Raw genomic sequence first — 59,821 nt, forward strand, 5'->3', positions numbered from 1 at the left:
TTGAATTTTTATAGAAAATTGTGACCACATTGAATGAATTTCCATGAAAAAGTCTTTATTTATTTTTAATTCAATGATGAGTTGAATATAACAAAACATTACTTATTTAATTATCTCCTACCAGCACTAAATTGTGTATTTTCTGATAATAATACTAATACAAGTGTATAAGTATAATAATTCCTCCACAAATCATACAATATTCTCAATTCTTTAATTAATTACTATTAAAAATATCAAATGGGAAAAATACTACTCCCTCCGTCTCTACAAAATTATCCTAAATGGGAGTATGAGTCAAAGGGAGTATTTATTGAGTTATCTAATAGTTTATTTACACTTACATATTAATCCCTCCGTCTCTGCAAAATTATCCTAAACCATGCTTTTCACTTATTAAGAAAGAAGACATAAGAAAAGCAATTGTGTTGGTAGTTTGTCGATCTTTTTGTTAATTTAAATACGAAGTAAAATGTGAGAGCAGATATGTGAGAACACATACGGAGTACTGCAAATCATAAGGAACAAACTCAAAGGGACTAGGGGTGAAAGTTAGGTTTTTGATTTGAATTAAGGCCCAAACTAAACTAATTCGGTTTTCATTTTTTGAAACCGAATCCAAACAAAACCAAACTGTATTTTAAATTTTCAGTCCAATCCATACCATAAAAATGAATTTTTATGGCCCTGTTTTTGGGCCTATATTATACCTATTTTTAGCCAAATTTTAGGCCCTTGTTATACTTTTCTATTTGTTTAAGCCATGAGAATTAGGGCAAAATTATTGTACCTGCTTATTCTGTTTTAGTTCGGTTTCAGACTTTTCAGTCAAATCCAAACCACAAAACCAAATTTTTTAAAAAATCTCTGTCCAAAACGAACCGAATAGAAAAAAAAAGAACCGGATTCCTTATTCGATCGGTTCAGTTCGATTTTTCGGTTTTTTCATATCAACCCTTCACCCCTAAAAGGGACGGACAGAAAAGTAAATTGGACAATCTTTTACGATCGGATAGAGCATGCATATTTTTTTTATTTATAAGTTCAATAATGATAGGAGTGAGAAGGTGACATCAAATAAAGTAGTGAAAGGATAAGGCAGTTGAAAGGAATATACAATGACATGACCATCACAAAAACAGTTGTAACAACCTAACAAAACAGAAAATTATGATCTCACAAACAACAACAAAATAAGCTCGATCATCCACGAAGCTTCCTCCACCACAACACGGCCGTGCATGGTGGGCGCACGAAAAATACAGGTAGGGACGACGGGACCAATATCAACCCCGCCACACCACATTAACACGTTGCTCATCCATGAACTCGACGATGTTTATGACTCGGTCACCGGCCGAGTCATGACCGGTTCATGGCTCTGGGACTCAGCCATTATCTTATCAAACTACATTTCGATTCGAGCTGATCCTGATTACAATGGCGGGTTTGGCTTCTTCAACCTGCATGGAAAGACCGTGGTCGAACTCGGTGCTGGAACGGGACTACCTGGGTTGACAGCGAGTCGACTCGGTGCTCGTCGAGTTGTCCTCACTGATCTTCCCCCCCTCCTCCCTGGCCTACGGAATAACGTGGAGGTCAATGGGTTGGATGATGTCCGAGTTGAGGTGTGCGAGCTCGTGTGGGGGGCCGACGAGTTGCCGAGTCAACTCAATGAGTTGCAACGTGGGGTAGACTTGGTGTTGATGTCAGACGTGTTTTACGACTCGTCTTTGATGGCGCCGCTGGCAAAGACGCTGAAGATGGTGTGCCATGGCGGGACGGTGATATGGTCGGCCAGCGAGGTGAGACAATCAACGGATGAGTGCCTAAACGAGTTGACGAGTCACGGGTTTGAGGTGACCGAGTTGGTGAGTCAACCCGGTGTAAGCACGTCGGAAACCGGTCACAACAACACAAATGAATTTGCTATTTATGTTATAAGCCCTTCAAATCCAATACACTCCCCGTAGAAATGGTAATGATTCTCATAGTCTCATGTATACTTGGATATATGATCGATCGATACAACAACAACAAAGCCTTAATCCCAAAAAGATTTGGGGTCGGCTAACATGCATATATGATCGATATTACAAATTTTATTGGTTTATCTACTTGTGATTTTATCCCTTTTAAAGTTTAAAGTTTATGTTGTACACGAAATTATCCCAAATCATATAATTATAATAGTCTGTTTGATAGTCGGTTATAAATGGTGTTGATAGAAATGAATTTTTGTGTAAATTTATAAGGAAAATCAAGAAATTATTTCTTTTTGTTTATAACATTTTTATTAACACTCAACTCATTATCACTTGGGAAGTGATATTAGTTGGGAATGCAAATTTATGAATAAAAACACCAAAATTGAGACAAAATTTCATTACAATGGGACATCTTGATGCTATTTTCTTGCTAAATTTCACTTAAATTTATTCCCATTTCTATCATTTAGGGCAATCTTTTAGAGACGAAAAAAGTATTTCGTATATGCTTAGTCACATACTCAAGGAAAATTTTCGGTGAGTTCAAAGACGTAAAAATATAGTTATTTAGGAATTATTTCAAGCAAATATACATTCCTCACTCGACTGAAATGAGTAGTTGCGAATGGACCATTCTACATTACATTTACATTGGCAAATTGGCCCATGCCCCATTTGGCCATTTACCATGGAACCAAATATAGAAGTCACGTAAATACGAAGCTACTAATAAAAGGTGTTGAAGGCTCTTTTGCAAGATTATCATCTACTCCCTCTATCTCTTAATACTCGCACCGTTTTGACTTTTACACTATTTATATAATTCACTTTGACCCTATTTTATTTATAGTATATGAAAACTAATATAATATATTATTAACTTCATCTTAATATATAATATATATAATATATTGTTAACTTCATCTTAATATATATTTTCAAAATAGTAATATTTTTATAAGTTTTTATAATAATTAGAGATATTAGTGGTCAAAGTTGTACATTGGCAAACATGTCAAGTCAAAACAGTGCGAGTATTAAGGGGCGGAGGGAGTAGCTCGATCCTTGTGAAAAATGAGATTTGTATTCGGTAATTATCTTTCGAACAAGGGGAAGTTATCTTTTGAACAAGGGGTAATATAGCCAACATTTCACGGCTCACTTTCGATGTTGATTATTAAACATTATGGGATGAACTTGAGTAGCTCACAAGACAGCTCTCTACTTTTCTCCACATCTTTTCTCACTTCTCAAGAATAGGGAACAACAGTTCAAAAGAGTAGACACCATAATAAGCATGAATAAACACTCGAAATTTGAGATAACCCAATTTCTCAGATTTCAAATTTTACACACTAGTATCAATCAATCTAGACGATTATATCACCCCAAAACACACCAAAATAATCGCCATCATATCTCTATTAATACCACTACTATAGTTACTGTACGTGTGTTGTAGAGTATAATTACATGTCATCAGGAAGAGCTGAAAGGGTTTGGTAAAATGGTATTCCTTTCCATGCACTGCTGTACAAAATCCTGTACTTCATTGCTGTTTTTTCTGTATTATGAATTAATCGAGCCTTTGCTTTATCCTGTACGCCCATCAAAAGCTTTGCTCTATCACTTTCCCGAACCCTTTCCGACCAGACCATGTTCATGCAATGATCTCTTTTTCCACAAAAAATTGACTAAATTTTCAGCCTTTTCTCAAGAGAATACATACCTCAGAAAGCCGATAAAGGGGGGTCATCCTTCTCCTTCTCAGCCTTTATTTTGGGCCACCTGTTCCATTTTAGGGGTTTCCATAGCCAACCGCACTTCCATCATCCCATCAATAAGCTTAGTATTGAGGTAGAGTGGCAAAAATCATAGATAAACCTCACCCGGGCAAAAACTGTTGTTTCCATTTTTAATAATATTGCGGTGGCTCAAACCAAGTCGCTGATATTGAAGACTAACCAACCCATCTTTGGCCAACACCTTACCATATATTCTCAACCACTGTAGTGAGCTGCTTTCTGGTTCTGCGAGCTCAGACCCTGTTGAGCAGCCTGCTGCTGAGACTGAGGCTGGGGTTGCTGGTGCTGTGTGTTTTGCAAGTTCAAAGGCTGTGAATTATAGTGTGTAAAGGGCTGGGAATAGAGAGGATTCATCAGTCCCTGCAAAATCAACCACTTATATGAGAAAACATCATATATATATATATACACAAATAAACGGCCATTAAAGGCGTAAAATAGAAGGGGAAAGAAGAGGGGGGGGGGGGGGGGGGGGGGAAGGACTCCGTATGATGTGAAATAATAATAGTAAGTACTCAGGTGATTCATACTTCCTTTGTTCTCATTTACATGACAAGGCTATTTAGTCAAGTTTGCCGATGCACGATTTCAAACATAAATATCTTCAATTATGGATAAGAAAAGATTATACAAAGTTGATATTTAAAAAATATTTATTGAGAAGAATTTAAGAAAACCCCACACAACTATGTTTTTTCTCAAGTATAAATCACAAAATAAAGTCAAAGGAACATGTGTGAATATTTTAAAAACCCAATTGTGTCATGTAAATATGAACGGAGGAAGTATTTAATAGAGAACCTTTCACCTCCATCACAGGAGTCAAACCGTTTAGTGTGGCCTCAAAGGGTTATTAAGAAAAATATATTCGGAGTACTATTTTTTTTTTTTCCGACTTTTCAATCAAACAAACTATGTGAACTGGCACATCTTTCAGCAATGCCACACCTGTGACTGAAGAGGATTCATGTTTCCCACTCCAAAATGGCCCTGTGAAGTATCATCTTGAGATGGATCACTGAAGCCAACTTGGGTGAAAAGACCTTGGGATCCATGTGCCATATAATCCTGTAAATAACCAATCAAAGGTAAGACTAAGAACATAAAAGCAAAACAAGAAGTATAAAAAGATATGTACTACTTCTCCAGACCTGAGACATGAAATCGCTCCCGCTACCAAAGCGAGAATATCCAGCCTGAGAATTCTGGTTCAGGAAGCTTCCTGGAAAGCCAGACTGTGCTCCTTGTGTGGCATAATCAACAGAATATCCACTTTGTGAAGCCTGTCATTGGTCATCAGGAAATTAAGTTAACACATCGGATAAACCACAGTGGAAACATGTAATACTACTACAAAGCTATGTTTTTGGATCTACGCATTTTTATATAATAACTAAGAAAACAATGAGGTGGGTCACAAACCAGTACCAAAACAACAGACAAAGGTTAGAATTGAATGCAAACAGAGTTTAAAAAACATGGTATGCAGACTCCAATTGTTTGTTTATCATACCTGTGTTGAGAACTCCGGAATGTTATAAGCAACATGTGATCCTTGAGACTTAAAATCATCACCCAAGAAGTCCTAGTCAATTGATCAAGAGAATTAATATCAAAAGAAGTTCAGAGGGCAGTATATCACTCATATGAATGCATTGGCCTAAGTTCATCAGATGTTATACCTGTGACATACCCCCCATGGAAAACCCATCACGGAAAGATTGGCTAGGCCCTTGAACAGGCATCTGTTTGTGTGGGGAAAAAAAATCAGCACAAAAGATGGAAAATAAAAAGAAAACAAACCAATAAAAGGAGATACTAACATTAGAAACAAAACCGGGTTGTGATAATGGACCACCAACAGATGGTTGGCCATTGGGGCTATCCAGAGGAAAGTTGAAACTAGGCCCGATATTTCCAACAGGTTGCTGTGAACCTTGTTGGTGCGGTAGATGACTGCCAATAGGAGCAGAACTGCCACGGCCAGCACCAAAACCACGGTTTCCAGGCTGAGGGACTTGAGGAACTGCTCCTACAGGGCCATGTACAGCACCTCGAGATGGAATGGCATATGGCTGAGATGGTGGTGCGCCATGATATGGAGGAATAGGAACTCGAGTCATGGGGAATCCAGAAGGATGCACTGCTGGCTTGTGTGTACCATTAGGTGCTCCCGGTGGCATGTAACCTGAAAAAAACCATTCAGCGGCTCAAATAACATACAATAGTAACTATTAGAATTCATGTTAATACAATACAATGGTAAGAAAAATGTACACACTGGGAGAGAGAGAAGAGAGAGAGAGAGAGGGGGGGGGGGGGCTGTTAGGTATATCATACCTCTACCACGACTACCTCTTCTATCACCACTTGCACCGGTCGTTGAACCTGGTGTAACATTATCGGAAGGCACAACACCGGCGGCCGCACCATAGAAAAGTCTACGATCATTATATATCTGTATCAAATTGGGAAAGTTAGCCATGTATAACAACAATAAATGATATATACCAAAAGTAAAATGAAAAAAAGAGTTTAAAATATAATATACCTTCTTGGGTTTCTGAAATTGAACCATACTCTGCTTCAAATTACTGAGAGGTCCCTCTACCAAGCACTCATGCTCCTTAATCAAAACAAAGCAAAATTTTGCAAGCAGAACATAAGCAAATGTACATAAATATAACCAGGAATTATTAGCATAGTTTTATCAGGAGCCCAACAATCGAAAACACATCAATATAAATATACGTAAACAGCAGGAGAAATAACTCACCTTACTAATGCAATTTTTTTTTCAGAACACAAGACATTAATACAGGCACTAATTAGAGATTTACCTTATAATGAGTCAATAAGCCATTCCAAAGTGGCTGCTTGCTCAGAACTTTAGGATTCCCCAAGATGACAATACCATAACGAGCACGTGTCAGAGCAACATTGAGTCTACGGGGATCGTTGAGAAATCCGATTCCCTAAACATAACAAGTAGTTAGCTTATGTAAAACTTTTAGTGTACCACGGGGTTCTGGAGATGCAAAAAGGGATGTCAGATGATAGAACTGAAAATTCTGAAACGGAAATATTGTGGTTTAAAGAAAGCAACGTGAACAAAAAAAACTTGGGAAACATGGTATGATCTACTAAGTGGTAGAACAGAAGTAAAAAAAATTAGAGGAAAGGAAAATAAAATATGAAACAATTTTTTCCCATCTCTTCCAAACCTTCCAATGAAACCCCACAATACAGGTTCTATTTTTAAAACCAAGCACAGGAAAAGTCACTTAATTCTTTTACTTTTCCATCCATAATAGATCAAGAGACCGGTAGGAACCAAATGAGTCAAAAAAGATTGTATATGTAAGCCGTATACACACAATCAACGAGTAGGAGGCTTGCCACCACAACACACCCTCTGAATCACACATACCAAATTCATGAACCATCTTCCCGTAAAAAGCAACATGAAACAAATTAGAAAATAGATAAAAGAATGATTAATCACCTGGTGTTCGTTACTCCTAACACAAGACAATATTATGTAATCTTTTTCTCTACCCTGGAATGAATCAACACTTGCCACCTATAGGACAAAGAGAAATCAAAATCTGAACATGCAATTATTTATACAATAAACTGAAACCCATTCTCATATGCTACCTCAATTTCCTTGTAAAGTTGCTGCCTGAGTGCTCCATTCCTCGACATATAGTTCACAATGTAGGCCCTTTGCCCTTCATAGGGTGTTATAACCCCAATCTACAGCATGTCAAAACAACAAAATACCAAATTTATTCACAGGAGAAACATAGATTGGTAGAATACAAACAGGCGAAAAGGTTAATAAAACCCATCAAAAGAACAAAACAGAAACAGTAATATACCTGACTAGGGACCACGCCACTCCTCAAGAATGAAGTCACTATTTTCTCAACGTTTGCAGCCTCTGTCCGGTTGAGATACGATGTTCCACTAGCACTAATCTCCTCTTGCCCCATCTGTGATTAAATACAAGTCAAAGACTTCAGATAAAATATGGAAAAGAAGTTAGCATGAATATCTACACCCTAACTGAATCACCGCATCCTTTGGCCACAGTCTACATTACACCATACCTGGACATAGAAGAACATTGGGCGATTCGGAACCGGCCATGGAAAATCGATTCCTGTTGATTGTCTTTCATTAACGGTCACGCCATTTTGGAGTGTACCTTCATAGAAGCTATTGGAAGGAAACTCTGAAAGCGCTGGATGCATACGATATTGAACCTGTAATTCATGTAGTAACTAATCAACAACATTGCAAAACCAGCAATCAAGGATGATTCATATTGGCCAAAAATAGGAAGTATATTTGTGGCAGCGATTAAAGAGATTGGATCATTCCCTTAGGAAACACGAAAGTTAAAACAAAAAAAAAAGCATTTCTGAATTAATTATATTATATTCAAACAAAAAATGCATGGGACAGACAGAGAACCTGCAGCCTGATGGGCTTCACACCAAGCAACACAAGGCGCTCAAAAAGAGACTGTGCTAGTCCAGCTCGAGCAGCTTTCTTGCACATTATTACAGGACCAAGTTGGCAGTGGTCACCAACAAGAACAACCTGAAAGGACAAAACCATATAGTGAAAATGACGTCCAGAAGCGCCTCATCTTTCTGCAAGAACTAATGATAGAATTTGCACAAGCATGTGTCAAACTAAACTGAAACTAACCTGCTTTGCTCCAAGAACCAGTGGTATGAGACACTCAGGTTCTGTTGCTTGTGTAGACTCATCAATGAGTACCTAAAGTTGGAAAGTGAGTAAACCATGCAGCACAAACACTATCCAAATTACAATCATTTCAAGTGTATTGCATTTTTACCTGACGGAATCTGAAATTTGAAAGACGTGGATCTCCAGCTCCAACACAAGTGCAACAGATGACATCAGCACTCTGGGCTATCTCCCTCTCCGTTGCTCGTTTCAACGCTTTGTACTTTTTCTCATCACTGCTAGACAATTCTCCTGAAAAAATCAAAGAATCGAGCTTACAAATAATAAGATGAAAATACAAGCTCGCAAAGCACGCGCTGTATATTCTTTGTCAATTCTTCTTTTAAAGAAAATACAAAGAACACTAAATTTCTTCCAGGAACACTGGCACCAAAGACTCCAGACAATTCCTTGCAAAACAAAACAAATATGAAGTATGTGGTATGGGACACAAGTCACACAATGACCCCTTCCAAACCCCTCAGGAAAAAAAAACATAAAGGACGAACACCTTTTCAACATCAAAGGAGGGAGGACGGACAAACAAAGTAAGCAAAAAGTCACCTTGTTCATCCTTCAATTGTTGTAATTTGTAAAGCTCACTCTTCTCCGATGTGTCAAGGTGCCGAACCTAAGAGAATAAGGCGGTAAGCATGAAGCAGAAATCATTGGAGAACACATACAAAATAGAGAAACATAAAGCATGAAATAAGAAAGCAAACCTGATAGTGAAGTGTCAGATGCTCAACCGGAGAACTGACAGCCTCTCTGGATTTTGCACAGAGTCTTACAACCTAAGTAGAAGAATAGTGCAGATAGATTACTTTGCAGCATACATGAGGAACCAAATGCAATTAAGAAGCATGTTTTATTTTTTGTTCACATCCATCTTATCATTATTCTTCCGACCCCTACGTCACAGGACTCACAACTTAAGTCAAATGTTCGAGAAACCAGATGACACATCACTTTCCTGTTACCTATCAGGCAACTATGAATAGCTCTTCCAAGAAAAATGAAATACATTTAATCACTTTTGAGAAAACACATGAATAACTGACCATCTCCAGCTGGATAGAAAAATTCAAAAATATATTAAAAAGGCAAGCATGGAATTACAACAGCTAAGAAGCATCAGCCTTAATAAATAATGGCACTTGGTGAATTAAAAACTACCACAAGGCCACTTTAGAATATGGAAGTTTTTGTTTCCATCAAGTAGAAATTTTCAAACATAGAGCACCATGTAGAATTTCCCAAATAAAAAGCATGCAGCTAGACTATTCTAAGACACCAGCTTTCCTGAAGTTGCAACGACCTCCTTGTTCATAAGTTGAGAGAAAGACAGAATACCTTTAGACCAGTAGCACTTATCTTTTCAGCCAATTGATCCACAGCCACATTACTTGGTGCGCAGACCAACACCTTCATAACAAAGAAAAATAAACATCCTTCAACGAATGATTATCCAAGTATGAGAAATACAAAATATCAGTGCCACAACTTTTACCTGTCCTTGGCCTTGTTTGGCCATGTGATACACAATAGCAGCAGAAGTAACCGTTTTCCCAGTGCCAGGGGGGCCTTGAATTAAACTTATGGGCTTTTGAAGGACGCTCTTTACAGCAAAAACCTAATGATCAATTAACATGAGTTGAAACATCAATAACAAAAACCCCTGAACAAGGAACTACAGACATGTCTCGTTGATCATCTAAAAAGATAACACTAGCTCAACTCCCCAGAACGACCAGCACCATACCAAGACTAAAGCATGAAAGAAAATAACGGCTTGTGTTTGGAAAGAAAGGAAAGAGGGTTAACATTTGAAGTAGAATATAACATCTGAAACAGAATACATTTACCCAGAGCTTCTAGTTCAGACGAACTTCGATGATTGAGGAAGAAGGTTCAAAGGCAATCAATGGAGGGAACAGACTACCACAAAACCCACAGAGAAAAAAGCACGACCCTACAAGAACAATGGTAAAACACAAGTATATAATACCTGAGATGCATTCAACTCTGGAAGACCTGGAGCGCCAAATCGACGAGGCAAAGTATTTCGAACCACCTGCATCTCGACTTCATGTCCCAACAAATGGTGATAAATATACCTGTACCAAGTTACAGACTTAAAATATCAAGCAACAAATTGAAAAGGAATACAATGCTTATAACTGTATGTAAAATTTAATGTATGTGAGGTAGATCCCTTTTTACAATTCAACAGACGCATCACCTCGCAATATTACAGAATTATCACAATCAACATGATGTATTATCTCAGATGGTCACCTAAAAAAGGCAATCGAACAAAAACATAATATGGTGAATTTATCATAATGCATCCTCCAATTTTTTAATCGGTACTATCTCCAGGGAAGTCGTATGTTAATTCAAATTGTCCAACTTTTATAAACCCAATGTAATAAGAGAATATAAGATGCAGAATATTGTCACATTGGCAACAGGAACAAGCGGGGTTAATTACTTGTTGAAAAACCATCTCGATTTAAAGAAGTTAGAGCTGAGAAAAATGATTAATGTACCAAGTAATTAGCGACAACCAAAAAAGTAAATGTAGCGAGTATTTTGAGGAGTTTTGCATTCTTTTTAGGCAGTGAACACCCAGTGCAACCCGTAACCTAATATTCTTAGCTACCCTACCCCCTAGCAAGAAAATTCTATGAACCCACTCAGAAATAACCTAAAGCTAAAAAGAGATTCAGATTAAAGTGAACCCACCCACTAACACTAGTCTCATCCACTGCAAAGGTTTTCATAGCACCCTGCATCCGATCAAAGCTTGTACTTTTCCAGACAAAATCAACGCTAAATCCATGAGTTATGTCGACAGGGACTCCCTGAAATTAATAGACAATATTAAGCCTGAAACCTGAATTGACAAAACTGAAACCATGCAGAACATAAATATAAAAGCCAATTTCACCTGACTTGCACGAAGCTCAAGTGCAACCTCTTCCTGTGCAGTCAACTTAATCTGAAAGCATACAGTAAAATTACAAGTGAACAATTCAATATATTACTGATTGGTTGCAAAGATATACTACAAGCAGTGTGGTAAGATTTATCGCAACATATAGCAAACAAACCAGACAGAAGTTATGTTTTCAGAGAGTAAAAAGGGAAGTACCACATGACCAACAGACTGCCAAGCAGGATGAGCAGCATCCCCTGAGTAACGTAGCCGCAACTCATCACCAGGTACCAGACGCAACTCATTGTCCTCCTAAAATAGCACCATATTTCAAACGATTACATCAGAAAACCACAAATATTAAAGAAATACAGACAAGTGACTTCCTCCAAATCACGGGTTCAAAGGCATGTGAATATATGAGGCGTGTGAAGACTAGAATACACTAAAGTTACACAAAGATCAAAGGCCACCTTTGGAAAAACAAAATATGCAACGCGCTTCTTGTTTAGACCGATATCCCACCGCACTGTGAGATTGTCCTTACTTTGGGATTCTTTCATCATCTGCAGGGCATTCATAATAATAATAAATACATTAGATGAAGACAGAAAACGGAAAACGAACAAGAAAGTATTAGGTATATTAATACAGGACAAGATGAACAGGAAACCAAAAAACAGAACAACAAATGACAAAAGACTCACTTTATCATAATCAGCTTCAAGCTTGATAAGTGGGGCAAATACATTTTGATACTGCAAATAAACAAAAGTTACTGTCAGACATACGTATAACTTATTAAAAGAATACTCAAATAGTCAAATATATCTAGCATCTAAGAAGACACGCTAATCAATACTTAAATATAACTGTGAGAGCTTTTTGTCATGTCTAAATAACAGATTGCTATGGATGTCCCTCGAACAACACAAAAGTAATAATTTAAATTCATCATAGTCATAGCCTCATAGCCTGTATAACAGATCAATGCCAAACACTAGTACCACCTTCCTAAAAGCTCTCGACACTTAAATTTGTGTCTAAAGTTTAAAAAACTGACCTTAATTGCCCGCTATTACATACATCAAGATCTTGTTAGATCTGATTTTGTCTCGATATATTATTTTCAAAATATCAACTTTTTTATATTGATTTTTCATATAAACTTGAATAAAATTAGCGGCCTAAGGAGTGCATTAGAGTCAGTGCAAACAGAAAGTGTAAAGAACTTTCGGGAGCAGTGTTAGTACAATGTTTAAGTACGATGAATAATTCGAATCCAGAATCCCCCCCCCCCTGCCCCACCACCACCCACCCGGCCCCAAGAAAAAAGAAAAGAAGAATCTAGTTATACTGTCTTCCATGGGGAACAGGCGGAAAGGATCAAAAATAAAAACCTGGAAAGCATCTTCATATTTCAAAACCACAGGCTGAGGCTCATCATCTACACCAGGTTTCTCAAGATCCTCCAAAGATGCATCAGGGTTTGATTTCCATAGCTCTTCTATCTTGTTTATTTGCTGTGCACTGATTTGTCTGGCCCTTAGTTGCTCTTGTTCAGATGGAACCTGAAAAAGGAACCAGTTAATAAGTAAGGATATCTACAATCAAAATCCCTGTTAAACTTAATGCACCAAAATCACAGAATTCATAAGTCATATCAAGCAATACTTACCTTCACAAGCCATGGAAGGAAGCAACGATCATCAATAAGAGGACACCATTGACTCAAATCCCAATTCATGTCCTTCAATGCATTCACGCTCAAACAAGGTTCCCGACACAGAAGAACGACTACACTTTCGGTCTTGGCCGAAATAAATCCAAGTAGAAAAACATTACGGCAACCACAATTGTAACACTCAAGAATTGTTTCTCCCAGAGGACTATCTTTATGCAGACAAACTTCCTTGTGCTTGGCTCGAACCTGCAAAGCACCAGTTATTAAGAGCAGATTCAAAGAAAAGTTAATACAATGGGTCTAACATATGAAAAAAACAGTCTTTACAGCCGAGAAGATTTAGTCACTGAAAAGTAGTTGTCACAGCACTCATCTTACCTCTAAGGGGCACATAAACAGTAAACACGCACACCATATGGACAAGAATGCCACACTGTCAAGAACTCATATTTGAAATATTAAAGCAACTTCCCTAAGTGTTATGAAAAAGTAATGATAACAAAAGTTGAAGCAAACACAGTTGACCTGCATATAATAATAAACCAGAAAACAGTTATACATGACCTTTCCAAATAGGTCTACCCCACTATCACAGAAAGATACTTCACTGACTATAAGTAAGACTGTTAACTACAGATAGCTCAACTGTTAAGAATGTCAACTTCATACCAATATACATTTGTACAAACAACAAAGGTTCTTACTCTTACCTATCCAACAATTATAAGATACCATATACACAAACCTGAAGAGGCAGAATGAGTTCAAAATTATTCTACTCTCTTCCTTTAAAATCATGCACATTCCCTCCAAGTTTTCTAAAACCAAATAAAAGACGTCCAACAGTTAAGTATTCACCCTAAGTAGGGAAAAACCACGATTTATATCTGCACCAACACAAGTATTAAATTGATGACATGCCAAGGAAAAATCAAAAGGAAACACGGTGCAAGGCAAGTAATGAGGAGTGTGCACCGCAATGTATAAGACCACCTAGCAATCCCAGCTAATCTAGGAATACGAAGGATGCTCCATGATTCTCATGTACAAGTGACAAACGGGTCAAGTAAGTTCATGTTGAGGAGAACTACAATTTGGTATTTGTTGTGTAAATTAGGTCGGGTCAGTTCAATTACGGGTTCTATTGAAAATTAGTTACTCGTGGTCGTGGGAAACAAATACCATATTGCTATATTAGACTCTGGTCGGGATTCCAATTCTACGAAGTATCAAGTTGCAACGTCCACAGGACACCAACGCCGGTCACTCGATACTAGATCAGTAAATTCCCCTACCCCCCTTCTAATTGGCAATTTCCCATCAATGCATAATAGAGCTTAATTTCATTTTTACCATCAACAATCAAGTTAAACACAAATATTACACCTAAGATTTTTCCATGATTCAACGCAGATGTCTAAAGTAAATAAAAAAAAGCTTCTCTACATCATCAAATTCTCTATTCTAATCAGTTTGCAACAAGAAAGTACAAGAAACTTCCCTGCATCATAATATTTTCTTTATGAACCTCACTAGGGTAATAGTGTAATACCATGTTCAATTGGGAAGGAAAAATTCAAATTTATGACATAACAGGCTTCACAGAACTAGCAAAGACACAGTTCACAGATCAAAATATATTTTCCATAGCCATTGTATTAGCCATTAGGTAGCTAACCGAACCACATAATTGGTGATAGGGTAAGTAACAGAATTTTGGGTTTTCATGGTTACAGGGTTTTAAAGTCCAGTTTCCAGGTCAATATTAATGCAAACAAAAATAAAAGCCACAAATGAACTCATCCTTCATTCCTTCCCAATTGTTGCCTTCAGCAAAGAAAACCAAACCTAAAGAGTGGTGAGTGACTGCTGATAATTATCAATACCATGTGCTCAGGTACAAAAACACCATGAAGCACAATCTATCAACACATAATCAGCTAAGAAAAACGAATACTAATTTCTTTGCTATAAAACAAAAATATAGTATCCAATCCTTCCACTGCAAAGAGAAGATTCAGGATATTAGGATCAGATCTAATACTTTTAGGGGGATTTTGAAATAGAACCCACATCAGAGTGAGCTACAGCTCGGTGTACGCTTCATGCATACTCTTCCATAACATGATGACGAAATCAAATCTCCCCATTTATCCTCAGAAATGTTGTTCAAAATATTCTTCAAACAGCAGGCTAATGAGTGAAGATGCATCTTGTATTGATATAGAGCGTCATGGGTCAAAATATAGAACAACTTGACAGATATTTTCTGATACAAAATTCCTTCCATTTCTATCCATATGTCGTATCCTCGGATAAAGAAGCCACTAGGCCAAAAATATAGAGAATCTCAATTCACATCCCATATAAAGGTCTTTGCGGAGTTCGAGAGAACCATTTTAAACTCTCATTGGGTCAGGAGTTGGCGGATATCTGGCATGAAGTCCGACTGCCAAAATTCGTCAAACTGGTTTTCTATTCTAAGGCATGGTCTTACATCCCATCGAGCGATATGAAATTGATTACCAACTTACAAACCACTATTTCCCAAGTTGTAAAGGGTTGGCAACCATCGCCTAATACGGAACTGACACAGATAGTTCTTAAACACTAATACAACGCCAATGCAGGTCAGAGGCTGACCCATCCAATCTGACTGATGTAAATTCATACCGTATCAACCCCAATAATTTACACAACATCACATAAAGTGATTATGCGGTCATGACTACCACGTTGTAGGGTAGTTCAAAACTTCGGATCAACAAGACTTTTATCCAAAATGGCCCCACTAGCTAATTGGCTGGTTAAGCAGATAAAATGCAAGCACCATATTTTCAACAAGTATACAACCCTTCCAACTTACAAATCTAATAAGATACAGCTCAAATTTCAAGTAAACACTGTATTAGAAATTTCTCTAGATGATTCTAGTTTTTACAAAAAACTAGCAATGTTACTCCTACTTTTCTCTAAATTTTCCTTTCTTGGCTGCAGCTTCCATGATAGACTATAACTGAAAAGATTAAGATGATCCCTCCATACTTGGTTTCCAAATTTTCCAACATTCATAAGCAGTCCATTAGCATCACGGTCAGCCCTAAATCTCAAGCTACGCAAAAAATCTTTTGCCTCTGACATTCATAAGCGTTCCATTGGTATAATGGTCAGCCCCAAGCCTCAAACTATGCAAAAATTCTTTTGCCTCGCCCCTTACATTAGGTTGCCAAAGGTTCTCGGCTACCTGATTCTCTTAAACACTCCATTAGTTTCACAGTCAGCCACAAGTTTAAAGATTTGCTGAAAAAACTTTCACCACAAAAAGTAGATGTAACCTCATCTCCGTAGAACAGAATACAACAGTTCTAAAGCTACTCCAGAAGATGTTCTTATTAAGTAAATGCCCACTGGTATTCCAATAGACCCTTGCAACAATTGTATATGTCCACAATATAGATCCCGTTCATTCAATTTAAGTAGGATCATCTCTACTACTTAAAAAATGCAATATAAACCATTGTCATTCTGGGAAAGATGCAACCTTTTACCAAATATTCAGTGGTTATCTAACTATTATTTCTCAACACTGGGAAGTAAAAGAATTTCCCTTTATAAACTAATTAATAAATCATCACACGTTTCATCACCATCAAGCTACAGTAACGCTGGTCTACAAAAAAACACATACATTGAGGAAAAGTGTAAAAAGATGGGAAAATAATACTTAGTAGAAAACTCACCAGATGATTGACGATGTGTGAACCAGAAGTATTCCCCCTCGAATTACAGAACCATTTCCGGCAAGAAGGAACATTACACCGAACAACACAAGCAGGATTCTGAACACCACAATACCTACAAGCATGCTCAGAAAAATCCCCAACCCCTTTGCCAAACTGATCAACAAACCCATCCTCATCGCCCGCTGTCTCCTCAAAGTTCAACCCACTCATACCAGCGGCCAACGAGTCCACGACAGAAGCCACACCTTGACCCCCACCGCCACCGCCTCCGCGACCCTTGGTGGGCCCCCCAGATGAAGAAGAATGAGATTCGGGAGGTTGATGCGATTCCTTGATTTCAGGTGCCACAATGGAGTCAGAAGGAGTAGGCCAAGCGGAAGAAGATGACGACGGCGATGCAGAAGCGCGAATCGGCTGCGAAAGCTCGTTGAATTGCGGGTAAGCGAAGTTGACGTCATCATCGTCGTCACCACCTGCTTGGGTGTTGAATTCGAGGAAGGTGTACGCATCGTCGTTTCCTGTGTCGGGTTGCGATGCCGTTTCGTAGAGATTGTTCGCGTTCGAATCCATTACTGGAAATCGTGGATTAGGGTTTCCGAATTACAGGCAGATTGAGAAATGGGAATCGAAGGTGGAAGGAAGACGAAGAAGAAGAAGTGTGTGCAAAAAGGATGAGAGAGAAAGTTAGGGTTAGGGTTTGGTGGAAGGAGAATAATAAAATTGGGGAAGATGAAAAGAGAGGAGGATGGTGGTGGTGGTGTGAGACGTCATGAGAACTGAGGGAAAGCGTGAGCGTGAGTGGGGTTGGATTTGTGTGAGCTCGATGAAATTGAGGTGAGGTTGGTCATGCGATACTCACGTGCTCAAAGCCATTTTTTGTTTGTACTTTTTTTTTGTTAAAATTTCTAATTTATTTTTGAATTAAAATAATCGAGTGTCACGTAGATAATTAATTAGGTTACACATAGATATTTTAATTAATTACGGAGTAATTATTAATATATACAACACCATCCAAAATTAATCAGGCACTCTAATAATTAAAACATAAATCTAAAATAAAATTGAATCCAAAATCAAACACTAATCTAAAATAAAATTCAAATCCAAAATCAAAAACTAATCTAAAATAAAAATCCAACATCAAACAATAATCCAATATTATAGCGCCATGTAGGAAATCTAATGGTTTTGACGAATGAAAAATAAGATTTCAAAATTATTTATGAATTAAAAAAGTCGAGTGCCACGTAGATAAATAATTATGTGACATGTAGATTATTAATTACGAATATTACGTATATAGAATTCCATCCAAAATCAACCACTCTAACAATTAAAAAAATAAATCTAAAATAAATTCAATCCAACATCAAACACTTATCTAAAATAAAATATATAACAGTTTTATTTTAACTTAACAATTTAATAGAATTCGTGTATCGCACGGGCTAAATTCTAGTAATAAGAATACGAGATTTTACCCTAAACTTATAAGTTATCACCTTGTAAAACAACCGTAACTCATAAGAGAGGATATCCATAAGCATACAGTTTACAATCTTCTGGTCTCAAGAGAACAAACTTAGAATTGAGTAGATTTTATAGAACAAAATTACAAGTGACTAGATCGATTTTGTCACTACTAAGCTAGGCCTTACTACGTACTCCCTCGATTTTTTTTTGTTCTTTAAATTTTCCTTTTTAATTAGGTGTTTCAAAATATTTTTTACACTTCCTTTTATATTATCACATAAATATTTTAATATTCTATCAAAATTTATGTCCAATGATTATTTTAACCAATTAAATTCATTGAATCATTTAATCTTTCACACTTTTCTATTGAGACATTAATTTTTTTTCATTTTCCCAGACTTTTGATAAAAGTGAAAACATTATAAATAAACGTAATTTGCCTTTTTTTTAAAAAAAAAAAAGAGAAATCTTAATGTACATTACTTAGTCGTTAATAAACGCGTAAAAAGCCAAACGTAACGAACAAAAAAAACAGAGGGAATAGTTGGTAAGAGTTTTTTTTGGAGAAAATAGAGATTTTTAATTATGCAAATTGATTAGCTTGTTGACTTATTTCAAAGCTTTTTTAAAAGTTTTTTGTGAGTTAAGCTAATAAATGGGGTCTAACCTTTTGAACTTTTCACCGTTTAGGACCTATATCTTTTTTTTTCACCGTTTGAGACCTCATTCCCCTTTTCCGGCCAAATTTAACTAGAGTACATTAAAAGGTTAGGTCCTTGGGTTAAAAGGTTAAAGTAAATCAAAAGTTTGAGGACTAACCTTTTCGTTTTTTCACCTTTCAGGACCTGAACTTTCTTTTTTCACCATTTGAGACCTCATTCAAGTTTTCATGTAATTCCAATTCAATTATTAAAGTTTCTAACCATTAACATATAATAAGCTCAAATTAAAATAATATGTAACGTAATTCATAAACTGAGCCCATATCAAGTAATGAATAAAGAAGCAAATAATTATTTACAAGCTAATCATATTTTATATATTCGGTTATGGTGTCCAATGACAATAGAAGAATTAAGCAATTTATATAGTAGAGTACGATATTAATACAATTATACTCAAAGGTTTACGGGGATGGTGGAACTTAAAATACACTACGGAATTTTCCGCCCGGGACCCAAGTTGTTAGGAAGATCTGCCATTGATGGTATATCCTCACAATTGTTTGTGGTTTGTTTGAAGAATATTAATAATGTCCACAGAAAAACGTAAAATTAATAAAAAAAAGGTTAATTTTAAACGAATTTTGATTTTGATCACAAGTTAATATATCATACTAGTTCTTGATTGTTTTATGAGAGTAAGGACAATTGGTTTATTGATGCTCATATTTGATGAGGTACTTAAATGATTCATGCTTAACTCGATCAAAATTAATTAGCAATCTCCGAATTAAAATTTACGACCTCAAATTTTCTATAAACATATTCAAATAAGTTGTTATTGGATTACGTAAATTAAGTTTCAACAATTAAAGGTCTTATGAATGAGTAAAGTTTATCTACGATGTTTGGAGAAGAGTACTATGTAGTTTTAATTGTATGATGGGGTTTGGGAAAGATGAATTATTATTATTATTATTATTATTATTATTATTATTATTATTATTGTTAAATATATTAATAACAATTACTGTATTGCATAAAAATTAATAACAATAAAAATATTAATAACTATTATTATAATTATTAATTTGAGCGCTAACTTCTTCTTCTTTTTTTTGGCATTTTCTGTTTTTTTTTTTAGTAAATAACGTTGGTATACAAAAAATGGATATGAGGTCCCAAAAGGTGAAAAAATTAAAAAGTTGGACCCTAACCTTTGTCTTAATTTATTATTTGAGTGATAGTATGGTTAACGGTGAGTTAAACTACGGTTAACTGGCCGGAAAATGAATATGAGTCCCCAAAAGGTGAAAAAAAAAAATTGAGGTCCTTAAGGGTGAAAAATCCAAAAGGTTAGACCCCAACCTTTAGCTTAACTCAGTTTTTTGTGGTCCAAAACGTTCTCCGAGATAAAGCACATACGAGGAGCTTCTTTGAAAGAGTTGACTAAAGCAACAATAATAATTTACCACACACTTTTCCGCAAACATCTAAATTACTACGTAAAACCTCGTTAACCAAACCAAATAATGCAATACATTAGTCAAACCAGTTAATACAACCAACTAACATATACACCTACATACTTAACCAAACATATACTTTCTATAATAACTCAATCTCCTTATCCTTATATAGGGCCTGGAAATGTCCCTTGTTCCACTTGCTCGTTCCATCTTTGTATCTGCAAATGCACAAACACAACTCAAATGATTCAATTCTTAGTAAATAGAAAATAGAAAATAGAAAATAGAAAATAGAAAAGTAGGAAGCAGTAAAGGCCCGTGCGACACCGTTTTTTTTATTTCCAGTTTATTTATTTATTTAGAAAACTAAAAACAAAAACATAAAAAACACAAAAGACAGCTCCCAATTTTTATTGCAAGTTTTGAAAATCAATATGCTTACTCTAGATATTACTTTTTGTTACTTCAAGATTCAAACTAAAGAAATTGAGCGATTTCCTTCAATATTGCATAAAGATCCAACAATTCCCTAAATACGTTACTTTTTAAGTTATTTCCCACCATACCGTCCACGTAAGCAAGGGAGAAAGAGAAGTAATTTTTTTTTTTCCGGTTCAGCATTGAACCGCTATATGAGATAGCGGTTTCGTTTTAAAGCAAACCGTCATCTCAGATGGCGGTTCAATGTTATAAACCGCTATCTCAGATAGCGGTTTGTATTAAAACAAAACCGCTATCTCAGATGGCGGTTTACTTAATTGTAAATTATTTTTAACATGAATTACAGTTTAAATAGAAATATAATTTAGAAGTAACCTCTTATGACATCAATTGTGTCTGTAGCTCAGTGGATAGAGTTGTGTTGTTTCTACGCAGGAGGTCGTGGGTTCGAATCCTACCTGATGTGTTTATTTCTTTTTAACCATTTATTAATATTAATTATAAACATTTCTAAATTTAACTTATCAACATTAGTGTCTGTAGCTTAGCGGATAGAGTGTTTATTTCCTAACCAAAAGGTCGTGGGTTTGACCCCTAGCTGATGCAGTTTTTTTTTTTAACCATTTATAAATAGTACTACCTACGTGATTATAAACCGCTATCTCAGGTAGCGGTTTAAGTCAACCGCTACCTGAGATAGCGGTTTAGTGTCGCTTCGTTAAAAAACAAAAGGACCGGTTTTAATGCTGACGTGGACGGTATGGTGGGAATTAAGTTAAAAAGTGGCGCATTTTGGGAATTTGACGTTTTTTAAACAATATTGAAGGAAATCTGACAGTAATACCGATCAAACCCTTAGAAATTTAGATCATGTGCTCTTTACGTACCCATTCAAGAGGACATAACGATCTGTAATATCTAGCAAACTTCTCACATGCTGGATCATCTTTCCCCTTCTCTTTGATGCACCTGAATCAATACTTAACTTTAGTTATTATTTTGATCAACTCGTGATTTTGTTGTACATTTTTATATTAATTTAGAAAATACACTATTAATGCCTGTGATATTCGAGATAACGAGTGTAACAATGTCGTGTTTGGTTTTGAACTGGGAACCTCCAATCTCCTGGAGCGGTCTTTAGTTCAATCTCCACCTAAATTAAACTCATAATATCAGTCAAGAACCCCTAATAAAAATACAAATTAAACAAAATAGTAAGGAAAATAATATATTTTCTCCGTTCCGAAAATATCGCACCATGGTTGTCTTTTACTCCTCCAACCATTATTTTGACTCTTAATATCTCCAATCGTGCGCAATTGAAAATTATAAATAAATTAATATTTAGAAAATATACACTGATACGATAAATTTCCTTACGTACGAATCACAAAAATGGCCAAAGGCGTAGTGTGAATAGTGTAAAAAAAATGGTGCGATTTTTTCACGGAGGAAGTATTAGCAATACCTAAATACTCACTCCGTTCCATAAAGATTTTCTAATTTATACTTTTCACGTTTGCACAATTTGTATTATCTATATCTCTAATTATATATTAGATTTTGATATTATTAAAGTATTTATGGAGACAAATCAAACAAGACTACGGGCGTGTTCGGCGGTAGCTTTTGAGGTAGCGGGTAGCGTTTTGACCGAGTCAAGACGCTACTTGTAAAATTTGTAAGTATTTGGCGAGGTAGCGATTTAGGTAGCGGTTAGCGGTAGAGGTAGCGGTTGAGTAGCTTTTATCAAACGTTAAAATTAGTAGCGTTTAAGGTAGCGGGTAGCGTTTGACAAATTTATAATAAAGTTTTAAATAATATTTCACCTTTTATTTTATTTTATAATATCAACCGCTACTTTTACCGAACACTCATATCAGTTACCCGCTACCTTTGACAGCTAACCGTTACCCGCTACTATTGACCGCTACCCGCTACTCCAACCGTTACCCGCTACTGAACCGCTACTGAACCGCTACCCGCTACCGCTACTTTTGCGGAACAGGGCCTACATATAAATATTTTTTAAAATATGTATTTGAAATAATTTAAAAATTTCTTCAATGGTGAATAATGCCAAAATTTTAAATCAAAATCATTACTCCCCTGTCCCTTAATACTCGCACCGTTTTGACTTTTTACAATATTCACATAATTCATTTTGACCCTATTTTATTTCTATTATATGAAAACAAATGCTAGTATATACTCAGTAATATATGGTTGGCTTCATCTTAATATATATTTTCAAAATATTAATATTTTTATAAGTTTTTATAATCTGTAATTAAAGATATTGATAGTCAAAGTCGTAAATTGGCAAGCATATTCAGTCAAAATGATGTGAATATTAAGGAACAAAGGGAGTATTATGGAATAGAAAGACTGAGTGCATAATACTCCCTCCAGTTTTTTTTCCAAACTTTAATTTTATGGTCAAACTTCATAAACTTTCATCATAATTCTCTTTATTTTTTTTTTTTTTTTGGTGTTAGCACCCTGTTCACCCTTAGGGCTAATCCGAATTCGAGGCGAGTTCTGGGTGGGTAGGTTTCGGTCCCCTCCCAATTGTTGTTGGGGGGGATCGAACACGAGTTTTCCATATCAAGTCCAGTCTCAATCACCACTGAACCAATAGACAATTGATCGATATAATTCTCCTTATTATAAATATCAATATAATATGTTTGTGATATTTGTTGGATTTCGATCCATATGTATTTTCAAAATATCAATTTTTTACAAAAAAAAAAATTTCACAGTAATATCTAAATGCATATATCAATGATCAAACGTGTAATTGAAGACTAAGGTGTAAGTGTGTAACCATAAAAAAAGACAAAGAGGGTACGTAGATAACTAACATTAGGTTGAGGGACCTCATCCTCGTTACGGTAGGATTGATCAGGAGAAGAAGGAGGCGGTGAAACGGTGCCGTATTCATGAGCAGGATCAGGAGCTTGTTTACCGGTGATGACTTCTGATAATGTTAAGTTATCGCCTTGTACTACGTCGTTTTGATTCATCTCTCTTACAACCTACCTACAAGAGAAACCAAGTTAATTAAGTATGAATGAATATATGTGCAGTGATAATTAAGTGATATGAGTAATATGAATTTATGTATGCAGTATGCGTCACCATGTGTGATGTAATAAGGTGTAGGAGAAAGGCAGGTGGAAGGCAAAGGGCAGACACGTACTTGTCCACCTTAAGGAGGGTTTTGGGTATGTTGAAGTCGAACAAGGTTAGACCAAGTGGTAAAAATTTATACAAATTTAATAGGGGTATCATTCGTTTTACCTGGAAGCTAATTGTGTAACAGACCACATTCCGACCATCGGCCACCGATATAGATCTTCATATTGATCTTAAATTTTCTTGTTTTATATCCTTATACGGGAGTATAAGTTCGGATATAGTGTGGAGAGAAAACTTACGTTTATTCTTTATAAAAAAAAAGAAAAAAAAAGATATACTCCGTACTAGATATCAATGAATAAGATGCGTGCTTTGATTTTAAAAGTATGTGCAATAATTAACTATTTTAAATTCTGAAAAAGTAAGCATATTGTAGATATTTTAAGTAAACACTATGAGTTGACTTATATTCTGTAAGTATAGACAAATACTCTATCTGTTCATTATAGTCATACCAGACTACTATTCATATATGTTTAGTACGTACAAAGTATTTCGTAATGTTTCCCACTCAAAAACTCTAATCCCGATCTAATATTTCTCATACATGTGTCTAAATATGGTTAAAGTCGCGCAAATGTTCTTAGCCTGTCCCATGGAGATCTTACTGCATGGCGCAAAAGGATAGTCCACACAAAACCCGAACCCATGTGTCCCCTTTGCGTTTCTTGTCATGCTTATGTACCTTAGCCGCCTTATTTCACCTAATGTACCGTGCATTGTCATATTGAGTCATGTTGTGCTTTTCTATAAAAAAAAAATGCGGCTTTCCTTCAAAAAAAAAAATGCGGCTCAAGCATGTCTAACGACCTTCGTCTTGATGCCTGGGCCGTGTTTTTTCCTCATGTCATGCCGTGCCTTACTTTTTGTTGTGCCACAAGCGGACTCGTTATGGTGCCATCTTTACCATCCTCATTTTTATTTGTTTGTATCGTACCCGTATCCATATCCGTACCCGCAACCAAAAGTAAAAGATTTCAATAGAGCCTTGATACAATTCTTAAACCCATCTTTCTTAGTTGGGCCGTGTATCAGTATTTCAAGGTGAGAAGTCCAACTATTAGGAAACACAAAAACAAAACCATCATAAAATTATCAACACCAATTTGCATCTACCAGAAAAAAATCTAGGTCTTTTTGCACAGAGCTCCCATTTCCAGAAAAACGAACACGAGAAAGAAGAGAGAGAAGAATCGAAGATGAGTAGCAGCGCAGCAGTACCATTCTGGAGGGCAGCTGGTATGACATACATTAGCTACTCTAACATCTGCGCTAATCTGGTCAGAAATTGTCTCAAGGAGCCCTTCAAATCTGAAGCTATTGCTAGGGAGAAGGTTCATTACTCTTTGGCCAAATTCGAGAATGGAAAATCCCTCAAACCAAGTATTCTTTCTTTCCTTTCCGTTTTTCGGGTTCTTTTAATTCCTTATTTGTTGTTCTTGATTTCCCCCAATTTTATTGGGGCCATCTGATTTTGATTCAATTGATCGAGATCTAGGTTTTCTGGGTTTTTGATTTTTTGGTTTAATATGGTTTAATATGGTTTACATTATGCTTCATATGGTTGTCTCCAACGATATGCGGTCAACTTACCCTTTTTGCCCATTTTCAACAAAGTACTCCGATTTGTTTATTTTTTATAGGATTGTTTGATCATTGCAGTGGGTTTCTCAAACTCCTATAATTGATCTAGTATCGATCTGTATGAACTTGTTTTGTTGATTGTTGGTTATATTGAGAAATGGTGTTCACATTGTTGCCCCCTTTCCTGGGAAATCATAGCTTTGATGCATATTAGGTCATAGTTGATCTATTTTCATGTGAATCGAATACCCCTTTCCTCGTTCACACTGCTCCTCAATACATGGTTTTTAAGACTTGTCAATCATAAATTGTAACTGATTGTAAAACCATTTGTTAATCAGAAAAACATTCGTGTAGAGAGAATGAATTCATTATTTAGGGGGCGTTTGGTTCATCTTAGGTATGAGGTATGGGGTTAGATATCAAACCCATGGGTTTGGAATGAGTTATACCTGGAAACCCATACCTTGATTCATGTGTTTGGTTGCCAAAGCCGAAAGTAAAACTATTTATTTAACAGTAAAAGAAATTAAAATACTCCTCCATCCCTCGAGTCTGCTAATCTTCTATCTTCTTCGAAGTTGAAGAATGGACACCAAAGTTCCTGCCCACATCATAATAATTAATGAAAGCAAAATTCTCAGAATTCATTGACAATGTAACATAGGATTTCGTAATTCTTCAATTAATACTCAAATTTTAGTTGTAATTTGTTTGATTTTATCCACTGGATTTCTTAATCTGGAACTTTAATGGCACAAAAGAATAATTTAATATCTACAGTATACGTAAAGTTTAAAGAAAAAGATAAGAAAAATCTTTGTTTTTTTTTCTTGTTCGGGAGTTGCTGGCTTGAGATAATGGTGGTGTCGATTGGTTGTCTGGACTATGGAGACGATCGGGTTTGGTGTTGGAGATGAAGGAATGGTGAACTGGCACACACTCTCATAGAGTCGCAGTAATGGTATACGTGAAAAACTGAAAAACATATGGTGCAGTGTTATTTTTTTTTTGTTGATGATTCCAGAAGTGGGGGTTTCCTCCAAACCCACCCCTCCTGGAGATGAGAACCCGATACCTTGGGGGTATGAAAGGTGGGACCCATGGGTATGAAAATTAAAAAATATATGAACCAAACATAGGGTATTGGTATGGATGATTACAAACCTATACCAAACCCATACCTTGCAGCGAACCAAACACCCCCTTGTTAGCTTAGTACATATATAAGGAAGAAGCAGAAAATTGAAAGATTTTGTGTGGATTAGAGGCAAGTATATTGGGGTAGTTGGGTATCAGTTTAATCCATCTAGCAAAGAATTGGACTGCATTGCAGGAGTATAAGAAGTTTATAGTGACCTAGAGTTTTGTGATTGGTTGGTGGGTTTGAAGTGTAATTGTGTAAAGCTGGGATATCTTATTTAAAGAATTATATTATTTGGAACCTTGGAAGGATATAGGATGAATCAGCATACTTCACAACTTGGGGATGGTGATGACTTTCTCTTTTGGTGGTATTGCCTGAACAGGATTTGATCTAATTTCATGTGCATCAACTGTTGATGTTCTAGATTTCCCGTTCGGAGGCGTCTAGATGAAGTATTTGGAGCTGGAGGGATGAAGGAAAGCATTGGGATGAGGCTTAATTTGATTAGACTTGCTATTGATTAGTCATTTAAGTTTCTGCCTTGTAGGCTCCTCTATCCTTTCTTGTCATTTGTCATAGATTTTACTAATGCAGGCAATAATAGAAAATTTAAGAGGTGCTTACTAGTTGAGGTACCTTTCATTTGTTTGGCTGATAATTTGAATATTTGATGTTTAGCAGCAGAGACTGAGGTGCTGGTATTGTTGCACTTGCCGTCTCTGGCTAAACTTTACCTTTGTAGGGTTTCGTGTCTGTTGTATTATGTAGGGGTGTGTAGCTAATTGGTTAGTGGAGTGCCTATTTACTGAGAGGTTGCTATTGTGCTAGTTCATAGTGGCAGGTGTAATTATTTAAGGGGTAATGAAGGCTATAATAACTTATTAAGAGGTGATGACGGGGTTGAGGTTGTGGTGGTTAAGGGAGGAGTAAAAGACGAGGGACCTATACCTATTACCCTCATCTTTGGGGTGATAGGGGGGAATGGAGGAAATTTTACCCTCGTTTGAAATGTAACATTCACCCAACTCCTTCCTCAACTTTTAATCACCACCACTTCTCTCTTTTCTTATTATCACTCCTATTAACCACTTCTCTATTCTCTTATTATCACTCCTATTAACCTCCATTTCTCTCTTTTCTTATTATCACTCCTGTTAACCTCCACTTCTCTAGTTCTCTCTTTTCTTACTATGACTCCTATTAAATTCATCCCTATCTTTCCAAGCAATCCTCTATTAACATACTTTATTTACTTGTCTTGACCAAATGATCAGTTTAAAACGAATTTTGGCTCCAGATACCTACCTTGTGTATCGTCTGATTCTTGTGTTTGAATTCTCTTGTCTCTTGTATGCTTTCCCAAATTTTGCCTTGGATGTCGACACATAATACAATGCTGTTACAATGTTTTTGAGTATAGACTAAATAATTAGGTCTCTTATGTTGCTTCTTACTAATATGCAGTATTTGCTATGCTCACTAATTGTTGTTCTCTTTTGTCTGGCAGCCGTCCGATCTAATGATCAGGAATAAGGAGGTCTTAACCATGAAGCCTTCTGATACTTCCACCATAATCATGCTCTCCAAATGTCATTCTATTTTTTGCTAGTGTTATACATTGAGGTTGTAATGCCCAGATAATGTGATAACTGCATTGTGAGCTTTGGTTGTTATGATAATAATGTTTTAACTTTCAATCATCTTGAAAAATGACAAATTGACAAGTCAATTTCAGATAATCTTTTCCCAGCTTGGTGTTTGTCTATATTAATATTAATGTTTGGCATGATTATGAATACTATTAGCAATGTTTCAAGCTTTGTGCTATATGCACCGCTTCAAATGTGTGTCGTTGTAAATGCATGCTCAAATGAATCTCTCTTTGTTCATTTTGGTATGCATTTTTTGAACCATACTACTGTGGGAAAGTGAAATAATGCAATTATGCAAGCAACCAAGTTATGTGAAGCAGACTCCAAGGAGGAGAGAAATGAATCTACTATAACGTGAGCCCGACCTGTTCCGTCCCGAAAATGTGAGTTTGGGCAGATTTTAGGCCCGGTTTCCGGACTGAGCCCGAGCGGACCCAACATTTTAAAAAATTTGTCGGGCTTTGAACAACGTAAAATTACACTTTTAGTTAGAAGAGCCAACAAAAAGATCGATCCTCCTCTAAGGGGCCATTTTCCAACCTAAAATTATAGGTGCTGATGTGCTATTAGTACGTAATTTGTTTTTATATCTTAACCGCTTCAAAATAATATTAGATACGATATTCTTCAATGACCACAAACATATATCATCCATTCTTATTTAAATGATACAATTGAGTTTTGTACATTATTCACAAACAAGCTCCTTTATATGGAGTCTTGTTAAATTCGTCTCAATAAAAAATCATTTAAGTATCAACTTTTTATAATTTTTTCCCATTCGTAATTGAATATATTAATGTTTGAAATCGTGTCAAACGTGACTAAAAACTGTGTCTATGTAAATAAGACCAGAGCATAACTTATCAAACCATACAAATGTTAAATGAAGATCGATGGTGTAGATAACAACATCAAATTAAGTAAAAAATCATACTGATACAAAAGGTTGAACAATATATTTTGTACTAGTACTCCCACACTAAAGGCGAATCTAATTACACAATTAAAAATGATAGAGAGTTTGTTCAAGGCAAAGAAAAAGGAGAAACAAGGGTTTCCACATAATCCAACATGTAATGAACACGCTCTGTTCTTCCTAGTTGGATTTGACTAGGTGGATTTCGAGTCAGATCGACAAACGTAATCTCATCGTACTCATGATTATCACCAGGATTTGGTCTTCCCAAAATTAATCCCCCAAACGATGTGAATCCTATTGGAAAACCCGATAACTCGAGGCTAAACAATTTGTTCCAAGAATCCGGCTTACCGTATTTCTCTAACTTCCAAGCCTCCATCACCCACCCTCCCGGACAAATGCAATATTCAAAAATGTAAATACTTGTGCCTTGAAAGATATCAACGAATTCTCCATAACAATAACGACGATTGTCATCATTCAGAATAATCGGCATCAACTCGAAAATTTCTTGAACTAGATCGAATTTAGTGATTATATAGTTTTGATGATTAGGGTCGAAACAACAAAAATGCAATGTCTCATTAATTAGAGCCACATTCCATCCCCATCTTATATATCTTCCATTAGTAACAAGGGACTTAATAACACTAGTATCTACCTCTCTCCATATATCATCCCTAATTGAGTATACATGGATTATTAGGGTTTGTGTTCGTGTTCGTGTTTCTTGAACTACTAACAAAATCTTGTAGTCATCGATAGAAGAAACAAAACCAAACCAAGATAGCTCAATATCGTAGTAATTGGCTTGTATTTTAGGGTATGGGAGTGAAATATTCTTGGTTTCTTTTGTGAGGGGGTTACAAAGATAGATGAGGTATCTTTCAACGGAGTACGTGCATATAAGGCCGTGACATGATCCAATTAGGCCATACAGATTTTCTATAGTGTTAAGGAAACTGAAAGGGTTTACGTCTAACACAGTCGGGTTTAAGTTTAAGTTGTCGTCCCTTTTACCAAGAGATAAACACTTACACAACCTATGATTTGAATCATAGAGCAAGGTTAAGGGCGGATTGTTTGAGTTTAGTGTATGGGACTTGATGAAATTGGGGTCTGAGATTAGGGAACTCCATGTTTTACATACTAATTTGAATCTTACTAATGATTTTGTCGATAGTCGAAGCAAGATCTCGAGTGTTAGCTCCTGAGGTAAGCACCCATCAATATGATCATAATTTGCTGCAAACTTCCACCTTCCCCTTTCAATGATCTTTGCCTCCGCCATAATTTTTCTTTTTATATTAGGGTTTTGCGAATTGAACTTGTAGGGTTTTATGTGAATATTAGGGTAGAGTTTTGAGAGATTATTATTATTAATAACGATACGTGCGCGTTTAGTATTAAGAAACATATTCCTATACTACTCCGTAATACAACTTCTTATAAGATAAATAATACTTAATTTATTTAGAATTTTGGTCGTTATACGTAAAATTAACGAGTATAAAGTCATAGTTTATGGCTAGAAAGACGCCAAGTAGACAACAAACAACATCAACCACTAGAATCCCTACGTTTTCTTTCACGGCCCGTTTGGTAGTCGATAATAAACGGTGGAATGGGAATAAATCCTAGTGTTATTTGACAAGAAATTAACATCATGATATCCATGGTAATGGAATTTTGTCTCAAACTTGGTGTTTTTCTTCATAAATTTGCATTCCCACCTAATAGCACTCCCCAAATGGTAATGGATGGTAATGGAAATTTATAAAGGAAAAGAGATAATTTTTATTCGATTAGCATTACCATGGGAATGGATATTGATTTTCCTTACAAATTCACATACAAATTCATTTTCATTGCCACCCCATATAATTTTTATACGTGCTCGTTTAGTATTAGTAAACATATTCGTAAACAGTTTTCTTGTTCGGTATCGTTTTTTGTTTCCAGTTTTCTGTTTTTTACAAAACTAAAAACCAAAATATGAAAACTGCAAAAAGTAGTTTCAAGTTTTTTGTTGGCGGTTTTCAAAATTAACATGATTACTTTATGATTATTTTTTAGTTCATGATTCAATATAAATCATATGACTTATAAAATCAAAAAACCAAAAACCAAAAACTGAAAATGTTACCGAACGAGTCCTGCTCTTCGTTGATCAACTTCCTAAACGTTTGGTAGTATTAGGAAACATAATCCTAAACTAATACAACTTCCTTGTGACAATACAACGCCATCAACGCATTATCGATCATAAGCAGTGTGCTAAATAAAAATGAGTCAGATCTTCGTTGTGACAATTCTTGTGGTCACCTCATGTGCAATTTCTATTACGTACATTTATACTATTCCCACTTTAATTAATTAGGTGTCATGGCGCGCAACTGAAAAAAGTCTTAAGACAAGATTCTTTGATGGATGAAGAGCTAAATGAGTTTATTCATTTAAGACTTGTAAATAGTAATGAAATGTTGAACATGGCAACTGAAAAATGTCTTAAGACAAGACCCTCTTTATCTTGCTCGTATTAGTCTCCCATTTAACGGTACTCGATCATTTGTGTCATTAATTTTGATAATTTGGAGGGGTGATGATAAAGGTCGCAAGTTGCGACAACATTTAGTTGTCGCAATCTTACGTGTCGGAATTTAATTGGTACATATAGACGCCACGTAGGTTATGCGTCATCATAATATTTTTACTATCAATGCAATATTTTTACTATGAAAATATGTAAATAAGGTAGTCGATGTAAAGAAGGAAACAAATTAGAATATTAAGATTTTCCTACATTTTTTTGTAACATGTATAATAGGTTATATAAGTTAAATATTTTAGTTTCCAATTTAACCCATGACACATAATCATGTCATGTCATCATTGTGACACGGCTTAAAGGTCGCATGTTGCGACCTTTATCATTTTCGAATTTGGAGAACGTGTGCATGTATTACCTCCGTTTTACTATACATGGAACATTTACTTTTTTTTTACATATATGCGGTGCAAGTATTAAGCGACGGCCCGAAAAGAAAAGCGGTGCAAGTATTAGGGGACGGAGGGAGTATTAAAGATAAAATTGGTGCTCTGTATTAGACTGGACTCGCTGACTAGCCTCGTGCTGCTGCATGGGCCTGCTTATTTTACGTGGGCTTAATCGTGTGGTGTAGATGTGCAACACGTATTTGTTGGGCTTAATCGTGTGGTGTGGATGTGTAACACGTACTTATTGGGCTTAGTCTTGGTTTAAGCAACAATTGAAAGCAAAGGAAAGGAGAGTAATGACAATTGTTGGATCTTCTATTTTACTATTGTTATCATATTGGTTATTGTCAGGCCTCAAATTTTGTGATATTACCCTCATTTATTATTGGGGTGCAAATGAGTCGAGACTCTTAATAAATTATTTGGGCTCGGGTTTGGATTCGTTTAAACTTCTTTCATGTTCGTTCATTTATTAAACGAGCCGAGGTTGAACAACTTTTGAAACTCGCTTAATAAACGAGCTTGAACATGAACTCGTTTAAAGTTCTTTCATGAACGTTCATTTATTAAACGAGCCGAGGTTGAACAACTTTGAAGCTCCATTAATAAACGAGCTTGAACATGAACATATGTATGCTCGTTCATTTAAGTTCATGAACAACTCGTTTATTAATGTTCATGAACAACTCGTTCATTTATGTTCGTGAACAAACCGTCTAGTTATGTTATGTATCATATTTACCAAATATATGCGTTTTTAAAATTTAGATAAAAATCATATTTTTGACTTTTGATATCCATATTAGAATAAAAATATTTTAGAAAATAATTTTAATTGATAAATTAGTGCTCTTTCTAAATTATGTTTGGAGGGCATCAAATTTTATACGATTATCTCCAGTTCTCCATATCTCATACTCTTCTTTTCTTTAAAAAGTTTCACACAATTTATAAAACATTCAAAATCCCAAACTCCAAATCCTAAAAGTGTGATATTCATTATTAGTTTGTTTATCAAATAAAGTAATGTACTTTAATCTTTATTATTAGATATGATTATAACTTGTGAGATTTTCAAGTGGTTAAACTCTAAAGCGCAAAACTCGTTTAAGAAAGCTCGTTCATGAAAAAAGCTCGTTTATAAACTCGGCTCGATTAAGAAATGATATGTTCACGAACAGTTCGCGAACTCAATATCTCTTAAACGAATCGAGCTTGAACAAATTTTTGAGCTCGGTTGAAAGCTCGGGCTCGTATAAGTTAAATGAATATGAACATGAACAGGGTAATACTCGGCTTGACTCGTTTGCACCCCTCCGAGTTACTACACCGCCTCATATTCCCTCCGTGTAGAAAATTTAGAGCTGACAAATGTGTCATGTCGTATGTAAACCTTTTTATTTTTGCAAATTTTGCCTATGTCCAAACAAAAGGCACCCTCCCTAGCCCAGAGCATCAATATATTCCCGAAAAACAAAATCCAACCACATCGAGCAGGACTCGAGTTCATGTGTCACTAACAAACACATTATTGACAATAGGCAGAGTCAGATCTTCGTTGTGACATAAAAGCGTTTTTATATTCGCCAAGATAAAAATGCATGCGCGCATCCAATCTTTTATTTTTAAATAATTGCTGAAAAATAAAAAGCGTTTTATAGTTGTCGAAACATAAAGGAGTCTTATCTTCTTTATTAAAGGTTAACCATCACATACAAGACAAGACATAGATACATACATACATGTATACTGCATACAAACATACATACATACATACATACATATGGCGTTACATTGATAATATATAGATCGATCTGACGTACATTACGTCTCTATCTAAATGCATTGCCCAGGTCAAAGGTTATTAATGAACATCTAAATCCAACCACAACGAGTAGGACTCGGGTTCATGTGTCACTAACACATTGATCATTGACAATGGGCAAAGTCAGATCTTCGTTGTGATATAAAAGCGTTTTAATATTCGGCAAGACGTACATAAAATGCATGCATCCTATCTTTTTCAAAATATTTCGATGACAAATAAAAGCATTTTGTAGTTGTCGAAACATAAAGGCGTCTTATCTTCTTTATTCAAGGTTAAGCATCACATACAAGACAAGACATGAATACATACATACACGCATACAGAAATACATACATACAGAAGTACGTACATACATATGGTATTACATTGATAATATATAGATCGATCTGACGTACATTACGTCTCTATCTAAACGCATTTGCCCATGTCAAAGGTTATTAATGAACATCTAAGACCGGGACAACATTGCGCCAAGAAAAAAGCACAAGGAGCCCCTTGTCCCCCCGCATTTTAGTGGCTTTTGTTCAACAATCATGGCCAAATGATTTGGTTCTTCAAATTTAAAGCCAAGTTTAGTTGCCATTTCATGCATGTAATATGCAGCAATTTGCTCCCTTTCTAGTTCAGCTTTCACAACAACATCAGGGTTTGTCTCAATGCTTGCTTGAATTCTACCCAGGAACAGGGTTGGACCTGATCCAGAAATAAGAATGTGAAGGGTATTTTAGTCTTTTACATGGGAGATAACAAAAGTAGGGTTAGACCTGATCGATGAATAACAAACAATTAATCAAACGAACTCACCACTTTAAACATGCATCCGCAAAGAAAGAATACATAAATCCTTTAAGTAAACAATTACTCTTTCCAAAAAGTCTCATTTTATTTGCTCCATTTTACCCAAAAAACTCTCACACACAAAAAAAAAAAAAAAGCAGGTAATACCTGACAGATCAACAACAATTCACAAAAAGTAAGTCAACTGCTCACAAGAGGTATCTTATCCCGAAACTACTCCTAGCTTAGAGCATCATTATCAACGAACAAAAATAAAATGTGTATAACAATCTCTCTAACTTTCTCACTCCTCCACTTCTTGTCCATGATTCATGAAAAATGGTACTCCATAACCCGTATATTTTATACCTTAACTTTTCATGAACAAATAAAAGTTCATCCCTATTACCCGTTATATTTTATAGTTGAAATTTTAAAACAAAAAAGGAAATGAACAAAAATAATAAGGCATACTCCCTCTGATTACATAAAGTTTTTCACCTTCCATTATACACTGTATGCAATAGACTACTTTGACCATTAATAGTTTTAATTTCACAATAGTAATAACTATAAATCAGGGGCGAAGCCAGACTCGGTTATTAAAGGGGGCCGAACACTAATTAAGCAAGTAGGCTTAGCCTCTTAGGGGGGCCAGTCAATAGAAAACCATCTAATGTTAACTCGTTAGTCTTTTATTTAATAGGTGTGGTTGGGCCTTCAGGGGGCCATGGCCTACCTAGGCCCTCACTATGCTTCGCCCTTCCTATAAATATTTGATATTTAGAAAATTTACATTAAAATGAATCGAATGAGATCTCACTAGTTAATATTTTTTCGATTATGTATACATACTACTCCCTCTATCCCTTAATACTCGCACCGTTTTGATTGGACACGCTTGCTAATATTTGCAATAACGAGAATCATAATGGAACATGCAGCCAGGTAAGATGTCGAAATGCCTTATTTGAGTCATCAATCTGATAAGTACTCCCTCTATCCCTTAATACTCGCACCGTTTTGACTTTTTGCACTACTCACATAATTCACTTTGACCCTATTTTTTTTTTTTCTAGTATATGAAAACAAATGTTAGTATATAATATATTGTTGGCTTCATCTTAATATATATTTTCAAAATATTAATATTTTATAAGTTTTTATAATATATAGTTAAAGATATTGGTGGTCAAAGTTGTGCATTAGCAAGCGTGTCCAGTCAAAACGGTGCGAGTATTAAGGGACAGAGGGAGTAGTAAGTATACATAATCGAAAAAAATATTAACTAGTGAGATCTCATTCGATTCATTTTAGTGTAAATTTTCTAATTATTAAATATTTATAGCAGGGGCGAAACATAGTGAGGGCCTAGGTAGGCCATGCCCCCCCTGAAGGCCTAACCACACCTATTAAATAAAAGACTAACGAGTTAACATTAGATGTTTTTCTATTGGGCTGGCCCCCCTAAGCGGCTAAGCCTACTTGCTTAATTAGTGTTCGGCCCCCCTTGATAACCGAGTCTGGCTTCGCCCCTGATTTATAGTTGTTACTATTGTGAAATTAAAACTATTAATGGTTAAAGTAGTCTATTGCATACAGTGTATAATGGAAAAATGAAAAACTTTATGTAATAAGAGGGAGTATGCCTTATTAATTTTTGTTCATTTCATTTTTTGTTTTAAAATTTCAACTATAAAATATAACGGGTAATAGGGATGAACTTTTATTTGTTCATGAAAAGTTAAGGTATAAAAATACGGTTATGGAGTACCATTTTTCATGAATCATGGACATGAAGTGGAGAAGTGAGAAAGTTAGAGAGATTGTTATACACATTTTATTTTTGTTCGTTGGTAATGATGCTCTAAGCCAGGAGTAGTTTCGGGATAAGATACCTCTTATGAGCAGTTGACTTACTTTTTGTGAATTGTTGTTGACCGGTCAGTTATTACCTGAATTATTTTTGTGAGAGTTTTTTGGGTAAAATTGAGTAAATAAAATGAGACTTTTTGGAAAGAGTAATTGTTTACTAAAAGAATTTATGTATTCTTACTTTGCATATATATTGGCGATTTGGCGAGGTTGTTTAAGATAAAAGTAGTTGATGCATCCATGCATGTTTAAAGTGGTGAGTTCGTTTGATTAATTGTTTGTTATTCATCGATCAGGTCCAACCCTACTTTTGTTATCCCCGTGTAAAAGACTAAAATACCCTTTACACTTTTTTTTGATTAATTGTTTGTTATTCCTGGATCAGGTCCAACCCTGTCCCTGGGTAGAATTCAAGCAAGCATTGAGACAAACCCTGATGTTGTTGTGAAAGCTGAACTAGAAAGGGAGCAAATTGCTGCATATTACATGCATGAAATGGCAACCAAACTTGGCTTTAAATTTGAAGAACCAAATCATTTGGCCATGATTGTTGAACAAAAGCCACTAAAATGCCCGGGAAAAGGGGCTGCTTGTGCTATTTTCTTGGAACAATGTTGTCCCGGCCTTAGTTAGTTAGTTGTGCATATGGAATGTATAACATGGGCCAATGCTATTAGACAGTGAGTGATGTACGTGAGATCGATCTATACATTACGGAGTACTCCGTATCAATGTAACGCCATATGTACGTACTTCTATATGTATGTATTTCTGTATGCGTGTAAATATGTATCCATGTCTTGTCTTGTATGTGATGCTTAACCTCGAATAAAGAAGATAAGACGCTTTTATGTTTCCATAACTATAAAACACTTTTATTTGTCATCATTTTTTTTAAAAAAAAAGATAGGGGGCATGCATTTTAATGTCTTGCCGAATACAAAACGCTTTTATTTTATGTCACAATGATGATCTGACCCTGCCCACTGTCAATGATTAATATGAGTGTTAGTGATAGTGGTGTGGCCAACATGGATCGGACTGCAGGGCACGGTACCGCTCAAAACAAAAGTTATAGCTCGTTGTGGTTGGATTAAGTTTTTCGGGAACATGGATGTCTGTTTCACATAGGATAGGGGTGGCTTTTTTGTTTTTGTTTTTTTTGACATAAGCTAAATTCGCATAAAAATAAAAAGGTTTACTGTAGAACAAAATTAAAACCCCCGAGGTCATTAAAAACCCTTACAAAACAACCTATGATCAAACCTCTTACATCCCCAAACAACAAAGAACATTAAAGTTGGAGATCTTCTCTTCAGAGTGCCCAGATTGCTTGAACACCCCTTCGAGTCCTTACAATGTACCACCTGAAAATGAAATTACAACAAACTAACTTTATCTCCTACTTTTACAAGAGAAACCACCATTTTAAGTCAGTTGTGTACTTGTGTGGCATATTCTTGTGTATCATCGAGCTAATTAGTATTACTCAAGAATTAAACTGACAAAAATATAAATTTCTAGCCAAACCACTTTTGTACAAACATAAATTCTCCGCTGTTATGTAGATACAAAAGTTGGAACATTCTACAGGATATAACATACATCTTATATAAAAGTAAACTATGCTTTTGTTAGTTTGCTCTGTACAAAGAAATATTGTGAAGCTCTTAAAAAAGTGGGCACATACTTGAATCAATGAGTCAAAAGGATGATTGACACACTCACTACTGAAAGAATCTATGAACATTACACCAAAAAACCTTTACAAAGAACGTGCTAATTCAGCTTCTTCACTTTTCCTAATCCATTTCCATAGCTTTATACTGGTACTCGTTTCCCGCGGTATCTGTCTATCAACTGTCAATTAATCACAGAAACAAACATAATGTCAAATGGTTAACGCGTGACATAAATTTACTAACAAGTAGACACGTATAGAACCTTTTGAGCAAAGGGTGAATAATTCTCAACTGGAAAGGAAAATAGCAAATCACAGTAAGAAATAACATGAAAACATCTGATCACATACTGTAAAAACACAACGGACTGGTGATCCCTTTCCCTTTTCTTTCCTTTTATTACGGTTGATGAGCCTATTTCCCTAGCTTATAACTCAAGGAGCTCTTCATGGTGAATTCACAGCAATCAAGGTGTATGATTGACCTAAGTAACAACTAACAAGTCCTAATACTTCGTATGAGTTTGGTCATGCTTTCTATATGAAATGACTTTTTTATTTCTATAGATCTTCAAAACATAGATTATTACCAGTAAACCCTTGGATCCGTACCCCATACAAAATTTCTCCCTCTAATGGTAGGTTCAATACATCCTTGTCAATTGAGTGGTTTGACATGTAATTGGCTTGTAAAATGACCATCTCACAGAGATCTTCAAACAGATTAATTCCTCAAATAGATGCCCAGGTATAAGGCTTAAACAGTTTCAGGATCTACCATGCTCCAGGACCATCATATCGTTTCTTTGTGCTAAAAGACCCCGTTAAGATCACAATGAGACTCGGTCTTTCAAGAGGTAACAAAAAGTGCTAGCTTGAAATTTGGATAAGATTTGACATCAATGAAACATGCAGCTAAGTTGCATCACAACAATGATTTGATCAACAAAAGCTTTTTGGATCTGAATCACAACAATGAAACTATCAAGTCTAAGTTGTCTAGCACTAGCAGTGTGCCAGCGTTTAGAGTGTGATAGTGGATCTAGTGGCTTCACAATATTTCTAGCAGCAATCAAGGACTAACTTTCTTTCTCAGTAATCAGATCTAGAGAGGAATCTTATAAATATATATCTCAAGTACGGCATGTGTATAAGGACTGATCTGGCGATCTACATAGTGAATGTTGCAAAGATAGAATCAGATCACTTACCGATCTCAAGAGTGGATGTTGCAAGACCCATCCAAGAACAGGTATCCTCTGTGCAAACACTGATAGGGTAGGCCAGAAGCCACTGCAGGGATAAACAAATAGTCAGCTATCACTGAAGCACAAGACAGCTACAAAAATACAGAGTAACTGCACCAACAGACCTGAAAAGTACAACGAATCCATACGATTCCAATATCATGCCTATAATTGGCCAGCCAATAATAACAAAGAAGAAGCCAGCGCCAAATGATATTGTTCCCTGAAAAACCATCATTCAATATCTCATAGTCAGATGCAGAAAACTCAGAAGGGAGAGGAGAAAGAGAGAGAGGGAGGAACACCGATATCAGAACCTTAAAGTTTTGAGGTTTCATGAAAAAACCAAGAGTGGATTTTGGCCCAATGGTCAATGCCACACCAGACAAGAAGAGGATCTGAAAACATGTATTTCCATTTGAGAACACCAGTAAGCATCAAAAACGGATCAGAGACTAAGGAAGTGGACATGGTTATAAGACAATAAAATAAAAGCGAGACAACAAGAATGGCTTAGAAACTTACATTTCCCATGGCAAGCAACCCCTTGTCAAACAAGAAAACGACCCCCAAGATGGTAAAGAATATGCCAAACCCAGTCAATCCAAGTCCAATCTCTGTTAAATTTCACATAGCCAGAATATACAATAATTAGCTTCTTCAGCAATCTCTCATCAATCCAAAGAAGTCATTATTCAATACAGACGAAGGAGAAATATAATTGTTCAATTAAGACATCACTACATCAGTTAAGACATGGGGATGTGTTTAAAAGACCACTAGCCAAAACTAAGAGCAAGGAGAATCCTTCTACCCAAGCGGACCCTACAAAAAAACCCACATCTGAGTTGCAGACACATAAGTATGATTCACATTCTCCAAAATAGAGCCGAAAGCAGGCCAGACCCTAGTGGTGCAACCTTGAGTCACAACCTTGTACATGATGTTGTGCCCCCGTTAATGCATAATACAGCACCAATTACTAGGATCCTCCATGACACCTTTCCCACGAATTTCCCATTCTAGGATCTTTAATTTTATGTTACAATCTGCATATTCATCACTAGGGTAGGACCGTAGGACAGTATCCCCCAAATCGTGGGTGTCTTCTTGAACATAAACCTATACACTAAATTAAGACGGTTAAACCATAATCAGGCAATAGATCAACAGGTTCGACTCTAACATCCGCAGTCTGTATCAAAACCAAATTCTATCCCTCCCTCAACATTACATACAGGCGTCATACAACATCCCTCCCTATATCCCTCAAAAACACTCAATTATCTATTATCAAAGAGATACCTAATTAAACACGAAAACCACAAGGAAATACCAGCGTTATAGAAATCACAGTCTCCGCGGCAACCTAAACAACATGATCATGAAATTGATACAATAGTGGAATTTAACTTAATTAACAGCAATCGGAGTGATCTCTTTAAGAACCGGAAAACCGCCAATCTCAATCAACAGCGATAAAAGAAACTTGAGAAAGTGTAATAATCTTAACAAAAATCAACTAATGATGAAACATAAGTCAGCATACACTTACTTTTTCTATCATCCATCTCAAATGACGCCATTTTGTCGATTCCAAATGTCAAATAAGCGAAATCCGCGGAGAATTCTACAAGAAAGTAAAAGAAAAAAATAAAAACAAAAATCAAGAAAAAAAAGCGCGATTCAACGATCGAATAATTAGGGTTTCCAACAAAAACGAAGATCAAAATTGCACCTGACTACAAATTGTGAGGTTGTTCTTTCAGAAATCAAAAGGTTGAAGTAAAGTTGAATTGCAGGAGACGAAGGAAGGCTTGCAGGTGTGTTAATGGAAGTATCTGGTAATGGAGGAGAGAGAAATGAGCAAAGGTAGTCGAAGAAAATGGTGATGTGATGAACCAGAGAGGCGTTATTTGAAAGGCACCGCCACGCTATTTGGCCAATGAAATCACTCAAATGAGACTTTAAGACAAATTACAAGAAGTTCCATCTTATTACATGGAAATTGGAAGCAAAGGTGATTAAAAGTCGGGCCGGACTGGGCCGGTCCAGACCCGAGTCTAACACTTAACTCATGCCACCAGTATTATACTACTGATGGATAGATATGTTATTGTCCCATTTAACAAGCTTTATCTCTATCATCAATAGAATTTGTTAAATAAATAAGACACTGAATTGAGAGTAACAAATCTATCCATCATTAGTTTTAATAAGATGATAAATTATCTATAAGCTCTATTTTGATGATAATTGTCTATACATATAGTTTAAATATTCAAATTTAATATTCATATCAAAAGTCGTGCATCGCACGGGTAATATACTAGTTTTTGTAAAATTGTGGCAGACCTTTTGTGTTTATTTGGCTGTCGGGTTGGTTCAGATCGTTTTTTAAAATCATGTGAATTGATTATGTGCGGTTATTTTATGCATGGTTTGAAATCTCTCAGGGGTTATAGCAGTTTGAAACGGTTAGGGTTAATCCAGTTCGGTTTGAAGCAGATTGGGTTGTAAACGGGTTTATCTAGGTTATATCGAGTCGGGTTCATTTTGGTTCAGATTAATTTGGTTCAGTTGAAAACTGGTCGGATTGAGACGAGTTTAGGGCCTTTAGGCAGAGTACAACAATTTCGGGTTCGTACCGATTCGGGTTCTTTGTTTGTTTTTAATTGTTTTTTATATTACAAAATATAATACAATGATTTCACTAATTTTACAGTACTAAGTAAACAAGTAAGTTTACACCCTAACAAATCTAATATATATATATAAAGGGGAGTTTTTTAAAGAGATTTCGGAGCGCCACGTAAGAAAGTCCAGTCATAAAATCGAATATCAATTATTTTTTCAAAAAATAGTAAATAGATAAATATGGTAAAAAGATAAAATTTATTTCATAATATTTTAAGATAAAAAAATCGATAGATAGAGTTTTGAGAGAAATATAGTACTGGTTTATCACGTATTGCTTAAAAGCAGTGGTGTGTATCAACCTACACCTCCAAAGCTCCAACATAATTTTACAAAAGGCTATTTAACGGGATTGTACTTTGTATCAAATTAACAAGATGATATATAAATGTATAGTTGATTAACAACATCATCTCTTTTGTTTGTTTATATAATTTAATTATGTATGTTGGTTTATATAGTCCTTTGAGACTTCCATCTAATCCTTCATTTCTTTTATATTACTAACTATAATATGTTCACTAACTATACTCGGTCGATTATATATTGTATTGATTTTTGCAGGTTTTATTTGTAGGAATGAGATACGTACTCCAATACTCCATAGCTAGGTGTGTTCTTTAATTTTCTTTTTAACATGATACCAAAACACATAGTTTTAATTGTTTATTTTTTTTCACTTTTGTGTGCATGTATATCCATAAGGTTTAACCAATTACAAAAAGTTCAAATTACGTAAGAGTACAAGTTACAATAGCGAGTATTCTAAAGGTTCAAATTACAATAAAAATAGATACGATTAACATATGGAGTGGATAGAATAGTCAAAGAAGAAAAATAGAATAAACACAGAAAAAAATACAATTATCCCCTTTTAAAAAATAAGATAGGATTACAAGATTGAGTTTTTTCAAATGCAAAATACCATAAATGGGGTGGATAGAATAATCAAAAAAGATAAATAGATAAATACCATATGGAGTGGATATAATAGTCAAAGAAGAAAATTAGATAGAACACGGAAAAAGATACAATTATCCCCTTTTAAATAATAAATAAATAAGATAGAATTACAATAGTGAGTTTTCTCAAATGCAAAATATCATAGGGAGTGAATAGAATAATCAAAGAAGAAGAATAGATAGAACAACATACGCATATTCGTAATCATTCTATACAATTACATAGATATGCATATTCGTGATAGAATAAACTTAAACCCCAAAACCAAAACCCAAAGACACCAAGCATTGGGCCACGTGGGTGTGGGTTTGTTGACTTTGGGTAGCATTAGGTTTCTCACGTGGGCCAAGTATATAGGCCAAGTCCATAAGTAGTTAAGGACCATAACTTCCCAATTTCTATCTTAGGGCGTAAAGGAATTGAAAAGTGATTACGAGTCTAATTAGTTTACGAATAGGATTTATATAATTAGCTTGAATTTGCAACCACGAAAGAAATTTGTAATAGAATTTTATTTACATTAGAATTCTACTTGCATTAAACAGAATACATGAATAACTAACTCGAGTTTTACCATTATTGAACTAACAATTTCATAACTCGGTTTTCCTATGAATGGCTAAGAGCAACATCAATGGAATGTTATCTTAAGACTTTTCTCATATGCCATGTCATCTTTCCACTAATATTTAATTAATTAAATTTTGTAAAGACTTCTCCAAACTCATCCAAATTTAGATCTTCACCCCTCAAACTCATTTAAAACATCTAAAATAAACAATATCTTAAGTTTTTAATTATTTAACTCACACATTGAGTCTTAAGTTGAGTCTTAGTTTTTCAAGATTTTAAGTCTTAAGACTTGGTGCTGATGTTGCTCTACATAAACATTTTAAATATTAATAACACATTGAAAAACTCGTGCATCGCACGAGCTTCAACACTAGTTAATACTATAACTCAACTTTTACAAATTACAATAATACAAATAAGTAAAATCATACAGTAATAAGTTATTAATGAGTCGATTAACCAAATTTATGGGTTTTAAGAGGGTTATAGGTTGTTATGGTTTGAGTGAAACGACCCGTATGTGGGTTGTAACAACATGGGTCCAAAAGGTCACGACTTGTTACAATTTGGATCCACCGGGTCATAGGTCGTAACGGTTCGGGTATAAAGGATCACATAATGTCATATATCAGTTTAAAAATAAAGTATCATCCGGTTGATACGATTTTGGGTTCAAATGGATCGGGTCACTAACGGGTTATAGCGTATTCAGTTCAGCTAAGTTCGGGTTGTCACGAGTCGTTCGATATCGGGTACGAGTTGTCACAATGAAATTAGGGTCGGTTCGATTTTGAGTCGAGTACAATCGGTTCAAATAGGTTTTCAGTTCCCAACTTGCGGTTTCTAACCAATTCTTCCCCGTGGATCGGGTAAAACCCACAGAAATCCACGGTTTAAACGTTTCGTTTCAGAAATTGACAACTTTACCCCGAACGCATAAAAAAGCCATTATTATCTGTTTGTTTTAACTTATTTGACTTAATTCAGCAAAAATAACTCCACTTCAGTAAAAGTAAATTTTTCAGAACCAATTGCATGTTGGTTCACTGGTGATTGAGGCTGAACTTGGTAGGGAGTATCGCGTATTCTATCCCCGCAACAACAATTGAGAGGGGACTGAAACCTATCAACCCAAAACTCGTCCCGAATCTGAAATAGCCCAAGAGTAAATCCGGTGACAAAAAAGAAAGAAAAGAAAAGCGCAAAATTCCAAACAATATACACACAAATAAAAAGAGTAGCACAAATAAGTTCACATAAGTTAATTTCACAATTACAGTTGAACCATACAATTAACCCAAATTTTGCAAAAAAAAAAACTTTAAGGTGTGTTTTCAAAAAAAAATTATATAGGATACTTTCTCGCATAATTTGAGTTATAAAATGTCCTTTTTGACAAATTTGCCGATAAAAAACAATTCCAAGGCCGTAATAAAGTCCTATTAGGCGTTAGCCGGCTGGTTGGCTCCCAAACCCACTGCTGTGCTGTCTGTCCCCAACTTCGGCAGCCTGCAGTTCTCCTCCCTCCCTCCCTCAAACGTGAAAGCGACGAGTTTCCCGCACTCTCCATTTCGATCCAATCTCAAAATTCAATCAAATTTCTCAATATATTCAATTGAATTTCCACCAGATTTGCGATTTTTTTTTTGTTAATTTGAAATCCTGTTCAAAATCCACCCAAAATGGCGCCAGTTTCAGCATTAGCGAAGTACAAGCTCGTCTTCTTAGGAGATCAATCCGTTGGAAAAACCAGTATTATCACTCGATTTATGTATGACAAGTTCGATAATACTTATCAGGTGATTCCTTTTTTCCTTTCAAATGTTGATCTGATCATCATTTTGCGATTCAATTGATTGTTAGGTCTGCTTATTTGACGGATCTAATATTTTTTAGGGTTTTCGTTTGATTGGATATTTTTTTCTGCTGATCTAATTTATTGTGATCTCCGGTGTTAATTAAATTAATTATTGTTCTAGTTTGGTGATCGACATCTTGTAGCTCTTTAGTTTTTTTTCTTTTTTTTTTGGTAAGGTTTAGTTTTTTTTAACCTAGAATTCACTTGATTTGGAATTGAACTTTTGTGGTTAGGTTTGGTGCGCAGGTAGATCTGTAATGAAATTAGCGAAGGATCACTTATATTGAGTGGTTACATACTTACAGTGTGGGAGTTTTGGAAATGGGTAGTGTTTTTCATATGGCATTGTCATTGCATAGCTGTTAACTTGTGAATATGATAGTCTGATGTTCTGTGAGGACTTAGGAGGGAATGGTTGGATCGAATGAGCCGATCACTTACCATATGTATGTCATGCATGTCTAAATTGAGACCCTGAATTTGTCAACTGCTGAAAGGCACCAATTGAGTACTCGTACATTGTTTTCGTGCAATTGGTTGAAGTTGATCCCTGAACACAGAGAAAAGTTAGGGAAAAGCTCTTTAAAAATTACAAGTCCTTTCTTTCAAAAGGGTTTGCTAACAATTAGCTAGTGATTTGAAGGAAATTTAAGAAAGTAAATGGTACCATTTTCTTTGCAAAAGGATGCTTATTAGTTAGTGATGGATTTTACGTGCCCATCATCAACTTTTCATTTGTTTGTTGTTACTTGTGATCCCCCCCTCCCCCCCTTGGCCACCGGTTAAGGCTTACCTGGCTCTTCTGATGTTTCGCAGGCTACAATTGGTATTGATTTTCTATCAAAGACCATGTATCTTGAAGATCGTACTGTACGGCTGCAGTTGTGGTAAGATTCATCCCTTAATATTAGTAAATTATTTATATATTTGTTTTTCCAGTAAATCCATTAAGTGATGGTTCTCTTTGTGTATAATTATCTTTTCTTTGGAGCTTGTCGTAACATATTTTTTATTTTAGTGTATCTGTATACTAATATACATGTCATGGTATGGGCACTTTGTACATGTAACATAGCTGGAAAAGAATGATTTTAATGGTCAGACTGCCGGAGACTCGGAGGTGGAGAAAGCTATAAATGGTTTAGAAATTTATTGTTGTGGAGGCAGTATCAATCTACAATAGATTTGATCTCTCCTGCAACTCTTAAAAAATGGATGTTCAGTTGGATGAAGATGACCTGGTCACGGCCACTTTAATTTTGTTGGAATTTGAGCTTTGTCGTTGATGTTGGTGCCCTTGGTGGTAGCAAACTCTCTAAAGAAGATTACTAGACTACTAGTGATTAGTTATTTGTTTGGCGATGCGATGCTGTCAACTATTAGGAATGCTCATGGTGTTCTTTTTATTTAGTGTCTATCATGTCCCTCTTTTACTGCATATGCCATAGCTTATAACATGCTACTTACATTGCCTACACTTCTAGCTACACTAGATGGTTCAACAGAGTACTATGTTATTTGGACTCTAATACTGTGCCGGTCAAGGGCATGTGACCAACTCGGCTGTCTTGTGAAATTTCCGTGATTTTGGTCCAAAATAAAGTGTCATAGCCATGTCGGTGTGTTGAGGATCTGAGACGGGCATACCCCATGGTACTAAGAACAGGTATACCCCATGGTTCAGAGGCAATGACTGTTTGAAAAATATTCAATTCAGAGTCAAACATTTGTTATTTTGTTGTCCTCCCCAGAGAAAAGAGTTAAGCAGCCCACCTTCCCCAGGCTAAAATACGAGATAGTTCCCTGGTTGATAAAATAGTTTTCCTTTCCCTTTTTACCTGCATCACTGCATGTCTATAGTTTGTGGAATTTTTTAAAATTTTTCCTTGGATTGTTGAGCAAGGTTGCTGAAAACTCAAGATGTTCAATATTGGTATTTGCCAGTCCATCACTATCCAGTGTTCTGTAATTGACTATTTTTATTTACAGGGATACTGCTGGGCAGGAGAGATTCAGGAGTCTTATACCAAGTTACATAAGGGATTCATCTGTGGCAGTCATTGTGTACGACGTTGCAAGTAATCTTGGAACTGAATTGCTGAAATGCAATTTGCTATTAAACAAAGTTGTTTATTTTTTGGTTGTGTTCTGGTCAATGTTTAGCCTATTTACATTTTCTCATTGTGATCTGTGCAGGCCGACAGTCCTTCCTTAACACAGCAAAGTGGATTGAGGAAGTCCGCACTGAGAGGGGCAGTGATGTTATTATTGTTCTTGTTGGAAACAAAACTGATCTTGTGGATAAGAGGTAAAATGATGAAAGATAGTTTAGATATTTGAAATGATCTCCTTGTTTTGGTATGAGATTATTATTGTAGTTGTTGTGGTTCTTATAGTGTACATTCAGATACTAGTTTTGTCTGCTTTTATTTTATCGACTTATCTCCAAATGACCAAAAATCTAAAGCAAAGGAGGTTAACTTTAGAGTTTAGATTCCAGTGTTTCCCACCGTGATGCTTAAATAACATTTGCGAGTTTGTGGACTTTCGGCTGTAGTACGGAAAGGTTTTGAATTAATTTATTAACAAGTTGGTCAATCTCAGAAGTCAGATGCTTTATTGTTGACATGGTCATTGCCTTAAATGATTTGACTTTATGGGATATTGGAATATGGGATGGCGGGAATGGTCAACAACTGTATAAGCTACCGAAGTGTTGATTTAGTATGTATGATAACTTAATCTTTTTTACTCTTGTTGGAAAAGTCAATCTTCTCTCTGTCTCTTTGAACAAAAGGAATGGGTATTGATTCCATTCTCTAGTATGCTGTTCGGTGTTGCAGCTGCTTGAATTGCATTTCTGCAAAATAATTTAGATGCAGAATTTCCTGTGAAGAATTAAAGATCTAAATGCCTTTATATTACAATCTTCCCCAAATTCTTCTAGCCGAAAGGGAAAACCTTGAAATTCATCATGAATGCTGGCAAGGTTAAAATGTTTTAGCTTATTCATTGCTGATAGCTTTATTGATGCAAGTCAAGGCTGTATGTTTTGTGTTGGAGTAGTTAGAGCCGAGGAAAATAGTGAATCACAGATATCGGCATTCTTACTGATATTCATGGAATAATTTGTAGTAAATGTTTGCAATTTTTTGGGAAGGTTTGCAGGGAATCACTTATTATTGAAAGCACCTTGCAAGGAACCACCTTTACCGTGCTGTCTGTGCACATGGCACACCATTTTTTTTTATAGTTATTATGTACGAAAAATATCGAGTAAATGTCTGATGGAATGATGACTTGAAATTTCCGTTTCCCCCTTCCAATTTCTCTTCGCTTCCTTCCTACCTTCCGCCTCTATAACCTTTGCATCTCTATCAACATAGCCACTTCTTTCCTCTTTTATATATGTTTTACGGAACTCCTCATCTCTGATTTTTCTATCCTCCATTATTTTGTGTATCTGGTCAAAGCTGAGAAAAATCAGACTTTCCAAGCGAGTTCAATGGATTTTTTTATTTTGTTTGCACCAATACACTGTCACACCTTTGATCGTCTATGGATAGACCTGCAATAGCATCCACAAATCATCCCCTTCAGTGGTGGTGACAATAAAGATAGGCTTGGTTCACAACAGGATGTAAAAGAATTTGGGGCCATTGATTAGGTGGAGATGCAATTCAAGAAGTAGAATATAGTGGTGGGTGCCTGTTTAGAGTGGTGGAAGGAGATTCGGGGAGTAGAGAGATCAGTAGAGTAAAAAGGAAGGAGAGGGAGAAATAAGGAAAATGCATAGGCAAATTGGGCACTTGAAGTCATTATTCTGAAATCCTTAGGCTCTGTTCTCTTCTCTTCTCGTCTCGTCTCGTCACTTGGTCTGGTCTGATTTTTCTAGTTTCTGGTATGGTATTCTGGTGGTATGGTCTGAATGTTTTCTATGAGTGCTTTTTGCTTGGTCTGGTCTTGTCTTGTCTTGTCTTGTTTGAAGTTTTCTTATCTGATATGATGTTAAGAAAAATAAGTAAATAAAGCAATAAGAATAAGGTGAAGAGAATAAAGCCTAAAGTGGTTGTCATGACAAATATAGTTTCTTTTGTTAAAATTTCCGTTATTTTTCATATATGATATTGGAAATAGTTTTATCACACGGGCATACCTTTGGCTGTTGCTTCACATTTTTTTCTTTAATTTTAACAGGCAAGTCTCCATAGAGGAAGGAGAAGTGAAAGCCCGTGATCTCAATGTCATGTTCATTGAAACTAGTGCAAAGGCTGGCTTCAACATTAAGGTACATCCTTGGATCACTTTTAATCCCACACTAAATTATTTTGTGATATTTAATCATTCATTTGTCTGGTTCTTACTATAATATTTGACTGGGTAAAGATTTGTTACTCTCAAGCTTTGAACTCCGCAAACTGCTGACCACATTTTACTTCTTAAGCAATGTAAACGGTTTCTAAGAGTTTTCTCACGATAGTTAAACTTATACTGTCTGCATTTTAGGCTGACATTGTTCTCACGATAGTTAAACTTATACTTATGTCTACATTTTAGGCTGACATTGTAGTTCAGCATCAATGTAATTTGACCGGAGCATTTATAGCAGAATTAGAGATTGTTTGAGCTAAGTTGTTTATAGGTGAGGGACCATGATGTGTTAGCCATTTGGCCCTAACTACCCTTTTTCACATTCTCCCTGTCGATTGCTGAATTATTTCTTCATGTCACCCTTGCCAAAATGTTTATTTCTCTTTGTATTTGCCCAAGACTTTCAAAACATAATACCCCTCTTTTTTTAAAAGTGACTTGTGTTCATATGTACGGAGTATTTACTTAATAGCCGACGTGGCACATAAAGCTAGTATTCTCCAAGATAAACTACATTTCAAACTTTGGTTCCAAAATAATTGTATCCCATTATAGTTTCATGGAAGGAGGCATACCATGTAATTGTATCCCACTATCCCATGTATTGTCTTCATGGTAGGAGGCATACCATGTACCCCGCATTCCTCTGGTAAAAGTATAGTGCTTTCACCAGGTAACTGCAATTCCAATTTCTTGGTTTTGCATTGCATAGGAAAGAAACCAATTAGTTAAGCACTGAAACTAATTAGTTAAGCACTATGATTAATGAGTTACACAATGAAACCAATTAGTTATGCACTGAAACTACTAAAGCACTGTGACTAATGAGTTAAGCATTGTGACTAATGAGTTACACAATGAAACCAATTAGTTAAACAACGAAACTAATTAGTTAAGCAATAGAACTAATTAGTTAAGCATAGAACTAATTAGTTAAGCAATCAAAGTGGTCTTTTCGGTAAGGCGGTCTTACCCAAATGTTGCCGTTTTTCTTTTTGCCACTAAAGTTTTATTAGTAATAATCCCTTGCATATTCCTCTCCCCTCTGGGCTCTGGCCTATGAACTACTAAAAAATCACTGTTTTGAAGTATAAACAGTGGCCATCATACTAATGTGAAGCTTTTCCCTGCAAATATAATTGCATTCCATGGTATATTGACATACTTTCACATGGATTTTACAGGCACTATTTAGGAAAATCGCTGCTGCTTTACCTGGAATGGAGACACTCTCTTCAACAAAGCAAGAAGACATGGTTGATGTAAGTCTCAAGTCCACATCGAGTGCACCTCAGTCACAGTCTCAGGGCAGTGGATGTTCATGTTAACCTTGCCTCATAGTTCTCCATGGAAATCACATGCTGCTTAATTTTGTGTACCTTTTTTGTACTTTTGGCCTTTTGAATCTAGAAAGATTTTGTCCTCTTCTCTGAAGTAATTATAGTCATAATGTTGTGATGTTCCCCTCTTAGAGTAAAAGATTGTTATTTGAGAATTTGAGGGACTGAAATGTAGAAAGATCCATAAGATTTTTATGTTATAATTTGTCTGAATTCCAAAGTATGTCAAATGTGAATATGAACTTATCATCTCAAAGAGACACTCAGTTCCCTTTGCCGTACTCCCTTTTAAGGAAGCATACAGAGGTAACGCTTGATCGCGATTCACAGTATGTTTTTTGGAAACACTTTGTATATGTTTATAGCATGTATGTACATTAGGTTCAATTTTAACTCTCAGGGTATGCTGTTGGTTTACGCTTGAGCCACTTCCAAGCATTTTGCAGCTGATGAGATTCGACCCAAGTCACTAGGTGAGCTTCCCACCAACTCCACCAACTTGTGTTGTTCAGTGTAGACATTGATAATAGCAATTTTTTGTGTGATGAAATGAGATAGTAGTAGTACTATAGAGTAACAAATGTGAAGTACAATATATAGTTTGTCATACAATATATATGTTCCTCTATCAACACATTTCTGTGCTAGAACCTATAATTTCATTCCCATTTTCTTTTTTCGCCTTTTTTGCCGTAGCTTCAACATTATCCAAGTAATGCTGATAAATATAAGAAAGGAATCCCCACATAGCAAGAATCAAAGCTATCACCTTCACACCATTCATCTTATCATGGAAGAACACAACCGCCAAAATCGGAACCAAGGGCAAACTCAAGGTGGCAATCACATTAGAGAAAAGGGAAGAAACCTCGAAAATTAGCCCAAACAATCCCAATGCAGAAAGTTGCCAACTAATAGCAGTTGAAACCAATACCATTACATAGGGCACCCTTCCCTTCTTGTAATCTCTCATTTCCTCCTTCAAGGTTCGCCATTCCCCGCTACCAAAGAGCCTTATTACACAAACACAAGTCGCTACAGCATAAGGGTAAAGTTGCATACATACCACGGTGTTAAAGGAGTTGTCCTTAAACACCTTCTCAAAAGAGTATTGTGCTACGGACACTAACAAAGCCAGTGTCGCGGATGCACCAACCGCGCATAAGAAACCTAAGGTAAATTTCCCTGGCGCAACATTACTCCCCGCGCTAGCATCATTACCTGCATCCGTTTCATAAAGATCTTTACAGTTACAATTTGCACAAATATTAGCTCAAAAATGGAAAAGCGGATTGAATATAATAAAATATGGATAAAGTAAGAGAAAGTGAGCGCAACAGTACTCCCAGCGCTAGCATCATTACCTGCATTGGTAGCTATTAGACACGCGGAGATGGTGAGGATCACAATCGAGTTAAGCACAAGGGCGGTGAACTTCTGCGCGTTGATGAAGAAGGAAGTGACCGCGTTGAAGGCTAGTTGGGAGGCACACAACAACGAGTACGTAGAGACGGGTAAGTATTGTAGTCCATAGGAATACATCAAGTTATCGGCAGCTACGAAGAGGCCGTAAATGAAGTAGAGAAGGGTGAGCTTGTAAACCGGAGGGCGAAGACCGGTTGGTGAGGAGGGGAAGAGCAATGTAAGGGGAATGAGGATGGGAAAACCGGCTGTTTGTACAAAGGTTGCCATCCATTTACTGTTTCCACCTTTGTCAAAGTAAAGTCTTCCTAAGAGAATGCCTGTTGTTTGGCCAACTAGGAGAAATAGGATGTAAGTTATGATACGAAGCCACTTATTGTAGTGTTTGAGCTTTGGCATCAAGTGTATGTTGTCCTTTTTATTTGATCTTGTATCATCTTCTTTGGTTCCTACAAAAATTGTTTACAAAAACTTACATTATTATGTACTAGTATAAAAGTACAAAATTGACATAAGGGTCCGTTCATTATCGTTTTTTGTTTCCAGTTTTCTGTTTTTTACAAAATTAAACACCAAAATGTGAAAACTATTAAAGTAGTTTTCAGTTTTTTGTTGCTAGTTTTCGAAATCAACATGATTACTATAAGTATGATAATTTTTTAATTTAATGAATTAATCTAAATCATATGACTTACAAAATAAAAAAACAAAAAACCGGAAAACCGCAGTGATACCAAACGAGCCAGGGTATAGTTGTTGTACTTTCTAATCGAATAGTTACATATTATAACCAAATAGTTAAGTTCAATTAATTATAATCAATCAAATAGTTATACTTTCTAATTAAATAGTTAGACTTTGTCATCATATAGTTATAAGTTCTCGTTCTTATACAGTTGACACAGTTTGACTTTAGCACCATTCATGTAACATCCTTTGACTAAATTTTGTTATTTATGCGTCAAATAAATATAGTCATGTGAGATCTTATTAAATTCGTCTTGATAATGTTTTTTTTTAAATATCAACTTTTATAATTTTTCTTTTAGATAATTAAAACTATTAATGATAAAAATAACAACGAAGGGAATATTTTTCCATGCTGACATCAACACTACATTCTTAATTTCTTATATGTATGGTGGTCTCATATACGAGAACTACTCAAAATTATTGGACTATTAGAAAAAGCAACGTGCATGATATGAAGAAAAACACTCAAGAGTTAACTCGAGCCCCTATTCATATATCCTAGAAAAACATGTTGATCTCTAATTACAATTGAAACATCGAAGACACATATATAATTAAGCTAAGTTAATTAATCCACAACCATTTTTCGATCCTTCAAAAGCCCAATTGATCCTAAACTAATTCAAATTAGTAATCAAATCATCATTTAAGGAAAATAGGAGTTATATCGTGTGTGGCAAGATCAAAAAAAGACAGGGATGAACAAAGTAGTTTACCTTTGGTTTGTTGCGCCAATTCTTGAGTAGAATTATCCATAAGAATGATAAGACAGAAACAAAATTAGAAGTGCATAAATTTGACACAAAGTTTAATACTAGTGGTTCGTTGGAAGTTAAGAGACTAGGACTGAAGTTATTCTAGTGAATATCAAACATGAAGATATTTAATTTAGAAGCCCCATCATTGATAGTGGTCGTTGTCCATTTTATTTACAACTGCGGCTCTGTTTGACAACCTATTTCAATTACGGTAGTATTTTTGGCCTCGTAAGCCTATGCAGAATGAACGACGAAATATGACCTTAAATTTCAAATATAGATTATTTATATTAGTTTCCTAAATGTAAACAAAAATAAAATTGGAGTAGTGGTTAATTTGATGGTGTGCATCTACAAAGTCTTGGATTTGACTAGGTTTTCACCTTTTCTCTCTCTCTGCCATTTTCCTTTTACAGGGATTCATTTTCTTAGTCATTTCAGGCCGAAAAAATAGTTGATTTTTTTTTTGAAAATTAGACTATTTTCGATCATTTCTCTTATTTTAATTAAGCTATCGTTGGATTCATAAATCTTCACGATATGGAAGGAGTTTGTCCTGGTTTTGTTCGTCTTCTTATGGTGGAGTTAGTTGTTTTAGTAATTTGTATGTTTTGTTTTTAGTTCCTTCGTACTGGGTTTATGTGGAATTGGTTTATTAATAAAGTTTAATGTGAGATCACAACAAACAATAATTTTTCGAGTACACTAAGATGAATCATGTGAAAATCATCAGTGCGGCCCAACAAATCGTTAGACCCTCTATCTGAAAGGCTTCACATTTCAGGGTTAAATAACACGTTTTACAGTGCAAGATATACTCAAGACTGTAATGAAGGAAACCTTTACTTGATTCAATTTGTTATGTATTTGTATATTTCTCTTGGGGATGTTTTATAACTCTTTCTTAAAAAAAAAATCTTGGGTTTGACGACTAACAAGTCATTTTTTCCTTTTATTATTCATTAAGATACCTAAAATATTTAGAGCATGTACATTGAGACGATTGAATTGGCTCTCCAATTAGCTCTCCAACAAGAACTATCTCTTGGCCAACATTGGGGCTCTTGAGTAGCTCTTCTGGAGAGCTACTTCAAGGTAGCTCTTGCCCAAACACCCTCCAAAAGTTGATTCTTGTTGAAAAATGGGGAGTAACTTTGAAAAGTGGTTAGTAACTTTAGTTAAAAAGACAATTAATTATGGACCACCAATTCACCAAATGGTAAAAAAGAGATTGGGGAGCTCACTTGAGGAACCAACCAATGTTAGTGTTTTTAGAAATGAATTCTTGAGTGTGTCTTGTAAATAGATAGTGGTAAAGAGTCCTCCAATAGCTCTTTTGAAGAGCCAACCAATGTCCATGCTCTTAGAGTTGTGTAGCAAAAAATATTAATTTGTAATTTTAGAAAGACGTTACCTTCTTTTTTTATGGAAGGAAAGATGTTACTGAATACAAATGTATTCAATCAATGTTCCAACAACATTTATATGTATATTTTAGGTTGTATAATTAATAATTTTTAATTTCATAAAACTTATCAGCAGGTTCTGGTCCAAAATAACCCTGATGAAAGATCCTCCCCTGCTTACTTCCCTCTTTTGTCTTCCCATCAACCTCCACCCATCTACTTCCATTTTTTCCCCTCTGTGAATTTTATAATAAGGAACCAAACAAAAGAAAACCGATTTAAAATTGTGTTTTTCTTACTGAAAAGGTTTCCTTCGAACCAAATAAAGCCTTGAAATATTGCATCTCAATATCTCGAAGGCCACAATATTTAAGTCTGTAAACCAAACAAGAAGACAGTCACCTCTCTAGCAGTGTGGTTCGGCCATCAGTAAAGCAATAAGTTACATTAGGTGGATAGTATAATGAAAACTAAGTGACATAAAATAAAGTTAATGCACTGTTCATTCCGTATATAAGTTGATGAAAAACTAAATACTCGTACTAGTCCATTTTGTTTTCTTCCTCTAACAACGACCGCTCTCTAAATCCGATGAGTAGATCGATGAGGAAGTATAATCAATATCTGATAGGTAATTCAAGATATATATTATATCACTAAACGATAAAATAGGTTAATGACAAACGTTAAAGAACAAAATCAATTTTTTTTGAAAATGACATCCGTTTTTTAAAAATTGCATCGATTTTTGAAAAATAGCATCCATTTTTCCAAAATGGCATATGTTCTTTGAAAAATGGCACATGTTTTAATGTTTGTCTTAGGCTGCGTTCTATTCACCTGATTTCCACTTATTTTTCCTGAACTTATCTTATCTGAACTTATCTGAACTTAACTGAACTTGTCTGAACTTATTAGAACTTATCAAAACTTATTTTAGTTATAAATTGTACTTGCCAACCCTTATTTTTCCTGAACTTATCTTATCTGAACTTATCTGAACTTAACTGAACTTATTTTTCCTGAAATAAGTGGAAATAAGGTGAACAGAACATGGCCTTATACCTATTTTGCCGTTTAGTGGGGCGATATGTATTTTGAAATACATATCAGATATTTGCCTCTCCGCCCTCGTAGATCGATGTCTTACATGCTTTCGGGTCACTTGCTTGGTAATAATATACCAATTTTTAAATGGATTTGGTCCACACTAATTTTTTTATGGTCTATTCTAAAAGAAGGTCAACGACTTGTTCCTAATTTATGTTGGCAAGTTTTTAAGATTATTATAAAAAAAAAAAAAAAAATTGAATATGTGTCGTTGATACATGTCGGACTTGAATAATGTGACTTTAGGTCACAATCTATTCTATTATTAAATCGCCAAGGCAAATCATGTCACGCCGCCATGTGTCACCTTCTCTAAACATGACAAGGTGCCAAGTCAACAATGACATGGAGGATGTGATTTTTCTATATCGATACACAATTTTTTTTTTATTAGGGTTCGAACATGGAACCAACAAGAAATATAGTAGAAAGCTTACCATTATTATTTATGTCTTTTAACTCTATTCAAATTTATTTAAGTGGGATAGGATTAGTGTACGTGTATTTACACTATTTTTTTACATGGTTTATGTTATTCATTTTCTAATTTCACCACATAGTGATTGCAAGAAATTTTAATTTTGTTACCATTATTGAAAATGGTTTTGAATAATGACTGCATTATTAATTTGTTCATTTTTTTACAAATAATAGACACGTTTTTTCATTAATTAGTCAACAATTGTGTTAGCATATGTGGATCATAACATATACACAAAACATTTATTAGATATTGTACATGATTTACAAATACTAATTAACAACCCAAAAAGGAAGAACACTATTACTGAAAATTGATACGTACTACATACAATACATGCATCACATCCAAATAAAATAAACGATCTCCTAATAGTTATTAAAAAAATGTCAAAACTCGCATACGTAACACATGTAAACAAAGCGTAAAAATTTCGTATATTATCCAACATTGTAAACGGGGCATCGCCCGGGGCACACACTAGTTTACTTTTGAAAATAGGGAGTTAGTATGGTTCAAAAAATGGTTACTATATCTAAAAATCTGGTGTTTAATTTATTTTAGTCACTATATGAACAAAAAATGTCCATATGTATGTAAAAAGGTGTTAGAGAAAATTATTGATTTTGGGTCCACACTAATATTATTGTGGACCAGGTCCACCCAAAAATAATCCATAATAATATGCGTAAGAACGTTGATTAGTCATTAGTATTTAATCGTATTGAGTAACTATTCAATTAAAAATAATAATTACGGAGCTTTTGGTACAAATTTATATTATATTACATCCGTTTCATAAAGATCTTTACAGTTACTATTTGCACAAATTTTAAAACAAAAATAGATTGGTTGAATATAATAAAATATGGATAAAGTAAAAGAATAATGTAAAAAGGTAGGTGTGTAAGAAAATGTGAATAAAGTAAGAGAAATTAAATAGAAAATTGTAAATATTATGGGTTAAAAAGGACAAGTAGTAAATTTTCATACCAAAAAATAAAATAAAACAAAGAGTAAAAAATATTTTTAAAATAGACTAAAGAAAAAGTTTAAAGATCATTTTAAAACGGAAGTAGTACATAAAACTGTGTTATATTTGTACATAAATGTTGAGATTTGAGATTAATCTCAAAATTCATGACACTAAAGAAGTAAAGATGATCTCAATCAAGACGTACTAATTAGTTTGAAAAACCCCCCCCCAAAAAAAAAAAACGGGATTTTGAGATAAGCTTTGAGGAAAAAGAAAGAAGTAGCCGCTAACATTGACTACATGTTGAATTAAAATCTGAAAAATGGGTCATCTGCAATGATTTAAATCTCAACCGAGTTTGTTTATAAGTATTTTTTTTTTTTTTTTGAGGAAATGTTTTGTTAGCTGCAGTGGTGAATTTTAAACGGCTTTACGAGAGAGGTTAATAAAAAATTATATAATAAGTATGTAATTTATATGATTATATTAAAATTTTGGAGGATCATAATTAAAAATACACTACAAAATTTTTAGATAAAATAAGTCGAACAGAATCGACTCAATAGAAATCATGACTTACACAATCAGAAAAACAAAATTAGATACTTGCAAAGATATTAAATGAGTCATACAGAAATGCATTAATTAGAGACAATGTAATATAACAGCGCGTCTCCTGTGAGACCACTTGATGGTGTGACGAGCGCGAAACCAATAGCGTACCTCCCCTAAAACTAAAAAAAAAAAAAAAATCTAAACTATAGAAGTAACAGATCCAAACTATAAAAGTAACATACCTAAACAAAAAAAATACCTCCTCTTAAATTATATATAAAAAAAAGTAACATGTCTAAACTATAGAAGTAACATACCTAAACTAAAAATGTACCTCCCGTAAAACTATTTCGTATAAAAAAAAGTAACATGTCTAAACTATAGAAGTAACATACCTAAACTAAAAAAGTACCTCATCTAAATTTTTTTTTTAAAAAAGTAACATGTCTAAACTATAGAAGTAACATACCTAAACTAAAAAAGTACCTCATCTAAATTTTTTTTTTTAAAAAGTAACATGTCTAAACTATAGAAGTAACATACCTAAACTAAGAAGGTATCTCCTCTAAAACTACTCCGTATAAAAAAGGTAACATGTATAAACTATAGAAGTAACATACGCAAACTAAAAAAAGTACTTCCTCTAATTTTTTTTTAAAAAAGTA

The 59,821-nt window shown here is 35.2% G+C and overlaps 8 protein-coding genes across 8 annotated transcripts; 3 read left to right on the plus strand and 5 right to left on the minus strand.

Moving 5' to 3' along the window:
• The first annotated feature begins 1,364 nt into the window (after positions 1–1,364).
• Positions 1,365–1,973, plus strand: LOC110781181 (uncharacterized). Its single transcript, XM_021985413.1, has one exon. The coding sequence runs from the start codon at positions 1,365–1,367 to the stop codon at positions 1,971–1,973; it is 609 nt and encodes a 202-aa protein (XP_021841105.1).
• Positions 1,974–3,280: 1,307 nt separating this feature from the next.
• Positions 3,281–17,710, minus strand: LOC110781662 (regulator of nonsense transcripts 1 homolog). The gene is made up of 29 exons (XM_021985762.2): positions 16,923–17,710; positions 13,177–13,428; positions 12,899–13,069; positions 12,206–12,256; positions 11,972–12,064; positions 11,715–11,810; positions 11,511–11,561; positions 11,306–11,424; positions 10,566–10,674; positions 10,068–10,190; positions 9,911–9,982; positions 9,280–9,351; positions 9,122–9,188; positions 8,667–8,809; positions 8,516–8,587; positions 8,276–8,404; positions 7,909–8,064; positions 7,678–7,791; positions 7,454–7,552; positions 7,299–7,376; positions 6,634–6,768; positions 6,345–6,419; positions 6,134–6,251; positions 5,617–5,981; positions 5,476–5,538; positions 5,307–5,378; positions 4,945–5,076; positions 4,742–4,861; positions 3,281–4,153 (listed from the first exon to the last, which is right to left on the minus strand). Exons 1-29 carry the CDS (start codon positions 17,493–17,495, stop codon positions 3,989–3,991), a joined length of 3,885 nt encoding a protein of 1,294 aa, XP_021841454.1. The 5' UTR covers positions 17,496–17,710; the 3' UTR covers positions 3,281–3,988.
• A 2,989-nt stretch (positions 17,711–20,699) lies between these two features.
• Positions 20,700–24,008, minus strand: LOC110781174 (cytochrome c oxidase subunit 6b-3-like). The gene is made up of 4 exons (XM_021985405.1): positions 23,847–24,008; positions 22,038–22,132; positions 21,864–21,945; positions 20,700–20,753 (listed from the first exon to the last, which is right to left on the minus strand). The coding sequence occupies exons 1-4, from the start codon at positions 24,006–24,008 to the stop codon at positions 20,700–20,702; spliced, it is 393 nt and encodes a 130-aa protein (XP_021841097.1).
• A 1,251-nt stretch (positions 24,009–25,259) lies between these two features.
• LOC110781649 (ATP synthase subunit epsilon, mitochondrial) lies at positions 25,260–28,663 on the plus strand. Its single transcript, XM_021985757.2, has 2 exons — positions 25,260–25,566; positions 28,422–28,663. Exons 1-2 carry the CDS (start codon positions 25,383–25,385, stop codon positions 28,445–28,447), a joined length of 210 nt encoding a protein of 69 aa, XP_021841449.1. The 5' UTR covers positions 25,260–25,382; the 3' UTR covers positions 28,448–28,663.
• A 931-nt stretch (positions 28,664–29,594) lies between these two features.
• Positions 29,595–30,779, minus strand: LOC130463696 (F-box/kelch-repeat protein At3g23880-like). Its single transcript, XM_056832908.1, has one exon. The coding sequence runs from the start codon at positions 30,777–30,779 to the stop codon at positions 29,595–29,597; it is 1,185 nt and encodes a 394-aa protein (XP_056688886.1).
• Positions 30,780–38,461: 7,682 nt separating this feature from the next.
• On the minus strand, positions 38,462–41,865 carry LOC110781636 (vesicle transport protein GOT1). Its single transcript, XM_021985747.2, has 7 exons — positions 41,632–41,865; positions 41,449–41,523; positions 40,419–40,510; positions 40,211–40,291; positions 40,019–40,116; positions 39,858–39,939; positions 38,462–38,825 (listed from the first exon to the last, which is right to left on the minus strand). The coding sequence occupies exons 2-7, from the start codon at positions 41,477–41,479 to the stop codon at positions 38,787–38,789; spliced, it is 423 nt and encodes a 140-aa protein (XP_021841439.1). The 5' UTR covers positions 41,480–41,523; positions 41,632–41,865; the 3' UTR covers positions 38,462–38,786.
• Positions 41,866–45,553: 3,688 nt separating this feature from the next.
• Positions 45,554–51,918, plus strand: LOC110781624 (ras-related protein RABH1b). The gene is made up of 6 exons (XM_021985741.2): positions 45,554–45,925; positions 46,801–46,871; positions 47,974–48,062; positions 48,181–48,292; positions 50,182–50,272; positions 51,540–51,918. The coding sequence occupies exons 1-6, from the start codon at positions 45,809–45,811 to the stop codon at positions 51,681–51,683; spliced, it is 624 nt and encodes a 207-aa protein (XP_021841433.1). The 5' UTR covers positions 45,554–45,808; the 3' UTR covers positions 51,684–51,918.
• A 150-nt stretch (positions 51,919–52,068) lies between these two features.
• Positions 52,069–54,741, minus strand: LOC110781612 (probable purine permease 11). Its single transcript, XM_021985734.2, has 3 exons — positions 54,587–54,741; positions 53,060–53,566; positions 52,069–52,916 (listed from the first exon to the last, which is right to left on the minus strand). The coding sequence occupies exons 1-3, from the start codon at positions 54,624–54,626 to the stop codon at positions 52,324–52,326; spliced, it is 1,140 nt and encodes a 379-aa protein (XP_021841426.2). The 5' UTR covers positions 54,627–54,741; the 3' UTR covers positions 52,069–52,323.
• Between the last annotated feature and the right edge of the window lie 5,080 nt (positions 54,742–59,821).

The sequence above is a fragment of the Spinacia oleracea genome, chromosome 6 (assembly GCF_020520425.1).
Source record: "Spinacia oleracea cultivar Varoflay chromosome 6, BTI_SOV_V1, whole genome shotgun sequence".
Classification (NCBI taxonomy): Eukaryota; Viridiplantae; Streptophyta; class Magnoliopsida; order Caryophyllales; family Amaranthaceae; genus Spinacia; species Spinacia oleracea.

What these genes read in the sequence shown, in the direction of transcription:
- LOC110781181 (XM_021985413.1), top strand. Translation starts at nt 1,365, where the DNA reads ATGACCGGTTCATGGCTCTGGGACTCAGCCATTATCTTATCAAACTAC.
- LOC110781662 (XM_021985762.2), bottom strand. Translation starts at nt 17,495, where the DNA reads ATGGATTCGAACGCGAACAATCTCTACGAAACGGCATCGCAACCCGAC. An exon ending in GATGAGACTAGTGTTAGTGG is followed by an intron (nt 10,675 to 11,305) that starts GTGGGTTCACTT and finishes AACTTGGTACAG; the next exon opens with GTATATTTATCACCATTTGT. An exon ending in GGAGCGATTTCATGTCTCAG is followed by an intron (nt 4,862 to 4,944) that starts GTCTGGAGAAGT and finishes GGTTATTTACAG; the next exon opens with GATTATATGGCACATGGATC.
- LOC110781174 (XM_021985405.1), bottom strand. Translation starts at nt 24,008, where the DNA reads ATGAATCAAAACGACGTAGTACAAGGCGATAACTTAACATTATCAGAA. An exon ending in CGTTATCTCGAATATCACAG is followed by an intron (nt 21,946 to 22,037) that starts GCATTAATAGTG and finishes GTATTGATTCAG; the next exon opens with GTGCATCAAAGAGAAGGGGA. An exon ending in CGTTATGTCCTCTTGAATGG is followed by an intron (nt 20,754 to 21,863) that starts GTACGTAAAGAG and finishes GTGCATTTGCAG; the next exon opens with ATACAAAGATGGAACGAGCA.
- LOC110781649 (XM_021985757.2), top strand. Translation starts at nt 25,383, where the DNA reads ATGAGTAGCAGCGCAGCAGTACCATTCTGGAGGGCAGCTGGTATGACA. An exon ending in TGGAAAATCCCTCAAACCAA is followed by an intron (nt 25,567 to 28,421) that starts GTATTCTTTCTT and finishes TTTGTCTGGCAG; the next exon opens with CCGTCCGATCTAATGATCAG.
- LOC130463696 (XM_056832908.1), bottom strand. Translation starts at nt 30,779, where the DNA reads ATGGCGGAGGCAAAGATCATTGAAAGGGGAAGGTGGAAGTTTGCAGCA.
- LOC110781636 (XM_021985747.2), bottom strand. Translation starts at nt 41,479, where the DNA reads ATGGCGTCATTTGAGATGGATGATAGAAAAA. An exon ending in GGTTGCTTGCCATGGGAAAT is followed by an intron (nt 40,292 to 40,418) that starts GTAAGTTTCTAA and finishes ACATGTTTTCAG; the next exon opens with ATCCTCTTCTTGTCTGGTGT. An exon ending in GGATTCGTTGTACTTTTCAG is followed by an intron (nt 39,940 to 40,018) that starts GTCTGTTGGTGC and finishes TTATCCCTGCAG; the next exon opens with TGGCTTCTGGCCTACCCTAT.
- LOC110781624 (XM_021985741.2), top strand. Translation starts at nt 45,809, where the DNA reads ATGGCGCCAGTTTCAGCATTAGCGAAGTACAAGCTCGTCTTCTTAGGA. An exon ending in AGTTCGATAATACTTATCAG is followed by an intron (nt 45,926 to 46,800) that starts GTGATTCCTTTT and finishes GATGTTTCGCAG; the next exon opens with GCTACAATTGGTATTGATTT. An exon ending in CATTGTGTACGACGTTGCAA is followed by an intron (nt 48,063 to 48,180) that starts GTAATCTTGGAA and finishes TGATCTGTGCAG; the next exon opens with GCCGACAGTCCTTCCTTAAC.
- LOC110781612 (XM_021985734.2), bottom strand. Translation starts at nt 54,626, where the DNA reads ATGGATAATTCTACTCAAGAATTGGCGCAACAAACCAAAG. An exon ending in ATTGGCGCAACAAACCAAAG is followed by an intron (nt 53,567 to 54,586) that starts GTAAACTACTTT and finishes CAATTTTTGTAG; the next exon opens with GAACCAAAGAAGATGATACA. An exon ending in TCTAATAGCTACCAATGCAG is followed by an intron (nt 52,917 to 53,059) that starts GTAATGATGCTA and finishes AAACGGATGCAG; the next exon opens with GTAATGATGCTAGCGCGGGG.